The sequence below is a fragment of the Acartia tonsa genome, chromosome 12, assembly GCF_053477335.1.
Source record: "Acartia tonsa isolate MP-2025a chromosome 12, ASM5347733v1, whole genome shotgun sequence".
Lineage (NCBI taxonomy): Eukaryota > Metazoa > Arthropoda > Copepoda > Calanoida > Acartiidae > Acartia > Acartia tonsa.
Genome location: NC_137271.1, coordinates 48,009,261 through 48,081,349, shown reverse-complemented (window position 1 = coordinate 48,081,349; position 72,089 = coordinate 48,009,261). Strand labels below are relative to the sequence as shown.

The window sequence follows — 72,089 nt, the reverse complement described above, 5'->3', positions numbered from 1 at the left end:
TCCAATTTTTAAAATTTTGTTGATAATAACCCTTAACGGTTGGGGGGGGGGGCGTTGAACGCCCCCCCATCCGGTTTTTTCTATCTCATTTTCTGTGTGTTAAAGATAAAGAGCCCAAACTGCTTGACTTTTTAAGTTTGGGTATGACACATAACTGAGAGTTGGAATTTTTTGAATATCTTCATCCTGGCGGGCACAGGATGCCAGCAAACCTGGCAGGGTCATCCAGGTAAAGATCAAAAATATTTTTTGACTTAAACAAAGCATTTTATCTTACCAAAATACTAAAATATCCTCTTGTAGTACATCCTCATATTAAATACAGGTGTTCAAGTCAATTTCAGGTTCCAGGTATGATCCTGCAGGTCCTGATCCTCCAGGTCTCCAGAAATCTTTAAAAGGCTCCTGTGGCCGCAATTTTTGACTTAGAGACTTCAAATTTTAAACTTAAGCTTTTCTTACATGTCTACATAATGTATTAAAATTTCATAAAGATCCGCCGCCGTTTTCCCGCCGATCGCCGACTGCGGCGGCTGGCAGCTGCCAAGTACAGCTGCGGCCGCTGAAATTTATGTTTTGATATTTCAAACATAAAATTTACATAAAAATAAACATTTTCTGCAAAAAAAATTTTCTTCTAGCTTCAAAAATAAAAATATTACAGCCGTTTGAAATTTTTAAGTAAAAAAGGACCTAAAAACAAAGGTTGTTAAATAAAAGGGTGAAGGAAGCGAAAATTGACCTTGACTTACTTAAGGTCGAAAATTCATCATAACACAGGGGAAAAATTTTAGCCCTCTAGCTCTAATAGGAAGTGAGATAATAGGGGGGGGCGTTGAACGCCCCCCCCCCCGACTGATTAAGGTGCGGCAAGGGGCCCGACTGTAAAGGGATAATATCTATAATAAATTTCCTGTTTTTCTTAGCATTTAATATGTAATTTACTTTGATAGTCAGTCTGTCAGTCATCATTCAAAATGTAAATATAAAACTATAACTATTAAGTAAGTTTCATGATTTTTCTTTTCATATTATTTTCTGTTTACAATTATTTTAAGAGTGAATATGTTTGTATCTACTAATATTTAGGCCAGTTTTTTTCAAAAAATATGTTTTAATAGAGGTTAATTAGAGTAATTCATTTTAAAAACTTTAATTAATATTCTAATATTCTTTAGGACAAAAACATGTTTTAGATTAAACATGCAGTTACTTACTTTTCTTATTTGTTAGAACTAGTTCTCAGCAATACTAAAAAAGCATATATTTTATCATATATTACAGCCAGTTTTCTATGAATATTAAAACAATAATCTTAAAATTAGTACCAGTTTTATTGGTCAATGCCTTTGGCAAACAAAACTAGTTTTGATCTAAGAATTTTTTATTTTCATATCTGTGAAAATATAAGATAAATAACTAATCTATTTTCATAAAGATAGGAAAAGTATGTTAAGTTTCCTCCAAAGTATCTCTAAAGTAATATGTCTATAACAAGATTTTATGCTCATATATGTTTGTGTTTATGTCTCAGTCATTGAGAACTAGCTTTTTCAGCATGTGAGAATTTATAGATCTATTTTTTTACAAGTGATGCTACTCCATAATTAATTTTGTCTGTCAGACAGTCTGTCATAATTTGATAAATAATTAGAAGTTTCGCTACTGATGAATCTTGTCCTTGTCTTTTAAGTATGAGCTTGAGATTCACCTGATTTCTAGAGAACAAGGATGACAATATTCATAAAAGCAAAGCCTTGAAACTGTTGGACAAAAGAACATTAGCACTTGTAGATTGTCAGAACTGAATGATCAAAATACAATTTTATGTAAACTTGTTTAAAAACTACTTAAATTCAATATACTGTTTAAGAACATACTTACATTTTTAGGACTTGATTATAGATATGCTTCCCAAAAATTTATTCTTGATTTTAACAAATAATCTTTAAATCTACTTGTATGTATTCCCATCCATTTTTTTTTGCATATGGATGTTTGTTTAACTCTTGAATATCAACAAGAAATGAAAAACTGGGTTCATTTCATAAAAAAATAGAATAAAGGTTTTGGCTATGAAAGTTTATTAAGGATTATTGAAGCACTATGAGTTCAGAACACTTTATAGTTGGATAGATAAAAAAGCTTTCTTTGTAAATATTTAAAATTAAAAGTTTAGTGTAATAATTCATTGCAAATATAGGATGCAATAATCAATATATGATTACTTGGATCCTTCACTAGATTTTCATGTACTCTTCTAAGTGATGCTGGCAGATGGCTAAAATAACAATACCCTTTATCCACCCCCTTTTACAATCCTCTCCCCTCATTAGATGAACCAACTGACCAATAAATAAGGTTTATATTAGCAAGATAAATTGATGTCAAATGATATTCAAGATATTTTTAATTTCAGAGCAAACAAAATGTACTTATCCACTTTGTGGGTAAGCATCATTTGTGTAATCTTAAATCAAGGTAAGTTATAATTTTTTTTATGTTAGAAACAAAGATTGGAACAAAAGTTTAACCCCCTACAGTCCGGCCCCTTGCCGCACCTTAATCAGTTCCTATTAGAGCTAGAGGGCTAAAAAATTTTGTGCAAGTCCCCTGTGTTATGATGAATTTCCGACCTTAAGTAAGTCAAGGTCAATTTTTGCTTCCTTCACCCTTTTATTTAACAACCTTTGTTTTTAGGTCCTTTTTTACTTAAAAATTTCAAACAGCTGTAATTATTTTATTTTTGAAGATAGAATAAAATTTTTTTTGCAGAAAATGTTTATTTTTATGTAAATTTTATATTTGAAATATCAAAATATAATTTCAGCTGCCGCAGCTGTACTTGGCAGCATTTAATACATTATGTAGACATGTAAGATAAGCTTAAGTTTAAAATTTGAAGTCTCTAAGTCAAAAATTGCGTCCACAGGAGCCTTTGAAAGATTTCTGGAGACCTGGAGGATCAAGACCTGCAGGATCATACCTGGAACCTAAAATTGACTTGAACACCTGTATTTAATATGAGGATGTACTACTAGAGGATATTTTAGTATTTTGGTAAGATAAAATGCTTTGTTTAAGTCAAAAAAAATATTTTTGCTGGCATCCTGTGCCCGCCAGGATGGAGATATTCAAAAAATATCAACTCTCAGTTATGTCTCATACCCACACTTAAAAAGTCAAGCAGTTTGGGCTCTTTATCTTTCACACACAGAACCGGATGGGGGGGGGGGTGTTCAATGCCCCCCCCCCCCTGAACGTTAAGGGTTAATAAACTGTAGTGTATCAATTAAATTAAATCAGTTAGAGATTATTTAAACAGTCATATAAAGTAGCTTTTTAAGCAGTCTGTTAAGCTTAGTAACCACTGAACTAATTTGGGTAAAATTAATTGAGTTGAATGGTTTTAATACTATATTTCTGTCTCTCTTGAACCTTCAAGATCCTTTATGCAAGGGTTACAGTCCCTTGTAATTCTTATATTTTAAAATCAGCTTGCTACTAAATATTTAGTTACTATAACAGTTTCAAATTATTATTTTTAGAATGTTTAAATTGATAATTAGATTTTATAGGGAAGAAGGGGACACTCAACTCCTCCTGGTTTCTCATTTAGAAGCTTAAAAACTTTTTCAACTATTTCTTACATAAAGATTGTGTGTGAATCTCAATTTACAGATATTGTATTTCAGGTACTACTGTACTTTCATGTAAGAAAAGTTCCAAACCTCAAGGTAATTTTTAAAAACAATTACTGTAATTTTTTAAATATAAACCAAACAAATTTACTTATTACCCCTTGACACCACAGCTTGAGTCCTAGCTCTATAGGAGAAATATTCTTTACTTAGCATTTTTATGAAATTCTCTTACTTTAATTTGCCTGAAAAGGTGCTTAGCAAACCTTAAATAGAAAATAAATTAAGTATTAAATCATTATTAAGATACCTAGCTATTCAGGTATAAGCCCCAAGATAAAAAAAAACTTGGATTTTAGCTGTACATAAAAAGTTGTAATAGATTCTTTCTTTGTTTATCAATATACAGTAAGACCCACAAAAAGTATTTTTAGGTTTTACAGCCCTTATTTGTTAATGTATCACCAAAAGTAGCATATGTTCTTGTTCTCTATATAATTTTATTCCTCATAAAAAAAATGAATTTCAAGAATATATTATTGGAGATTTTCAAGTTTCAAAAAAGCTCTAAAAAAGCTCTCTATTTTTTCAGTTCTCATAATTTTTTGACACGATAATCATTTGGTATAGTTATAACTCACTTTGTCTGTCTGTCTGTCTGTAAAAATATGCAAAAACATGATTTTCTTTGATCCTATTCAAGATAGACAGCTGAAATTTTTAGTGAATATTCCCAGAATATATGCTCATCTAATATATGCATTGTTTTGTCCATCTGTCTGTTATTTAGGTTGCTAAATTGATTCCTAAATTTTTCAGGGATTAATTAATTTTATATTCTACAAATTTTATTAAAACTTGTGTAAAAATTGGGGTGTTAGATCGATTCCTAGATTTTTAGTTTTCTTGTGATTTTCTCTGTACCTATTTAGAATTGACGGCTCAAATTATCAGGGATTGAAAATGCTCATATTCTACATTTTTCCATCAAGTTTCATTAAGATTTGTCTATTAATTGCAGTACTAGATCAATTCCTAGATTTATAAGTTTTCATGATTTAAAAGGTTGCATGATTTCCCTGTTTTGTTTTTTTAATGTTTATTTTATGACACATGGTAAATTTGCCCCAATATCTCTTTATCATTTAGGAACTTTGCTACTTTGGAATGTTGACATCCTTGTTCAGTAGAAAAATCATTATGTTGAAATTTTATTTTCTTGTTATTTTTTTTGTTTTTATTAGCAAAGCTACTCTATAATTCACTTTTTCTTTCAATCTGTCAGTCCATCCATCAGTCTGTAACACTAAGGGAAAAAAATGATTTTCTCAGCTCCTATTTAAGATAGAAAGCTGAAATTTTTAGGGATCAAATAAGTGCATATTTTACATATTCTAAATAAGTTACATCATGTTTGCCCATAAACTGGGGTGTTAGATCAATTCCTAGATTTATATGTTTTTGTAAATTTTCTTTTTCTAGTTTTAGTGATTTTTTTCACTCATATTCAAGATAGACAGCTGAAATTTTCATAAACACAATATTTAAAATCAAGATTTTTTAAGATTTGCTTATTATTTGGGGTGCTAGATAGTGTAGTATAGACGTAGGACAAATAAACCTTAATTATAGAGAAGGCCAGCTACTTTACCAGATATAAACTCCACTTTATGTATTACAATATTACTTTATTGTTAACAATAAGTAAAGGCAATAATATTAACTGGATACAGAGTATATATTTATATGAATCCTGGTTGGATAAAATGTAACTCTGGGGTCCACACCTAGGGACTCAAACCAAAGCTACTAAGGGGCGACTCAACAATGCCAAGTCTAAAATCCAACTAAAGTTATCTAGCTTTGCATATTATGATTAAAGCAGCAGCTTGTAATATTATGACAGCTATCCCCTTTTGCCATTACCCTAATTTTAGCTGTCTGTTTTGTTATAAATACATTTTGCACTAATGTTTAGTGGAACCCTTATTTGAACACATTGTTGTTCTAAAATTACTTCTCCCAATATTCTTTGGAGCTTCCCTTTGTGAGCTTTAACCAGATTGAACAGAGTAGGATTATTAGAGATACAATCATTATGTTCATTCAGTAAATTATTTTAATGCCCATATGATGAATAAAACTAGTCCTCCAAGTTTGCATCTATTTCTGCACGGTGGATATAAGAAAAAAATTTCTTTGGGCTTGGGGTAATCCATAAGTACAGCCCTTCTATATTCGTGTTATAAAAGTAAAGTCCCGGTAGAACATCCCCAAATTTGTGATTATTACCCATTTCCAGTGCAAGTGAATGTTTTTCATTATACATGATTCGAAGTTTATTATATAAAATATTATCTTCGCCCCATTCACTATGGGTTAAAATAGGTGCATTTAGAATATTTACTGTTCGAAACCCCAAAAAATAACATTTTTGTGTATCCGTTTCATTTAGTGCTATTATTCTACTAAAGTCCCAATGCAAAAATTCAATCCCGCAATCCCTGTTTGTTTAATTGTCAGTGGCTAATATTATGTCATTGTAAATACACCCATTTTCAGTTTGTAATAAATCAACAGTTCTAACATGGAACGTTATTTCATTATCAATGAAAGAATTTGGAATAAAAGTTTTACCCACCAAAAGCCCCTTCCCCGTGCATTGTGGATTAAAACCATCCCTCCATGTGTCTTGAAATTTTATCATTCCATTAATAAGGAATGATTCTTTTACTTGTTGATTTATTTTTACATTAATGGGTATCAACCACTTCTTTCCCCTTTGCAAAATGTGTACATTTATATTCTCCTTGGTAACGTTAAATAACCCACTTGCACAATTGCTTGCTTTAAAAGTAATGTTTCCCCCCGTGCAATTCAACACACTAACATTTATTTCATTGGCCTTACTCTGCTCGCTATTAAGCCATACTGACATTAGAAACAAAATTATACCTCTGTTAAATCTGTTTCTCGACATGTTGATTGGGTGCTCCACAAGATTAGACAAACTGAAACAAAAATTAAACAATTAATTATCTTTATTTATCTTTTTATATTCTTTTGTATGATGAATTTCATAATGTTGGGGTAAATTTTTAGATCTTGTGCCATAATTTTTAACTGCTGTTTCACCCCCTTGTTTCTCCCCATGCATATAATTATAAACAAACCCTGGCAAAGTAACTTTTTTATTTTCAGGTATGGACACAAGCTTTTCAGGTGAGGATTCTATTGGTTTTTGTGACCAAAAAGAGGTCTCCCCAGGAATACTACTTAAATCTATATTTCCCCAAAAAGAATGACCTTCTCCTGAAAATACATCCCCCTGTTCTTTTCCCTGGTTATTGCTATAATTCCCTTCCTGACTTTCCTCCAAGTTATCACCCTGTTCTCCTCCCTGCTCATTGCTACTGTCAGATGTTGTGTTACCTCCCCCCCTTTCTCCCTCATCGTAATCAGAGTTGTCAACTATTTTGTCAAATGTTACAAAATCTTTATTCCCTGATCCCTGTACTTCCAGGTTTTGTTGTTGTTAGGCCTTGAATATGACAATAATATTTCATTTGATGGTATGATTAGGTCTAAAGGGTATACATTAAATGACAACTTTTCTCCACATACTTTGACATTGGAATGAATTTTTCTCAATTTATCCCTGGTGATAACATGTTTTGATTTTACATTGCAATTATGAATTGGAGTGATCTCAAATAAAATGTCCGAAAATTTATGACTTACAATAAATGGTCCTGCATAAAAACTTTGCAATTTCCTTGAAAGTCCCACCTTTGCAATATCAAAAAAGGCGTACACGATGTCATTAACTTCAAGGTCCTCCCTACCTCCCCTGTCCTTGTTCTCATACTCAAAGTAGGCCTGCTCCTTACTAGCAATGTTATACATAATTTGTTCCACCTTTTCAATAAATGTTACATATGACTTACAATCTAATTCATCCGCTAATATTTGTTCAACAGGTGATAATATGTTTAGTGGTAGCAAGGGTTGCCTACCAAAAACTACAAAATATGGGGAATAGCCAGTCCTTTTGTTTTTACTGATATTTATTACAAAGGCTGCTAATTTAATTTTCTTTGCCCAATCCCTTGGCTCACTGCTAGTATCAGCCCTGATAGCGTTAGATATCCCTTGATTATACCTTTCCACAGGGTTTGAATTAGGATTCCTTGCAGGTATTAGTATAGTTTTAACCCCCATACTCTGCATCACAGACCTAAAAACCTGTGATGTGAAATTTGTCCCCCTATCGGACCTAAGAGCAGAAAGCAGTCCATACTTAGGAATAAATTCCTCCAATAGGCATTTTACTGTACTTTCTGTGGTAGCGTCTGCTATTGGATGGGCAAAAACGTAGCGTGAATAAAGACAGACTAGGATCAGTACAAATTTCACACTTTTTCCCTGAAACATTACTTCCGTCCAAGGGCCTATCAAGTCGATGGATACACATCCCCATACTCTATTATACCTGGCTGAATGAGTAATTATAGCTTTGTGTTTAGGAGGTTTGTTGTATTTCTTTTTTTTATATTTTTGATTACAAAGGCCAGACAGGCCATCTCGCCCTTCCAGGCCGGGTACCCCCCTTCAGCCCCATTACACTTTCGGTTGGCAATGCCTATTATCCGTTCAACCCCCCCTTGATTTTGAGAAATTACACCAGCATAGTAGTTGCTACTGTAGTCAATATCAAATACAAATGGATTGGAATTTTCCCATTGAGGATATGATTTAGAAATGGCCTCATTAAACATATTCTTGAAATTGTCCCACTCTTTATTTAATTCATTATCCCATTCAATTGTTTCTTTATTTCTCAACCCATCCAATTTATGACACAGTTTAGCATATTCTTTAAAATACTCTCTATAGTACCCCGCAAAACCTAAAAAGCGCTGCATGTCTTTGCCCGTCTTAGGTTTTGCCCACCTTTTTACCATGTCTAAATATCCCTTCGTGTACCCTCCCTTGATATTATATGCCAAAGATATTGACATTTCTCTGTGAATAAATTACATTTATTTAAATTAAGTTTTAAATTAGCCATCCCCAAGACCCTAAATACTTTCTTACTATGGTCTAAATGCAAAGATATATCTTTAGAGAATATGATTATATCATCAAGATATGACAAGGAGAATTGCTCCAACTCCCTATTTAAGCTCAAAACCCGCTGCATTAACATACAAAAGTAGCTGGGTGCATTAGACAATCCAAACAGGAGTCGATTAAAAAGATATTGTTTATTATTTGCCGTGAAAGCGGTGTAAGGCCAACTTTCTTCATCCACTGGCATACTGTGGTATGCTTGCGTTAAATCAAGTGTGCTGAAAATCTGCCCTTCCCCCAACCTTTCTAAATTATCTTGGATGAACAGCAAAGGCCATTGTACTTTAATTGTTTGGTTGTTTAACAGCTTATAATCAACCACAAACCTCAATATCCCAGGGTTCCCATTGACTCCCTTTTTTCTGACAGCAAAGATGGGGGAGGACAAATTTGATATACCTTCGCTAATTACCCCGGATTTTAGCCAATTATCTAATTGTTCCCTAAGACTTTTCTCGTAGGTGGGGTTGAGGGGTATAACATGGGATTTTGTTGGAACCGCCCCTGGATGAAGTTGTATATTAAAGTTTAAAAGTGAAGTGTGGCCAATGTCCCAGTCACCCTTTGAAAATATATGAAAATTATCCAAGCACACTTTAATTAATTTACCCTTAAGAACCCTGTCATTTTTTAATACTTCATTTACATCCAATCTCAGATTTTTGCTTAAGAAACGAATTCTTTCTAATAAATCATCTGTAGATAACGAGTTTATGTCATTAGCATCTGAATTTTTCTCATAATTTGATTTAAACCCAAATGCAATTTTTATCCCTTTTTGCAATTTTACCTCCTTCCCGCTTAGATTCACCAAATTTATTAAGCAAGTTCCATTAGAGTTTGGCTTATAAACCCCTTTTAAAACCATGAGGCTAGTATTAATCAAAATTTTATTTATTCTAGGAGAGATATACCACTCCTTAGAAAAGAACTTTTCGGATGGAGCTCTAACTAGCAGCGTAGTTCCCCCAGGTACTATTTTAGCCCCCTGACATAAAGTTAAATTAAATTTCTGCTCCCCTAAAACCCGATTTGATGAACTTTGGTGATTTTTTATCCCTGGTATTTCCACATCAATATTTCTAATGGTTTCTTGCAACTTTGGTATTTTCCCCATTTCTGCACAAATCTCCTCCCCCAAATTATCCGATGGTAGTTTAAAATGCTCCCCCTCAACTCTGATCTCATTTGTATCAAACAATAAATTTATTCTATTTTGTTGCAAAAAACGCAAGCCCAAATTAACAATCTTGCTTGTGGTTTCAGGGATATAGAAAGTTTCAACAAAAACTTTCTTTGATTTATCTAACTTAAACCTGAGACTTATTTTACCAATTATTTTGACTGGTTCTAAATTTACGCTTAAGGCCTGAGCTTCTAATGGCCAGTAGGTAAAATTATTTTCCTCCAATAATTCCCGACTAATTAAAGAATGGAAATTGTTGCCGCTGTCATAAAGACAACGAGCGGCAAACAATTCCCCCCCCCCCTTTCATTTTTAAAATGTATACTAGAATAAGCCATGTCCTGCCCTCCCCCAGCTCAACCCGTGTGTTTTTTTATTTGCTTACTGATCCCTTTAAATAAATACTTTTTATTTACTTACTGATCACTTTAAATAAATATTACACTAATACATACTAGCACTACATTGTATGTACTATAAATATATGTCAATGAAATATACTCACTTTGGATTAACCCATTAGTGCCGAACCGGGCATTAAAACCCAGTTCCAGAAAATGAAAAAAAAAACCGGTTTTCGGCTTCATAATTGCATCATTCTCAGTATGAATCCCCCCTCTACTACCCTGGCTTTCATTTCCCCCTGGAGCAGGCAGTTTTGCTTACTTCCGTTTGCTGGTATAGCTCAACAAAGTTTGAAAATCATAAAAATTCAAAATACCCCATCTAACTTTTTTGTTTTTATAGTAAAGTCGCTGATTTTTTTCGTTAAATCTAAAGTTTATTGACAAGTTCATCTATTTGTGAATTCGTTTTATTTAAATTATTATTTTCTATATGATTTTTTTATCATTTTTTTACGCCCTATATAAGCCCGGTTCAGCATTTCCATTGAAATTTTTATTACCGGTTTTACTAATAGATCTTTTTTGACAACAACAACAAAACTGGGTTTTTTTACCCGAAAATGGCGGCACCTATAGCCGAAACACTAAATTTGAAATAAATCGCTTCGTATATTACTTGTAGCTCTAGAGATTACATGAGGTTATGTAGTTTTCAATTACGGATCGTATCAAAGTTCTAAAAAGTGTTCATCTCACTTTGGGCGTTCAAAAAATACATTTTTCAATTTTTGGTCGAAATAACCGGGTTTTTACAGCAAAACCGGGTTTTAACGCCGGCGGAAACCGCCCAAAACGGGTAATAATGCCTGGTTGGTATTTATGGCCAAGCTGAACCGGGTTTTTTTGCAACTTTTCTGTGCACGCCACTAGAGCAAAACAAAAAAATACGTTTTCCTTTTTTACCATTATAAAGCTTCCCTGAGATTTTCAGCTCGATCGGCCCATAAAAGTGGTGCTCGGCACTAATGGGTTAAAACCAAATGTTGGCAGGATTAAAGTCAAAAATAAACTGTGAATTCAGGCAGTACTGCTTTTGGCTTTGTATAAAAATATGTTGTTGTTGTATTGCTTCTTTTTGCTGACCCCCGATGAAAAACAACAATTCAACATTCCCCCTTTCTTTCTCTGATGCTCAAAGGAGAAGATTTTAACCCATTAGAAGCCCATTAAGCTGTTTTTATGGTTGCGCAGGCAAGTGAGTCCTACTCTACCCCCCCTCCAGGTGCCCCATTTACTAGTGCTGCAATTATGTTTTGACAGCTTATGTTTTTTGCCTACTCACCCCTTTGTTTTGCAATTTGAACTATTAATTGCACATTATAGATAAAATGTTTGTAAAAAATACCACTCACCCAATTATGAAGATATTATTTTACAGTTTATCAAAATAATCTGTATTTTATTACAAAAATATCCCCCAAAATGCTATTAACTTTAATAACAGCCATAAATTTGCAAGTGTATCAAAACAATTTTTAGTTTTATTTACAAAAATAACTTATCATCAATATAAACACTGAAAACACCCCTTTTTATTTTAAAATATTGTACTGACATATAACCCCCAATTGAAATTAAACAATATATGTATATAATCCCTTTACATGTCAGTTTTCTTTTTAAATATATTATTCTACACAACAATATTTTTCAAAACCCAAAATTTATAAATGAATAAAAATACTACTGTGCTCTGTTAAATATATTTAAATTGGAGTATGGTTTTGATTTGCTTCCATTCCCGCGGCGATTAGGTATTTGATTTCGGGGGCTAGCTTTTCCTCCCCACCATTTTGGGTTTCAACCTGATTTACTTGGCGAGCAAATTGATCCGAAATTGGCCTGGATGATGGTTGAAATCTGGTCGCCCCCCGTTTGTTGTCCTTGCTTTTGTTCATTTTCCCAAAACGAGAGTTTGGTAGGGGTGGTTTACCATACCTTTTGATGTAACACTGGTTAGCAGAATGCCCATCTTTATTGCACCACCAACAAATGAAATTCTTTTTACTTTTTGTGTTCAAGGCGGCGATCACATTCAGTAATTGCTCCCCGGAAATTGGGTCTGTGCTATCAATAAACTCTGCAAGTTGTCCTTCCAAAGGTAGATCATTTTGGACAGTGCCCTTTTCATTTTTGACTACTTCCACATTTTTTACTTCATTAATGACAATTTTGTCATTTTTGTTCTCTACCTTGGATTCCAATTCATCCTTGGTGGCCGTAGTGTAGCATGAATCTACATTTTTGGTTTCCCCCTGCCCATTGTTAGCCCATGAAATATAATGCGCCCCCCTTTTGACCAAATAGTTCAAGTAATCTCCATAATTTTCCGGATTTTTTATACTTTCTCCGTACCTTGACATATCCCTGGCCAAGTCTTTGTGTTTCAAGCCCCTTGCAACATTATCATAAAACTCCCTCCATTGTCTTGCATTGACCAAACTTGGGTGCATATTTTTATATGCTTTGAGTTTCTTAGTAAAATATACATCTAACGGTTGGCCATCACTTTGCTTTACAGTGTAAAACAACTTTGATGCGGTTTCGCCGTCAGCATAAGGGCTCAAAATGCGTCGCAGCTGTAGATAATATTTAAAGGCCGACGCTGATGCAAAGCGTTCTGGAGTGGCCCAGACCATATCCGGTTTAGCCTTCATGACTTTTTTATAAAGCACTTTTTTGATGATACTAGGGTCATCAATCAAATTTTCCTCAGCGCCCCTCCATAATATAGTAAAATAATCCTCAAAACTGACTCTGGTATCCCAGTCAGGTGAATAATTGTTAAAATTATTATTCCATTTAAGTTGGCGCTCAATTCTACAGATTACATCTTGTGCAGAATCGATCGAACCCCCCTCCCTTGTGCTCCTATTAAGAGAGATACTCAAACTTTCAAAATAAGTGTATCTGTCAGGGATGACAGGGATCTCCGCAATCAATGCTTGTTCAAAAGTTGAAAAGTGCCTTTCATAACAATTTACCCAATTATTATTGTTGTCCGGCCCCCAAAATTCAAACAAACTATTTTTTAACTCGCCAGGTGCCGTTGCTTTGGTCTTGTCCATTCTACCTGCCCCCTCTATTAAGTGAGAGGTTGAGACATGTTCCCCATAGCTAATGTCAAGAGTATCATCCATACTTCCCCCCACTAAACCCATGGTTTCCAAGACTTGAACATGCTCAATCCTACTCTTAATATATGCATCAAGATTCCCATCCTTAGGCAGGTCTTTAGCTACTTTACGAAGGTCTTTAATATCCGTAGATACCCCGGTCAACTTAACCTCCATATCATTAGTCAAAGACTCTTTTTGAACTTTAACTTCATCAGAAATTAAGGTCTTTACCTCTGCCTTGGTCGCCTTGATCTCCTTCAAGGTGTCCTCCATGCGCTGCCACACATTCATCATCTCCTCCCTGAGTTTCTTAATGGCCTCATCTCCAGTCGCCATTGTAACAATAAAAAAATCAAAAGTTCAAAAATAAATAGTCAATTAGGATAACAAATAGAGTTTTGGAAATATGGAGCAAAATTTCTGTACAATTCAACCTATGAAATGTACTAAATTTTGAAAATTTCCAAGAGTGTAGGTTCTAAGGCAAACAAGAGACAACCCTTGCCCCCCCGAAAGCCGCGACTGCGCCAAAATTGTAGTATAGACTTAGGACAAATAAACCTTAATTATAGAGAAGGCCAGCTACTTTACCAGATATAAACTCCACTTTATGTAGTACAACATTACTTTATTGTTAACAATAAGTAAAGGCAATAATATTAACTGGATACAGAGTATATATCTATATGAATCCTGGTTGGATAAAATGTAACTCTGGGGTCCACACCTAGGGACTCAAACCAAAGCTACTAAGGGGAGACTCAACAATCCCAAGTCTAAAATCCAACTAAAGTTATCTAGCTTTGCATATTATGATAAAAGCAGCAGCTTGTAATATTATGACAGCTATCCCCTTTTGCCATTACCCTAATTTTAGCTGTCTGTTTTGTTATAAATGCATTTGGAGCAAAGCTAGTCTTTAACCCTTACAGATCGGAGGGGGGGGGGTCATATTGACCCCCCCCCTCTAGTTTTTCAATGTCATTTTTTTTTGTAGGTAAGATGGAGAGCTGTGACTTCATGACTTTTTAAGTTTAGTAATTATGCGTCGACAAGAGTTGATTTTATTAGGATATCTGGTCTGTGTCGGTCGTGGTGTCCGGTCAAAGTCGGTTTGGTAGCACCAAAATTAAAAAAAAATTCTAAATAAATCTTAATTTCTACATTATGACTTTTGTGTATAAGGTAGAAACCTAAAATTTTTTTTGTGAATACTGAGATATCAATGACCTTATGAGAAAAGTGGTGTTATGACTGTTTGACCACACCCTGACCGACTTTATGACCGATTTTTGTCCGGCTTTTACTACAGACATATATCATGAATATCGTGGCTTCTATTACAGCTAGACACCTATAAATTTTTTTGGTAAATTCTTGAGCAACAATAAACAGATAAAAATATTAATTGGAGCCGCCAACCGCCGTTTTACCGCCGTAACCACCGAAAATGGCTGTTTCCGTTATTTGCCGTTTTTCGGCGATGATCAGAAAAAGTAATTTTTTTGTTATGAAAAATAAAAGTTCGTCCTAAAATTTGGTCATCCTAGCTGCAAAATTGGCGGCTCTACAGCTGTTTTAAAATTTAGTGGCTGGCCACTAAAAAGCGGCTATGGAGCGGCCTGACCGCTATGACTAGAAAAAGTAATTTTCTCTAAAAATACACATGAACCAAAAAGAAACCACAAGAGGGAGGGGAGTCAATATGACCCCCACCTCGATCTATTAAGGTGGGAATAGGGGCCTGATCTGTAAGGGTTAATTTATACAACAATAGATTCCTAAATTTTTCATCTAACCTAGTCTAAGAGACAAAAGATTTAATTTGAGGCATTTTGCAAAATATATCAAGGTACATTGTACATTGATGATTTAACTTTAAATTGGTTAAAATAATGATCTAACTTCTGCATTTGTACAGCAACTGTAAAAGCATTCTATAAGTTTAACTTTAGTTTAACTTTAATCATATCATCATTTGAAAAGGAAAACAAAACACAATGAAAAAACAACTTCAAGTCAAATTTCTTCAAATGGTAAGGAAACAACTGTATATATTTAAGGAAAAATAAATGACAGTGATTATGAAGAGATTATGAAGAGATTTCTTCCAGTTAGGTTGTCAGGTTTTATCAGGTTATAACCATTTTATTTATTACAAAACCCTATCTTATAGCAAGAACAAGGTATAACAAACAAGTGATAAAAATCTACAAAAATATTTGGGGGGAAAATGGAGAGGTTGTTAATTTTGTGATGTGTTGCCTCCCAACGATAGCTGAGATAATGTAAAGGTTTTTTGATTTTTTTCCTAATTAACTTCGTTGTTAATATAAGCTGATTTTATAGACTCCTCTTAACAACAATTCCCCCTCGCCCCCCATCAACTATGTACTTTCTTTAGATTAGATTTACATATATATTATATAGAGTCAAATTTTATTGATTAATTAGCATTACACATTATTTTCATACAGGCTTTTATAAACAACTTTATTTAAAGTTTTTTTGGCCGCAATAGCCATCAAATATTCAGAAACATTGTTTACGGGTACCTATAAAATTCTGAATCTAATTATCTTTTCCTACTCAGAACACAAATGAACAATATTACTGAACATACAATAGTAATTTAAAAATACTAAAAATGACTAATTGAAAAATAGCTAATTAGAGGAACACCTTTTATATAAACACCTAATTTTAAAAACTTGATTTAAAAAAACTTGTTTTTTTCTTGTACTTGTTTAAAGTAATTGCGAATAAATTTTTTAAAAATGCATTTTTGTTTACCTTTTCTTGTTTTTTAAGTAACTTTCAGAGAAAAGAAAAGTAAGTTAGAAAAGTAAGAAAAAAATTGGTTTAAAATGCCGAGATCAATTCCATATTTATTATTTTTATTAAAAAAGTTGTTTGTTGCTTTAAAGCTATTTTTCTGCCCTTATATATCCCTTCCAAAATCCCTGATACTATGGACGCAGTTGCTAGTGAATTGAATAGAAATTAGAAAAATATAAATTTAGATTTGGTTTCTTTTTATACTTTAAATAATATTTATTTAACAACTAACCCCCTAGGTAAAAATATGAATGTGTGAGAAAGAAGAGAAACAGAGAGAGAGGGAGAGAGAGAGAGAGAGATAGAAAGAGAGAAAGAGAGAGAGAGAGAGAGAGAGTCAATGCAAATACCGAGACAGTAAAAATATTTTAAATTCTGACCTGTAACTAATTTTAGTTTTTGCCTTTTTTATCATTAAAATGATTGTCAAGTGTGTTACTTTTAAATGATAAATAAAAGAAACACACAATGTTTTATCTATTTTGATTGCAATTCTCTATAAATCACTACAATTGTTTGTATTTCAATTTTCATAAAAATGACGTGTGTGGTATTGAACTGTTCAGAAAATTTGAAAATTTTTTTTCATCTAATTAAATATTTGTCATCTTTTTAGGCAATATTTTTAAAGATTTATCTACTTATATAAATAATGTTATTTGCAAATTCACAGCCACTTTAATATATATGTAGTACAAGGCTACAGCCATGCACTTGATTTAGGTTTATATAGAGTGACAACTACAATGTTATCAGTTTAAACATTTATTTATAACTAACTAAGACTTTACAAACATAGAATTATTACAATATACAAAAATTGGTTTGTTCCAGGTGCTGGGGGCTGTACTAGGACAAGGGGGAGGCTTCTAGGGAAGGCAGAGAGTAGCCGGGGGAAGGGGTTTTAATCCCTTTCATGTGTGGTTCTGCTGATAACAATTCACATTACCCACTTTCCCACTCACCTTAAAACATATGTATGACAGTGTTAAGCTCTAATTTAAATTGGCAATTTATTTTATAATTAGGTATTACACATATTTACAACCAGGAAAATTTTAAAAGGTTGCATTTTTTTGCAAGCTGAATTCCCACTATTAGTGATGGCAAACCTCTTCAAATTTACATGTAACCTGTATTGAATGGAAGTAATATCAAACAGGAGTTTTTTTCCTTTTTGATTAAAAAAGGCCAGCTGCTTCTTATGCAGTTTGTTTCTGTAACAATTCTTGAAACTAGTGTTAATTACACTTTTATTTGTACACTTTTAATTGATGTAAGAGTAAGTGTAAGGGGTAGGGAGTAGGCTATAAAAGTTTTCCGGAATTTTAATAAATATAATAGATTTGAAATCTGCATAAAATTTTAAGGAATTTTTATAAAATTCGTTTTTTATATAATTCATTATTTAAAAGCGCAAATCGAATTTTAGTTAATAAATTTTGACCAATAGGATAGGTGGATTGGAAACTACCTGCGCTCTAATTGGTTGAATGATGTACGTCACTTAAGCTTCTCTAATCAGAGCGCAGATAGTTTTCAATCCACCAATCACAGATGTCAAAATTATTTAACTTAATTTGTATTTGCGCTTATAGATAAAGAATTATACAAAAAACGAATTTTATAAAAATTCCTTAAAATTTTATGCAGATTTCAAATCTATTATATTTATTAAAATTCCGGAAAACTTTTATAGCCTAGTAGGGAGGTTGCAGTAAAATGCCTAAAGTTATCCAATATAAGATATCTTAAAACCACCACATGTCCAAGTTAGTAGCTAACTTGAAATCTTAAACTTCAAAAAAAAAATATTAATTTATATCAGAATAAGCTATTGTGCAACACAATACCCCAAACCCCCTATTTTCAATTTTTTCAAAAATATTAAAGAGAGGGGTTATCTGTGCTCTAGAATTCAGTTCTATGAAAAAAAACTGTCCTTTGCACTATCCCTGAACTGCATCTGAAATGATATCTCTTATGGTTTATAAAATAATTTAAATATAAGAGTTAAAATTTTATTTAAATTCCAGGGACACCAATGCAAGATGGATCAATGGAAAAATACCCTACAAATTTTTGAGTGATGATAATGGGTATATGTGAATTAAAATAAAATCTTATGAAACTATTAACTATGAAAAATCATATATATGATGCATCTATGTAAAAATCCGCTGTTAGTATTGGAAGTCAAGCACAGTTAAATTATTAGTTATATATCCTAAAATTTTTATCTTTTGATTTAATAACCCTATTTTGTAAAAATTACCCTTTGGTTATAAAAATTAAATATGATAATTAAGAATTTTAACTCCTGAGCAAAAAACAATGATAAGACAACAGATGAACATTATTGAAAGACAACTGCCTGAAGGTAATATATATATATAATTCAAATTTATTTCAACATCTTATATAACATCATAACTTATAACTTTACAGGGTGGTGCTTATTAGGAAAAAACCTGTGGAAATAGTTTTCACCCAATTTACAGGGACCTTATGGTAAGTAAAGAACATGCTTTCCCTAAATTTTTGAAAATTTTGAAATTACACTTGGTGATCAAATTTTACTTTTTAAATATCTTATTTCAAAGTATTGCTGTAAAATCATATTTTATGCAGAAGAAGGTTAAACACAAAATCAGATATTTAAGGAAGAAACTTAAGAATCTTCATGCAAATCTCTTTAACCCATTATGGTTAAGGGGGGGGGGGGTTATATCTCATTTTCTGTGTGTGAAAGATAAAGAGCCCAAACTGCATGCTTTTTAAGTATGGGTATGAAACATAACTGAGAGTTGGAATTTTTTGAATATATCCATCCTGGCGGGCACAGGATGCCAGCAAACATGGCATGGTCTTCTAGGTAAAGAGGAATACTATTTTTTTGACTTAATCAAAACATTTTATCTTGCCAAAATACTAAAATATCCTCTAGTAGTAAATCCTTATATGAAATACAGGTGTTCAAGTCAATTTCAGGTTCCAGGTATGATCCTACAGTTCCTGATCCTCCAGGTCTCCAGAAATCCAGAATAGGCTCCTTTGGCCACAATTTAAAACTTAAGCTTTTCCTACATGTCTACATAATGTATTAAAATTTCATAAAGATCCCCCGCCGTTTTCCTGCTGACCGCTGCCTGTGGCGGCTAGCAGCTACCAAGTACAGCTATGGCCAATGAAAATTATATTTGATATTTTTAATATAAAATTTACATAAAGATAAACATTTTCTGCAAAAAGATTGTTCTTCTAGCTTGAAAAAATAAGAAAATTACAGCCGTTTAAAATTTTTAAGCAAAGGTTGTTAAATAAAAGGGTGAAGGAAGCAAAAATTGACTTTGACTTACTTAAGGTCTGAAATTCATTATTAAAGAGGGGACTTGCACTTAGCCCTCTAGCTCTAGGAACTGAGAGAATAGGGCGGGGGGCATGTTCTGAACTCACCATACATAAAGTGAAAACCATTTCCACAGAGGCTTTTTTCTGGGTGGGGTGTAGGGGTAATTAGCGGGTAGTGATTGCAGTGATTGAGGCTGTCAATAATTTTATTGTATAATCTGATAGTAAAATACCTATTTTGCTTCTTGGTTTTTAAAATTTAATACAATCTATAAATTAACAATATATATTTGTTTAGAAATTACTAAAATGTTCAATTTTATTTGCCCCATACTGTATATAAATATCATTTTAGAAAGGATGGATTAATCTGTTTTAATTTAGGTTGTATTGAGTTTATTGACATCGAGTCCAATCCTAAGGTGTATTCTCAAGAACTTCATATTCGTAAATTTGGTGAATGTTCTTGCAGAATAGGTATCTTTTTTATAATAAAAAAGGAATGAATAGAATTTGAATTTTTAAAGATTTTTAGAAAATTCCTTAAGCACATTAAGTATATTTATTTCATTTTTTATAAATTATGATTAAAATGCATGCTTACAAAGCATTTTCCTTCATAATATGATACAAAATAGAGCATACTTTTCATTAAAAATCAAAGCTATCTTTTCAAGAGTGAATCCATAAATTCATCTGTATTTGTATGTTAAACCTGTTTTAGATATATTTTTCAGAGTTATCATATTTGTATATTCAATTGTTATATATTTGAACTGAGATGATTTTCTTATTAAGCATTATAATGTATATTAAGATAATCAATTAGGCCTTAAAACTAAATAATAAATTTTAAATTATAGTTCTGAGTGATTTTAACATAATTTACATGTTTTTGTTTTTTTACAAAACTAGCTTATAAACCATGTCAATCATGATATACAGGTCAGCAACATTTAATAAATATGTTTAGAAAAAGCCAGTGTATTTGATGCATATGTTTTCAAAAAATGCATACAGTTGTTTGCAAATGTTACAGATTTTTATAGTTTATAAAAGTTGAAAAAATCAAATTGAAATACAAATAGACTTATTGTGCTTAAGAAATATTCTATTCTTTTTTAACGTTAATTGTATGTGTAAAAGAAGTCCTTTAAAATCCTTTATGGATAGTTTAATTAATTCCCTAACCTTTTGCTGAAAAAACTTAAAAATCCTTTATGGATAGTTTAATTAATTCCTTAACCTTTTGCTGAAAAATCAAATTTCTTGTTCTTAAAAATTACAGAAACATAATGTATGAATATAGCGTTGATAACATTATTTATTTTTGTAAAAACAAAGGTAATTTTTTGAAGGAAACTTAGTTTTTATTGCAATAAAATAATGTAAATGTTTATGAATATTCAAGCAGTAAATAGAGGAAATTTTAGAAATTTTTATCATATTATGCACTTATCTTCTTTCAAGTTTTTCTCTAGTGTCCCAACTAAAAAGATAATTTAAAACTTTGATTTTAGTTTGTTGTTTCTTTTGGCTTTGCCCCTAGCCTCTAGGGTCTTTTCCTTAGAGGTTTAAAATTTATGCTAATTAATCTTAATATAGGAGCAGACTCTCCAGCATATCTGAATCTAGGAAATCTTTTATGCTTTGAAAATAACGGTAAGTAAAACTTTAAAGAAGCAAAGCTACTTAATAACTAGTTATTCTGCATTTTACTCTCTTGAATATTCAAAATAATGAATGTACCATCTATAATACAAAGAAGCTTGCAAAAAATAAGAAAAACAAATTTAGCCAAAACAATATTTGACTTTTTGTAATTTTTAAAAATTGACACCTTTTAAATGTCGTCGCACATATAGGTATTAAATAAAATTTACAGAGGAAAAATTTCAAGAGATGAAAATATATTTTTGATTTTTTCAAGATAAGAAATACTGCGACAGAATAACAATTTTGAGGCATTTTTGCTTAAAATATAAACAATGACATTGTATTTCAGTATCCTTTCAGTATCCTTATGCTGTTTGGATTGGTAACTGAATGTAACTGATTGATTTAATTAGAGATAACATAAAGAAAAACATATATTTTCATCTCTTAAAAACCCACCCCAGCTTCTGTTAAAATTGCAAAAATAGGTATTCACACCAGGCTACAATTGAATCAAGACAAAAGTAAGTGCCGAGCTCTATGACCTATATATGGTGAAATTAGACGTAAAACCATGATGATTCCAGGTAAAACCAAAATATTTCAGCAGGATCTTTTTAAGAAAAATAGATTTGAAAATTTCAAATTCAATTTTCACCCCTAGGAGTTGCCGCTTAATCATGACAAGAAAAGCAAAGATTATAAATTTGAAATTTTGAACAACTTTGCATTTATGAAGTCTTTCATAAAACCTCTCTATATATGATTTATTTAAGGCTGAATTTCCGTGACCTTAGCAAAGCAACTGATAAAAATGGCAATTAATTACCTCCCTTCAGGAGTGGTTTTATGAAAAATTTTATAAGAGCAAAGTTGTTCAAAATTTGAAATAAATAATCTTTGCTTTTCTTGTCATGATTATGCAGCAACTCTTAGGTGGTGAAAATTGAACTTGAAATTTTTAAATCTTATTTTCTCAAAAAGATCCCGCATCATCATGGTTATATGTCTAATTTTACCTTTCATAGCTCCCAGAGCTTGGCACTTACTTTTGTCTTGATTCAATTGTAGCTTGGCGTGTATTATATACAATGCTGATAATGACACACAAAACAATAATAAGGGGAGTGGGTTGGACTTTAATATCCATCTTGGGGTGAAGCCTCTAGATGCTAGGGGCAAAGCCACTAGTGTAACATAACAGAGATAGATAGATAGATAGTTTTTTAACATTAACATACATAGCTTTGTCACACCAAAGAAAAATTTTTAACAAAGTTTTGTAACCCTTTTTTTTTATGCCATTTCTTGTTAGATAATAAATTGGGAGAATCATTTAGGACCTCATAGTTTTTATAAAATTTTTAACCCTATAACTTACTTTAAAATTCTCCTAAATTCTCAGTGTTCTCTTGTGTAGAGTGAAGCTCTTTATAGTGCCTATAAAAATAGGGGATAAATGTAAAAATTTTGGCTAAAATATTTGGAAGGACATCATATTAGAATTGTCCAATATTCTAATATGATCTTATTTGGGATACTTTGACCAAAAGTTTTTTAATCTATCCCCTTTCTTTATAGGCACTATAAAGAGCTTTGTGCAGAGTGGCCACCATTTTTTGATGTTAATATCTTATACTGACCAATCAAATAAGATTTTGTTCCAAAACACAGGGGGATCAAATGACAAATACTTGGACATTAAGATTAGACAAAAGTAAACTTCAATAAATAGGGCATTCAACACCCCCCCCCCCTATTATCTCAGTTTCTATTAGAACTAGAGGGCTAAAATTTTTTGTGCAACTCCCCTGTTTTATGATGAATTTCCGACCTTAATAAAGTCAAAGTCAATTTTTGCTTTTTTCACCCATTTATTTAACAACCTTTGTTTTTAGATCCTTTTTTACTTAAAAATTTCAAATGGCTGTAATTTTTTTTTCTGAAGCTAGAAGATAATTTTTTTTGCAGAAAAGGTTTATCTTTATGTAAACTTTATATTTGAAAAATCAAAATATAAATTTCAGCAGCCGCAGCTAAACTGCAGTCAGCAGTCAGCGGAAAAAAGGCGGCAAATCTTTATGAAATTTAAATACATGTAAGAAAAGCTTTAGTCTTAAAATTTGAAGTCTCTAAGTCAAAAATTGCGGCCACAGGAGCCTTTTAAAGATTTCTAGAGACCTGGAGGATCAGGACCTCCAGGATCATACCTGAAACCTGAAATTGACTTGAATACCTGTATTCAATATGAGGATGTACTATTAGAGGATATTTTAGTATTTTGGTAAAATAGATGCATTGTTTAAGTCAAAATAAATATTAACTCTGTACCTGGATGATCCTGCCAGGTTTGCTGGCATCCTGTGCCTGCTAGGATGGATATATTCAAAAAATTCCAACTCCCAGTTATGTAACACATAAAAAGTCACGCAGTTTGGGCTCTTTATCTTTCACACACAGAAAATGAGATAGAAAAAACCGTTTAGGATAGACGGGGGAAAATTTGAAATTAACAAGGACAAAAGTGTTCAAACCATACAATGTAAAATTACTCAAAAACAGCCGGTAGGGCGCACATAGTGAAAACTGTTTTATACACAATACATGTTGCATATTGGTATTATTATAGCAAAACCCGTGCCCTTCTGGCTGTTTTTGGATAAAATGAAAAAAAACTTATTTTTTGGGGTTAAAAATTTTTAGATTATTGGTTAAATTTTCTAACAAAATATTAATTTACACCCCCAAAAAAAAAAAAATTTTAATTTTTTCTTTAATTAGACATTTGTACAGGTATCTGAAAAGTACCTCAATCAAAAAATATTTTCATAAGATGAACATAAATATATTTTTTGTTGCTTTGAAAAAATTGGGTAAGAAGTTTTTCACTACCCTTTTTAAAAAATCCATAAATCCGCCAAAAATTAATACTTTGTAAAAATATCTTTTCTATCTGTCTACTTACAGCCATTTTTAGGTCCTAGGATAGATAAAAGTTGATTTTAAATTTTTTGGTTGTCCCGATTTTTTGTGCAATATCTTCAAATAAATATTGAAGGGGAAATCCATAATAATTTGCATTATCTAGGAACCACCATCCTGCATGAACTTGGTCATGCACTTGGAATGGTACATGAACAAAACAGGTAAAATACATTTAAATATAAAACAATTTTTAAACCTTAGTTATAGGTATTTCTATCAAGAAAATTGTATTTATTTTATTTATTTTTTTATCTGTTTTTACTTTATACAGACAAGTATGGCATATCTTCTTATTTTAAAGCAATTGATAGAAAAATTGCTTAGACTTTTGTAGGAATCTATTATTAGTCTGGTTCAATCACTGCTGTAGTTGAACAAATTATATGAAATATTAAAAATAGCCCTACAACCTCCTATTTTGTAGGGCTTTCCTAATGAATGTAAAATATTAAATATATACAATATTCCCCCCATACAGAAACCGAAGATGGCAATTGATTTTCTGACTGTTTATTCATGTCATTATATTGTATTTTATATATATTCACTGAGCTAATATTTCCTTACAATTTATGTCCATAAAGATATATCAAATTATAAAAATATATTGCCTTATGATAAAACTTTGAAATGAAATATATCTTCCATATTAATCACCTAATCTCTTATTTGCTTCTATGTTTCTACCTACATTATAATTTTTTTCCTTTTCCATTTATTTTATTATTTATTGCCTTAAGTTATTTTATTTAAAAACCGCAGAAATCTGCTTATAATACATTGCAATACATACGAAAACCATTTAGATAATTAAATTCTAATAGATAAGATTTTTAACACACAAAGGATTTTTCTTAAGGACATTACATTGAGATAACTGTCTATAATCATAATTTTATGCTATAAACTAACAAAACTTTAAAAGATTACTTAACATTTTTAGTATCATTATCATATCCTTGTATTTATTATGTGTATGTGTTTTGTGTGTGTGTGTGGGGTGGAGGGGGGGGGGAGGGGTTATTATCAACTTACAACTATAAGGAATGGGGATGTCAGTCAAGTCAAAGACTTTTGATTTTATCTTTCTAAGTTTGTAGGAGGGGGTGTAGGGGAATGGAAATGTGAGGAGGGGATAAGACAATGGACAATAATCTTGTTATCTTTGTAGAATATAAATGGGATATATTCAAATAACTTAACAAACATTTAACCGCAAAGAAATATCATATGTTAAATTTATTACTTTTACCCTTCCTGACTATACCACTACCCTTCATAAAAAATTTAATCCTCATATACAAATATTGCTTCCATCTTAAAAATTTAGATACCATTTGGCCTATTATATAATTTATTCAACTAAAGCAGTGATTGGTCTTGTTTATATTATATTATAAACCAAATATTTATTAGCTTTTACTTTGCATTTTGAAAACTATTTTTTTTATAAACATATAAAAATAAGATAAAATGAAAACATCCATTCCATAATTTTAGACCTGACAGAGACATATATGTGGAAATCAGTGAAAGTCTGGTTGTTGGTGCTCCTAATACAGTTAGAGATAAATTTGGAGAGACATATCAGGAATTTTAAGTCACTTCATCAAATGTAATTCATCAAATGTTTACCAACAATTAGTTAGGTAGGTATATAATCAAGAAAAAAAATAATCTCAACAATAAGTCTAAAGTTTTGGATCATGGAAAGAAAACAAAGTCATTCCTAACTAGGACAGAAGTCACTGGAAATTGGTCTAAGGAAGGCTACTTATGTCCTTCATCTAACAAAATCTAACTTAAGGAGGTGACTTATGTCCTTTGTCTGACAAAGGCTGTTTATGTCCTTCATCTTGCAAAACTTAGCTTTCCTGTCCTTCACATAGCAAAACCTCACAAAACATAGCTTTTTGGTCCTTCACATAGCAAATTCTTGCAAAACATTGCTTTTCTGTCCTTCACATAGCAAATTCTTGCAAAACATAGCAAATTCTTGGAAAACTTAGCTTTCCTGTCCTTCACATAGCAAATTCTTGCAAAACTTAGCTTTTATGTCCTTCACATAGCAAAACCTCACAAATCATAGCTTTTTGATCCTTCACATAGCAAATTCTTGGAAAACATTGCTTTTCTGTCCTTCACATGGCAAATTCTTGCAAAACATAGCAAAATCTTCCATAACATAGCTTTTCTTAGTCCTTCACATAGCAAATTCTTGCAAAAAATAGCAAAATCTTGCATAAAATAGCTTTTTTGTCCATCACATAGCAAAATATTGCAAAACTTAGCTTTTCTGTCCTTATTATAGCAAAACATCGCAAAACATAGCTTTTTGGTCCTTCACATAGCAAAATCTTACATAACATAGCTTTTCTGTCCTTATTATAGCAAAACATTGCAAAACATAGATTTTTGGTCCTTCACAAAAAAAATTACACAAATCACAAAAAAAAAATAGGTCTCTAGCTGTAATAGAAGCCATGATATTCATGATATATGTCTGTAGTAAAAGCCGGACAAAAATTGGTCATAAAGTCGGTCAGGGAGCGGTCAAATGGTCATAACACCACTTTTCTCAGAAGGTCATTGATATCTAAGTATTCACCAAAAAAAATTTAGGATTCTACCTTATACAAAAAAGTCATAATGTAGAAATTAAGATTTATTTAGAATTTTTTCTAATATTTTTTTTGTTTCCTAACCGACTTTGACCAGACACCACAACCGACACAGACCAGATATCCTAATAAAATCTACTCTTGCTGACGTATAATTACTAAACCTTAAAAGTTACAGCTCTCCATCTTACCTACAAAAAAAATGAGATTGATCTGTAAGGGTTAATAGATATTTTTCTGCTGATTTTTACCAAAGGTGCATTAAAAAGTTGCATTTCTGATAATATATAAGCCTGCTGTTATCTGTATTTTTTTCTTCATTTTTTCTTTCTTTCTTGTGATTAAACCTACTTTTCTTATCAGTTAAACAAATTTTTAACCTGTACTTTTTAAATAAAAAAAATTAGTAAATACTAATCACAAAAGAATCAGTAATCTAATTATGAATGGCTCATTTGAGAACATGTTTAATTATTTTTTAAAAAATAGAATATCATGTAAACATTTCAATAGCCTTTCAATTTTACTTCAAGCCAAAAAAGGATTAGAGAATTGGATTTAATTGAAATACAGGAATAAATAACATTTAGCTAGATTTTATATGGTTCCTCTGCTGCCATTATGATTGGTAGATCCAGAAAAATTTAACTCAATCTTTCATGCCATTAAAATGAGAGTCAAAATATCTTAGAGGAAATGGTCCTATAACAACCTTAGCAACCTGACATAGGGTTAAGTATAAATATCTGTGTTCCAGTCCCTTTAATACTATAGCAAATTAAGTGATTTTAAATTAATTAGACTCCATACGATTTCCATTCTATTATGCACTATCCTGGAACTAATGGGTGCATAAATGGAACAGTTTGCATGGTTGTAAAATACCCCTATCGGGTATACTTTGGTCACTACATACAATCTTATCCTGTAAGTCAATTTTGGTAGTTTAGCTACTCTATGAATAGGTCATGGCTGTTTGAATCAACATTAATTGTAATATTAATAAAATAAGAAATAAGAATCAGGGATTTGGGGAAATATAAGTTTGTCTATATGATTAGCATTTATTTAAATATATTTATTATTGATTAGATTAGATTCATTTTTAAACCAAATTTTAAATATATCTGTTAAGTTTGAGGAGGAAGGTTAGGAATTGTTTGTTGTGATTTTGATTAAAAACACAAGAAAAATAGTCATTAAATGTTACAATTCACTTTGACCCTAACGCCCCCCCCCCTCTCTGGTTTTTCTATCTTATTTTTTTTGTGTGAAAGACAGACAGCCATAACTGAGTAACTTTTCAAATATGGGTAAGACACATAAATGAGATTTTGAATTTTAAATATCATCCAGGTAAAAAGCAAAAATATTTTTGACTTAAACAAACCAACTAATGTTACTAAAATACTAAAATATCCTCTACTAGTACATTCTCATATAAAATACAGGTGTTCAAGTAAATTTCAGGTTCCAGGTATGATCCTGCAGGTCTCCAAATTCTTTAAAAGGCTCTAGTGGCCACAATTTTGACTTTAAATTTTAAACTTAAGTTTAACTTAAGTCTTAAACCAAGAATTTATGTTTTGAGATTTCTAATATAAATATTTTCTTGTAGCTTCAAAAAATAAGTAAATTACAGGTGTTTTAAACTTTTTAAAGATTGTTAAATAAAAAGTAGAAGGAAGCAAAATTAAACTTTTTTAAGTTTTTGAAATTCACTTATTTACTGCCCACTAACTATCACACAGAAAATGAGAATACTTGGGGAGGGGGGGGGGGTGGCTTTCAATGCCCCCCCCCCCCCCCCCAACTGTTATGGGTCATAATTATTTTACTTTTTTTGATAATTAATACAAACAATAAAGAATTTGAAAGTTTGTTATTGCCTTGTTAATTGTAAGTAAAATGATCTTAGATATAAAACTTATAAATGAGACAAGACCAATTTTAGGACAGGTTATCTGCCGTTGATGTTGTAGCAATATCAAGGTACTTGTAATTGTAAAATAATTTTTAATAATGATTTATTATTTGAAAAAAATACTTTATTACAGAGCATATAACTGCACTTTGACTGAGGAAATGAAAGTAAGATTTTCATTTATGTTAATCATTATAAACCTAAACAGTGTGATGTCAAAATAAATTTTAAAATCTAGTCTTATTCTCAAATTTTCCTCTTTATAAAATAAATTAACTTTAAGTGTAAAATTTTCCTATTAATAGTATCTTCCAAGCTCTTTTCTATAAGGTTTAATCACTATAGAGTAATCATACAAGTTAGTAATCTAATATGTTTTTTATCAGAAGAAATTTAGGGAATATGAGAATATAATAAATAATGCAGGTAATTCCATATATTGAATTTAGTTATATCTTTTATATTCTTTGAAGAATTCAGAACTTTTTTATATTAACATATTAAATTACCTAAACATAAAACCTCAGATTATCATATCATATATACACCTTATTAAAAAAATGTTTTTGAGATATCCCAAGCATGATTCATTGGTTCACTTCTTTAGCATCAAAATAAAATGTTTTGTAAAGGCAATATTATTGACGCATCAAAGGCAGGACTACTGAAGATTGTAGAATATTACATTAACAATGGAACAAATATTAATGATATTGATAGAGACGGTAAGTTTGTTTATGTTAATGTTTATCTATTAACAAATTACTAAACTTTCATATTCAACTATCTATCTATTTATATATCCATCTATCTATCTATTTTTCTATCTATCTATATATTTATATATCTATCTACCTATATTTATCTATCTAATTGTCTATCTATCCTTATATCAATATATCCTATCCTAATATCCTATCAATATAAATCAATATAAAATTGAAGTATTTATTTGTTATTTTGTAAGGCCTTTGATTATTTTTCTAATAGATATATCTTATTATCTAACTTTCTATCTTTCATTAACCCATTAGTGCCGAGCGCCACTTTTATGTGCTAATCGAGCTGAAAATTTCAGGGAAGCTTTATAATGGTCAAACAGAATTCCAATTTTTTTGTTTTGCTCTAGTGGCGTGCACAGGAAAGTTGAAAAAAAACCCAGTTCGGCATGGCCATAAATGCACAACGTGTATTTTAAACTGTTTTGGGTGGTTTTCTTCCGGCATTAACCCATTAGTGCCAAGCCCCACTTTTATGGGCCGATTGAGCTGAAAATCTCAGGGAAGCTTTATAATGGTAAAAACGAAATTCCAATTTTTTTGTTTTGCTCTAGTGGCGTGCACAGGAAAGTTGCAAAAAAACTGGTTCGGCCTGGCCATAAATACCAGGCATTATTACCCGTTTTGGGCGGTTTCCGCCGGCATTAAAATCCGGTTTTGTAGTAAAAACCCGGTTATTTTGACCAAAAATTGAAAAATGTAATTTTTGAACGCCCAAAGTGAGATGAACACTTTTTAGAACTTTGATACGATCTGTAATTGAAAACTACACAACCTCATGTAATCTATAGAGCTACAAGTAATATACAAAGCGATTTATTTCAAATTTAGTGTTTCGGATGGTTTTCGGCCGCCGTTTTGGGTAAAAAATCATATAAAAAATAATAATTTGAATAAAACGAATTCACAAATAGATGTACTTGTCAATAAACATTAGATTTCAAGAAAAAAATCAGCAACTTTACTATAGAAACAAAAAAGTTAGAAGTGTATTTTGAATTTTCATGATTTTCAAATTTTGTTGAGCTATACCGGCAAACGGAAGTAAGCAAAACTGCCTGCCCCAGGGGTAAATGAAAACCAGGGTAGTAGAGGGGGGATTCATACTGAGAATGATGCAATTATGAAGCCGGAAACCGTTTTTTTTCCATTTTTGGAAACCGGGTTTTAATACCCAGTTCGTCACTAATGGGTTAAAAGCAGTTTTTTCCTAAATACCCAGTTATTTCAACAAAAAAATGAAAAATGTAATTTTTGAACGCCCAAAGTGAGATGAACACTTTTTAGAACTTTCATATGATCTGTAATTGAAAACTACACAACCTCATGTAATCTATAGGGCTACAAGTAATATATGAAGCAATTTATTTCAAATTTAGTGTTTAGGCCGGTTTCGGCCGGTTTCAGCCGCAGTTTTGGGTAAAAAAGCCCGTTTGTCGAAGTTTTAAAACCTGACATACACAAAAAAAGAACATATAAAAATTGGATGATACATATCAGAAAAAGAGCATAAAACTATTGGAGGACACATATAGAGATTACTATGGTATACTGATTAACCCTTACAGATTGGGCCCTAATTCCCACCTTAATAGATCGGGGGGGGGGGGCTCAAAGAGCCCCCCCCCTCTATCTCGGTTCCTGGTACAGATAAAAACGTAAAATTTTTTTCTGGTGGTTCATGTGTATTTTTAGAGAAAATTACTTATTCTAGTCATAGCAGTCAGACCGCTCCTTAGCTGCTTTTTAGCGGCCAGCCGCTAAATTTAAAAACCGCTGTAGAGCGGCCAATTTTGCAGCTAGGATGATCAAATTTTAGGACGCACTTTTATTTTTCATAACAAAAAAATTACTTTTTCTGATCATTGCCGAAAAACGGCAAATAACGGAAACCGCCATTTTCGGCGGTTACGGCGGTAAAATGGCGGTTGGCGGCGCAAATTAATATTTTTATCTGTTTATTATTGCTCAAGGATTTACCCAAAAAAATTATAGGTCTCTAGCTGTAATAGAAGCCACGATATTCATGTTGTATATCTGTAGTAAAAGCCAGACAAAAATAGTTCCATATCTGAGACTTCTCAATAGATAAAGAACGGAGTAAAGAGAGGCTCACAAAAGGATAATAAAATTTGAAGACTGGAAAATGTTTTTTTTCTCCATTTTTTGGAACCGGGTTTTGATACCCGGTTCGTCACTAATGGGTTAATACACAATTTGGTAGTATTTAAGGTTTAACTAGATTTCTCCCTGTAACTATACATTATAAAATAAATGTAATATACTTATATCTAGGATTGACAAGTCTTATCTGGGCAGCAAGAAATGGACGAATTGATATTGTAGAACTCCTAGTAGAACAAGGAGCTGACATCAAAGCAAAGAGTAAATGGGGTTAGTTACAAAATATTATTATTATATTAGTACTTTATTTCTATCACATAAATATCTATTGATCTATCTTACTATACTTATATTACAAAATTATACTTTTCTATATATTTATATTTATCTGTGTATCTATAATTCTACTCTAAACTATATAATATATCTAATATATTTATATCTAGGAGATACCAGTCTTATGTTGGCAGCATGGAGAGGAAATACTGATGTTGTAAAGCTCTTATTAGAACATGGAGCTGATAGCAATGCAAAGAATAAATATGGTTAGTTACATATTTACATCATATAAATATCTATCTTACTACACATATATTACAAAATATATGTATATGTATATCTTAATATACATAAACTATACAATTATACTTTTCTATATATAACTCCCTGTGAATCTATAATTCTATTCTAAATTACACAATATATTACATAAATAATATATTTACATCTAGGAGAGACCAGTCTTATGAAGGCTGCAAAGTACGGACGTACTGATGTTGTGAAGCTCTTATTAGAACATGGAGCTGATATCAATGCCAAGGATGAAATGGGTTAGTTACAATTATTAATAATACTAAAACAGTCATTAGTAGGCATTAGCATTTTATTAAGTAAGATAATTGCTCTACACACTAAAAGATACTTTTTTGTGTGTCTTACTGTATATAAAACATCTAGGTGATACCAGTCTTATAGTTGCAGCAAACAAAGGCCACACTGATTTTGTGAAGATTCTGATAGAAAATGGAGCTGATGTCAATTTACAGAGTAAAAATGGTTAGTTCCACATTTTATTTTGGTTTTATCTATCCATATACCTTTTAATTATTTATAAGAACATGGGCCTATTATAATCATAGGATAGGTTTATCTACACAAAAAGTTTTAATTTAGGGGGGTGGGGGGGGGGGGGGTTCCTAGGTCCTTTGGGGGTCCTGGATTTGTTTCCAAAAATTATAAAAGACAGACAGACAGACTGACCTACATACAGCCTAATACTTTGTATGACAAAGCTAGGTTTTAGATGAATTGCTACACAATACAATTATTGTATAATATGTTTAAAAATAAGACAAATGTATGTTTATCCAGGACAAACTAGTCTTATAGCTGCAGCATGGAAAGGACTCACTGATATTGTAAAGATTCTTCTAGAAAATGGAGCTGATGTTAATATACAAAATATATATGGTGAGTTACACAATTGTATCCATCCATCTACCTTTTAATTCTTCATTAAAACATGAGGCTGATGACTATTTATAGGATTAATATAATGATAGTTAGCTACACAATACTTTTAGTGTAAAATATGTTTATAGATTAGACAAATATATTTTCTATATATAGGATATACCAGTCTTATGGCTGCAGCATGGAAAGGACACACTGATATTCTGAAGATTCTTCTACAAAATGGAGCTCATGTCAATTCAAAGAAAACTACTGGTTAGTTACACAATTTATTGTTATTGTATCTATCCATCTACCTTCTTTATTAGAACATGGGACTAGGATAATCATGGTTAAGCTACAGCTAAAGAGTTTTATTTTTGGAGATGCTGCTTTGGGGGTCCCCCACCACCAACACAGGATTTGTTTTAAAAAATTGAAAAATTTACACATTTCTTTTAGTATATAATATGTTTATATACAAGACAAATGTATGTTCATCTAGGAACTACCAGTCTTATGGCAGCAGCACGGAAAGGACACACTGAAAACGTGAAGATTCTAATAGAAAATGGAGCTGATGTCAATGTACAGGATAATGATGGTTAGTTTCTTAATTTTATGTCGTTGTATTTATCCATCTACCTTTTATTTCTTTATTAGATCTTGGGGTCTATTTATAGTCCAAAATGAATGGTTGCTTCATAATCAGCTTATACCAATAGTGAAATTAATTCGGGAAAAAATCTCGAAACCTATACCTGTTTTTCAGCTGTCAGTAGGGGGCAACACATCATAAAATTGACAACCTCTCCATTTGTCCCCCAAATATTATTTTAGATTTTTTTTGTGCTTGTTGGTTATACCTTATACCTGCTTCATAATACTATTATTGTTTCATATCTTTATGTATTAGACAACTGTATTTTCATCTAGGAGAAACCAGTCTTTTGAATGCAGCATTTCAAGGCCACACTGATATAGTGCATATTCTAATAGAAAATGGAGCTGATGTCAATTTACAGAAAAAAAATGGTTAGTTACACAATTTATTGTAATTGTATCTATCCAACTACCTTTTAATTCTTTATTAGAACATGGGACTAGGATAATCATGGTTTAGCTACACAAAGAATTTTATTTTTGGGGATTTTGCTATGGGGGTCCCCCACCATCAACACTGGATTTGTTTCAAAAAATTAAAAAGACTACACATTTCCTTTATTATATAATATTTTCATATATAAGACAAATGTATTTTTATCTAGGAGATACCAGTCTTATGAATGCAGTATGGGGAGGATACACTGATATAGTAAAGATTCTTCTGGAAAATGGAGCTGAGGCCAATATACAGAATAATGATGGTAAGTTCCTTGTTTTATTTGATGTCCATATACAGGATGATAATGGTTAGTTACACAATTTATTGTAATTATATCTATCAATCAACCTTTTAATTCTTTATTAGAACCTAAAGCTGATGACTATTCATAAGATAATGTAGTTGTATCTATCCATCTACCTTTTAATTCTTCATTAGCTCTAGGATAATGATGATTGTATAATATGTTTAGATATATGACAAATGTATGTTCATCCAGGAGTAACCAGTCTTATGTATGCTGCATGGAATGGACACACTGATATAGTGAAGATTCTAATAGAAAATGGAGCTGATGTCAATTTACAGGATAATGATGGTTAGTTTCTTAATTTTATGGCGTTTATTTTTCCATTTACCTTTTAATTCCTTATTAGAACATTTGAAGCTATAAGAACCATGTTTTTAGAAAATTGGTACTTTTATGTAGATTTAATGTTAGAAATCTATAAACATAAATTTCAGTGGCAGCAGCTGTACTTGACATTTCCAGCTGCAGCAATTGGCGGTCAGCAGGAAAATTTAAAATGTTATGTGAACTAATGCTAAAGTTTAAAATTTAATGTCACTAAGTAAAAAATTGCGTTCAAAGGATCTATGACCTGGAGAATTAGAACCTGCAGGATTTTACCTGGAACCTGAAATTGACTTGAATTCCTGCATTTCATGATGTTCTATGCTTTCTTTTATCTTCAAAAACAAATGAGCTACAGCTTGGATTGTGATCAGAAATTTCTACAATTACCCTCCCACCCTGCATATATCTGTTAACAATTTTTCTTTTCTGTCCAAACTATTTTTGGCTAGATATTTAGTTGTGAACATGTGTATTATAGAAATTAATGTGTCCAGGTGAAACAGCACTTGACTGGGCAATAATTAGAGTGCATACTGAAACTGCCGAAGTGCTAAGAGAAAATGGTAAGCTTATATAAAGTCCCATTCTTTTTGTAGTTTGTTTGGAGAGGAAGGAAGGATGGCCGGTTCTAAAATAACCATTTAGCTAGAGGATTGAATAAGTATGTGCAGTTCCCTGTTTTATAATTCTGACATGCCTCCTTACCCATATTATCTAGCAGCCCTAATCTGTAGGTCCTTATTGTACTTAAAGAAAGCTATAAATTGGCTCCTGGTAGATAAAGAATAAAATTTTTTTGTATGGTTTCTTAATTTTTAGAGAGACAGACAATCAGACAGACAGATAAAAAAATAAAGAGTGTTGAGGCTATAAATTTCAAGATTAACATTGACAATCTTTTTTTTGTACTAAATTGCTATTCTCTATACACCAGGATTTTGTGACACTTTTGTAAATTTAATTGGTCACAATCCCTGCACACAGATAAACATGTTAATTAATTTAAATATGTAATGCATACTTCAGGAGCAAAGAGGCGAAGGGAACTTGAATAAATGAACAACAATAAAACTAGGTAAATCATGACATAAATTTGACATATGCAATTAGCAAGAAAAAAACCTTAAAAGTGGAATATTCTCTTTATATCATTCAAGCTGAAATTCCATACTATGTTTAAAAAAAAGATTAATGTACCAAAACCCCTCATCCTTTTTTTATTCATTTTCTGTTGTAGAATATTTAAATCTATGAATAAGTTAAGCCCAGAAAATCTTTTTTTGTTGTTGATTTATTTGTTATTTACTTATAATATTCAATGTTAAAACTTCAGAACTGACAACGGCAGCAAATAAAGATCCTTCATAGAACATATTTTTTTCTTGGCTACATATATGTACTATTTACTCAATTTCTATCCAGTTACAAATATTTGACATATTCTCCCTTCATGTAATAATAGTTATTTTTCTCATCATGCTATAAACAGCTTTCCACAGGTATAAAATGTATCATTATAAGGTTGAAACCAGTTTTTTTAGCCCTGAGATGTCAAAGGCACTGGATAATAAACTGGTTTTAATCTTATGATTGTAAAATTTTATAATTGTAGAAAACCAGGCTAGACATTAAAATTAAAACCAGCCCAACATCTTTAGTTTTAAGTTTGCTGTTTCTATCCAAATCTCCTTTACATGAATTTGCATTTTTTTATACTAAAACCTGGCTATCAAAATATTTCTAATACTTATCTTATTTTTTATATAAAAAAAAACTTATCCAATTTCCATGATAATTTAATTTTTTCCCCTTATTTCCAAAGATCATAGACTCCTGTGTAATTGTATTACTTTTGAAACAAATTTTCAAAAATTCCGATTATTTATTTGCAACTTTTTTTATCTAAACATTATATAGCTAGTTATTTACAGATATAATAATCATTATAACATATTAATTTAGTTTGTAAGTTTATATTTTGTTAATTTGTATCAATTTAAATCTATAAATTTTTTTCTTATAAATTTGTAAAAAGAGATTTTTTGATTCAAGTTTAATCTAAAGCAATATTTCCAAAAAAATTATAGATTTGGATACTTTAAACTTTTTGATTATTAACATTTAATATTATGGATTAATTGTCCTTGATATATAATCAATAAAATTATTAGCATTCAATGTTTTTAATTATCTTTTAGTTTCATTTAATATGTCTGTAATGAGTCTACTTTTTTATTATTCTGTTCATGCCATAGAAAGTTTTCTGCTTCCTCTTTATTCTATACTAGTGCTCTGCCCCTAGAATTCTAGGAGCACTATTTATTTAGATTTCAAAAATAAGTAAAAATTAGGAGAACCCGATTGGTTCAATGGTTAATGAGATCCATTGGTACAAAGCAACAGACAGAAAAACATTGTTCTACTTTGTATTATAGACTAGCGGCTATGCACCTAGAAGCCTCTAGGGACACTTAAAGTGGAGACACCCTCCCCATAAATAGTTAAAAACCTTCTCTGGATATATAAGAAGCTTCATTGTAAAGGAGAACCATATCAGTTCAGTGGTTAGCAAGATCCTTGGCTAGACAAAAAAAACTTACTACTTTATATAATAGGATTATATTTCAAAAAAAGCCTTTATAACTTCAAGAACATTTTTATTTCATAAAAAAGTTAACATAGTAATTACATTAAATCTGAGTAGAATTAACAATGAAAATCACTAAACCTTTAAAAATATAAAAATATTTTATGCCACACATAATTGAAATCAGAATAAGACTAAATTTATAATATGAATTAAGGCATATCCATTCATTTATTACACTAGTCACCATAGTAAAGTTTTCTTATTCATTGGCTTTACAACCTTGGTGACTTTTTATTGGTTGGATCATATAGTTTTGTGTCAAAACATCAACCACTAATTATAATCTACAGAATGGTTAATTTGTGTGTAATTATGGAGCTTTCAATTACTGTTCTATTGGCATTTTGTTGTAATTTTATAAGATGGACTGACAGACAGACAGTCATGTGGACAGATAAACAGATGGACAGACAGATAGACAGATGGACAGAGTTGCTAACAGAGTTATGGGCAAACAGATGGACAGATATACAGACAGTCATGTAGACGGATAAACAGATGGATAAGCAGACAGACAGACATGTGGACGGAAAAACAGACAGACAGACAGAAGGACAGAGTAACTGACAGACAGATGGACAGAGTTAAAGACAGACAGACAAACAGATGGATAAGCAGACAGACAGACAGATGGGTGAACAGAAAAACAACAGACATATGGACAGACAGACAAAAAGACAGACAGACAGTCATGTAGTTGGATAAACAGACAGACAGACAGATGAATGAATCGAAAGACAATAGACATACGGACAGACAGATAAACAGATGGACAGACAGATGGACAGAGAAACGGACAGACAGATGGACATAGTTACAGACAGATAGACAAACAGATGGATAAGCAGACAGACAAACAGACAGATTTAAAAATTTTTTTTTACTTATCTCAGTATGGCTACAGATGTTGGGGGGGGAGGGAGGGTATTAAGGAAGAGAGGCGCCATTGGGTTGTTTATTATACTAGTCCCCAAAGTATTATAATACAATTTCTTATTCCTTGGCTTAACAACTTATATTAAGGTTAATTGGTTGGTTCATTAACTTCAGTGTCAAAACATTTCAACCACTAATTGCAATCTACAGAAGGGGTAATTTTGTGTATCATCATTAGGGGGATGTACATGAATTTAGATAAAAGATACATTTAATCCTAGAATTTTATAAAAATAATAATTCAATGGTAAGATAAGCATTTAAAAGTAGGGATATATGATTCAAATAAAAATGAAAAAAAACATGCTTTTCAATGGCCAATATTCAATGTCAGACATACAGCATGAATTATAGAGAAGCTCAACTACTAAAACTAATATCTAGATACATATTTCTGTAAACTGCACTAAATCCAAAGGTTTTAATCACCAAACCTTTGTCAAATCTATATGATTTTTTTTAGATAGATACATAGATAAATAGATAGATAGATATATAAGTAGATAGATAGATAGATATATATAAAGATAAATAGATAGATGGATAGATTGATATTATTATATATATTTAAAATATATTATAATCACTAAACCTTTATCAAATAATGAAAACAACTGCTGCATCTACTCCATAAATGACAGTCAGTATGTCTGTAATGCTCAAATTGAAGAAAGAGAGAGGACTGTTTATTACACTAGTCCCCAATGTTTTATTTTCATGTTTTCTTATAGGTTTGCTCAACAACTTTAGGGACTTTTTATTCATTAAGTTGAGTGTCCAAACGTTTCTACCGATGATTGTAATCTTAAAAAAAGGGTGATTAGATAGATAATAAGATATAAAAAGTGATAGATATATAGATAGATTGATAATAAGATAGATAAATGCATGTTGCATGGAATTTTTTCTTGTAAAATATTATCTTTATCCTATTTGAACTGGCTTGGCAACTAGGTGGAGACGAAGTTCGGCCAATTCCATGCTAGGTACTTAATAATAGTTATTATGTAATTTGTTTCCAAACTTGTACCAAACATAACAAACCAGAAGAAACAAACCAATCAAAGCATAGTAACTTTAATATATGATATATACTTAATAAAACATGTTGTACCTTTGAGGAAAATAAATCTTATCTTAAATCTTATCTTATCTAAATAGATAGATAGTTAGATAGATAAATATATAGATTGTTAGATAGATAAATATATAGATAGTTAGATAGATAAATAGATAGATAATCAGATATAAAAAAAGATATATAGATAGATAGATAGATAATCAGATAGATAAATAGATAGATAGTTAGATATATAATCAGATAGATAAATAGATAGATAGATAGATAGATATATAAATAGATAAATAATAAGATAAATAAATGATAAGATAGATAAATGATAAGATAGTTAGATAGATGAATAGATAATAAGATAGATAAGTAGATAGATTAGTTAGATAGATAGATAGATTCTAAGATAGATAAAAAGATAGATAATAAGATAGATAAATAGATAGATAGATTGATAGTTAGATATATAGATAGATAGATAGATAGATAGATAGATAGATAAATATATAGATTGTTAGATAGATAAATATATAGATAGTTAGATAGATAAATAGATAGATAATCAGATATAAAAAAAGATATATAGATAGATAGATAGATAATCAGATAGATAAATAGATAGATAGTCAGATATATAATCAGATAGATAAATAGATAGATAGATAGATAGATATATAAATAGATAAATAATAAGATAGATAAATGATAAGATAGTTAGATAGATGAATAGATAATAAGATAGATAAGTAGATAGATTAGTTAGATAGATAGATAGATTCTAAGATAGATAAAAAGATAGATAATAAGATAGATAAATAGATAGATAGATTGATAGTTAGATATATAGATAGATAGATAGATAGATAGATAGATAGATAGATAGATAGATAGATAGATAGATAGATAGATAGATAGATAGATAGATAGATAGATAGATAGATAGATAGATAGATAGATAGAAAGATAGATAGATAGATAGATATAAAAATAGATAGATAGATAATAAGATAGATAAATAGATAGATAGTTAGATAGATAAATAGATCAATAGTTATATAGATAAATAGATAGATAAATATAAAGATAATCAGATAGATTAGTTAGATAGATATATATATTCTAAGATAGATTCTAAGATAGATAATAAGATAGATAAATAGATAGATAGATAGATAGTTTGATAAATAGACAGATAGATAGACAGATAGATTGAAAGATTGTTGCAAATATATTTGCATCATTGCAAAAATGTACAACCAGCTCCACGTATAGTGAAGCGCACATTGGTATTCAAGGCTTTGCTTTAAAGCAGTCATTATGTAGTTATCATGTATTAAACATCATGCAATAAGTTAAGAAAATAAAGGTATAATATTGAGTTATCTTTTGTATATAGTAAAATGTATTTTGTTATTTTGGTTATACAAAGTGTTTAAGAGAACAAAAATGTTACAATGGAGGCACTAAGAGAACAACGACAGGGTATTGTATTTTTTAATTAAATATATTTTGCTTTAACATCTATTTAAAGGTGGGGTATTCCACTAGCGTCATTTATAATTATTCAAGTTGGGATTTTCACTAGCGTCGTTTATACATATTTATACAGATTTGTATACAAATAGTATAATAAATACACTCATATCGAATAATTAACATATTTATGTGTATATAATTATATTTTAATTACTTTTACTAATAAGGTTGGTTACCTCTTTCTTAGGTACTCAAATATTATAAAAGTAATCAGGTTAGAAAGCTTTAATAACATTACTTTTGAAATTTTAAGTGAGTTCTTTCTACACTCACTTAAAATTTGTCAAGGTCAATAGTATTCTAAATTTATTTGAAATTTTGTTTTTGATAGGGGGAGGTACCCTATATATCTATAAAATAAGCGTCCAATAAATTATACAGCGTAGTTATCAATTATTTTATCATTAACCTATATTTCTTATAATTACATTTGAAACCTTAAGTGAGTTCTTTCTACACTCACTTAAAGTTTGTCAAGGTATCTAAATTAAAGATACATAGTATCATACAATAAACTTAAGAAGGTAGCATTGAAGTAATTACATTGGAGGTTTTTAACGAAGCTCTTACTATGCTCGTTAAAGGTTGTCAAAGTAATCAAATTAAGGTATACAGTTTTAATGCTAATTGAAGGTTGGACAAAAACTAAATTTAAAATATACAGTATTTGTAATTTCTTTTACGTTTTTTGTCAAAGCTGTAGAAAAGATTAAATTAAAGTATAAAAATTTATCGTATCTAACTTTATCAAATCTATAATTATAAGTTTGTGTTGGTTAAATATTATTCTCATTAAAGGTTGAAATAGTGAATAAATTTAAGGTTAAAAACTTTATACCTAATATCTATAAATCTTGGTGTCCAAAATAATTGGTATTGGTAACTAAACAATCAATAAGCTTTTTAACAGTAATAAATCTTTTCATAAACAAATATGTCTCAATCAGACAACGTTCAAACTTTTTATAATTACTTTTGAAATTTTTGACGAAGCTTTTAATACGCTCCTTGAAAGTTAACAAAGTAATTAAATTGGTGTATCTAAATTTATTGCGCTAAGTTAATTAGAATAAAATATTATTTCATATTTCATATTAAAAATTGTGTTTATCTACATAAAATATGTCCAAGTCTGATGATGAGACGTCTATTGGAATGCCTCGTTTATTTAACCATACATGGGGGCGTTTTACTAACCAAAAACGTTATAAGGGTCAAAATCAACAAAATTCGTATTCTTATAGTAATAATCAACAGATAACAACTTTGCAACAAAACATGGCCAAAATGTATACAAAGATGCAAACTATGCAAAGGACACTACATAATCTAAGTGTTCAAGGTTCAGATACACAAAGTCTTAGGGCACCAGGTCCTAGCGCACAAAACTTTTTAAATTCTAATAACGATGGAAATTATAGGTTTATGTCAAATGATGTTCAGATTAATACTAGAGGGATGTCTAGGATTCATCAAACAGAATATGTCAATAAAAATGATTCAGATTGTTTTTTAGAAAAAGTCAAAACATCCGAAATATACAAATGAAAACAACTAAATCATGTCAGAGTAACAAATCTGATGTTTTAAAGATTGTAAATAATAAAACCCAAAACATTTATGTAAGAAAACCAAACATTTTAGATTGTAAAAATTGCGTTTTTTCCCGTGTTTCAAAAAGTGTTAATAAACCACAAAGTACTTATGTAAGTAGTCATAACATTATGGATTTCACAGAAAGCAAAATTACTTCTGACAATAAGTCTATTGGTGACAATTACATATCAAGTAATATTTCATGTCCTCCCATTCTTTCTAATAATGATAATATAAGTCAGCGTAATAAGGTTAATCAGATACAAAGTAATTTTGTAAGTATGCAAACTCCCATTCCTTCTAATAATGAGAATATAAATAATCATAATAAGGTTAATCAGATACAAAGTAATTTTGTAAGTATGCAAACTCCCATTCCTTCTAATAATGAGAATATAAATAATCATAATAAGGTTAATAAGGTGCAAAATAATTTTGTAAGTATGCAAACTCCCATTCTTTCTAATATTGTTGAAATACTAAAATTAGATACAAGACTATCTATTTTAGTTTTAAATGTTAAATATTTAGTACAGTTATTTTCACCCTTGCTGCTCAAAACACTAATGCTCGTATATTTTATAAACTATAATCCTAAATTACATCTCTGTGTCCTTGGTTTACTTGTTTATTTACTTTGTGTTAGCATACAAGTAAAAGGATTTCTCTCTAAAAAATCAAAATACTTAATAGCAAACAAATGTAAAAAGTCTTATCTCGGTAAGCCATTCAAATCATCAAAGGTTAAATTTAAATTTTCTAACATAGGTAGATTTTACTAAAATCTGAAATGTAAAGTCCTGTTAAGCACATTGATTAGATATGAGTGGATTATTTGTAAAAACATGTTATCAATTGCTTATTAGCTTATCTATTACCTAACTATAGTTTAAAGGGAACAAATACACTAGAAATCGTATAAATATTACCAAGTATCCATTATAATGTTAAATTGGCAAGAACTGCAAAAAAAGCCATATAAAACTACAGCTCTCTATTAAAGATAACTCTATTTTTGTGTTTATTTTTCATTGTTGTTGTTGTAACTCAGAACAAGGCCCGCACTTGCGGGCTGTCAAGGCTGAGTAGGTTGAAAACACACCCGGATATAGCCAGGCTAACAACCAACCAAGCCTAAAAAACAAACTTGCAAAATCGCCTTCTGACTTTTAAATCCAATGCACGACTATCTGCCATACAAAACATAAAAAAATTGTGTATTGAATGTTAAGATATCTAATCTAATTTGATTACAGTTTTAATCAGACTGATAAACTATTTAATTCAAAACCTGCTTAGTAATTCAAAGAAATCAATATGATTAGGAAGTAAATCTTAGAGTAACATTCAAAATATTAACTTAAATCTTTTCTGATAATTTTGTTTGCAAAATAAAAACGTTTTTTCCAACCAGACACATTAATTTTGTGGTTACGACTTGCGATATTTAAAAGAGAGCATTTAAAATTGCAAAACTTTTATATAGCTTAAAATTCTCTACAAAATTTCATGTAACATAATTAAGGATTACCAATATCATAGGATACATTCTGTTTGCGTATTGATGTTTTATTTATATATATATGTTTGATTAATATATATTATATCTTTTAAATAATTTCACCACAAGTTATAATTTATAATCTAGTTGATTCTTTGCTTAAATGATTAAGCATCTATGCAAAACAGACAAGTTTTGCAATGAGCGGGCGCGCAAGTATTAACCATGGTTTAAAGCCCTTTTCTCCTAGCAACCATTCAACTACACAAAATTAGAAAAGATGATAAGATTTCATACAAAATTATATTACAGGCATATATGTATATAATCATATTCACATATGAACGTCTTAATACAGAGTATATAAACAATTAATTATTGAGTATAACTTAAGTGTTATCATTATTATCGCTATAAAAAATATGGTCATCATAATCATATGAATTTTGTTAAATTGCTAATATTCAACTACTGAAGCTAAGCAGAATTGATTGTGCAGCCTACCATTTCAGAGTAGATTGTAGTCAGAAAGTACAATGCAAAATTTAAACTTCAACAAAAGATGGCTTAAAATGTTTTAAAATTATTTTTAAATTTATACGACGCTCATAATTGGGTTTATTTTTCCTTAGAAATTATTGCAATTACCATTATGTATCAAATTTATTGACTTAAAAAATGACTCAAAATACCTTTAGTAACGGTATACTTAATAATTTTAGTTGCTTAAATGCCCTTAGTATCGGTATAAGCAAACCAATATATTTCTCATGAACGCTCGTGCCCTTAGTAGAGGCTATCTTTTGAAGGAAAATAAAGAGAAAAAACGAACGTTGCTTATAGTCAAGCCAAAAAAAGCATGAAAATATATCTATTGATAATCCTCCCTTCTACACATAATTGTTGTCCTTCCTAAGTTAAAATAAACTTACTAAAAGCAGGCTGTCGCTAGAATTATAAACATAAGCTACACTCTTACTTGAAAATAGTTGTAATCCATAACATAATAGAGATAACATTTGTAAAGCTACTAAAAATACAAACATCCCAAAAATAAATGTCTCCGTTCATTCTAACAGTAGAGGTATTAGTTAAAAAGGTTATCAAAGCCGTGTAAACTTTTTTCTTTCAGACAATAAAGTTACCCTAGTAATCTCAAAACGTGTAAGTAAGCAATTAACATTTTTTTTGGCTTACTTAAATGTGCCATTGTGCCATTTTTGTGGTAAATTACTGATAAGCCATAAAGAATACTAATTGCTTACTTATATCAGCATTCTACAACAATTTGGTCTTACTTGTGAGATAAAAGAGGGTGGAGTAAATAAATACTCAGTCATTTACAGTAAAAGTGGCTTATATAAGTTGAAGTGAAGAAAAAGAAGGAGGAGTAATAATTAATCCCTTCCTTCCTGTAAGCAGTTTATGAAAAAAAGAGAAGATTTGGCTGATATAAGCCAAATAAGCAACAAATGTGATTGATTGCTTATAAGTAATTTATCCAAAAATTGCATGATTTGGTATATAAGCCAAATAAGCATTTATTGTGATTGATTGCTTGTAAGTAATTTATCAACAAATTGGATGATTTGGTATATAAGCCAAATAAGCATTTATTGTGATTGATTGCTTATAAGTAATCTATCAAAAAATTGTATGATTTGGTATATAAGCCAAATAAGCATTTATTGTGATTGACTGCTTGTAAGTAATTTATGAAAAAATAGCATGATTTGGTATATAAGCCAAATAAGCAATCATTTTCATTGATTGCTTATAAGTAATTTATGAAAAAATTGTATGATTTGGTATATAAGCCAAATAAGCAATCATTTTCATTGATTGCTTATAAGTAATTTATGAAAAAATAGCATGATTTGGTATATAAGCCAAATAAGCAATCATTTTCATTGATTGCTTGTAAGTAATCTATCAAAAAATTGCATGATTTGGTATATAAGCCAAATAAGCATTTATTGTGATTGATTACTTATAAGTAATTTATCAAAAAATTGCATGATTTGGTTAATAAGCCAAATAAGCAATCATTTTCATTGATTGCTTGTAATTAATTTATCAAAAAATTGTATGATTTAGTATATAAGCCAAATAAGCATTTATTGTGATTGATTGCTTATAAGTAATCTATCAAAAAATTGCATGATTTGGTATATAAGCCAAATAAGCATTTATTGTGATTGATTGCTTATAAGTAATATATCAAAAAATTACATGATTTGGTATATAAGCAAAATAAGCATTTATTGTGATTGATTGCTTATAAGTAATCTATCAATAAATTGCATGATTTGGTATATAAGCCAAATAAGCATTTATTGTTATTGATTACTTATAAGTAATTTATCAAAAAATTAGATGATTTAGTATATAAGCAAAATAAGCATTTATTGTGATTGACTGCTTGTAAGTAATTTATGAAAAAATAGCATGATTTGGTATATAAGCCAAATAAGCATTTGTTGTGATTGATTGCTTATAAGTAATTTATGAAAAAATAGCATAATTTGGTATATAAGCCAAATAAGTAATAATTTTCATTGATTGCTTATAAGTAGTTTATGAAAAAATAGCATGATATGGTTTGTAAGCCAAATAAGCAATAACTTTCATTAATTACTTATAAGTTATTTATAAAAAAATTGCTTTATTTGGTATATAAGCCAAATAAGCCCATTGTCCCCTTCATTCCTGGTAGCAAAGGTAAAATTAAAACATGGATATTTAAATGTAAGATATATAAATAGATTGATAGATAGTTAGATAATTAGATAGATAGATAGAGAGAGAGAAAGAGAAAGTGAAAAAGAGAGGGACATTGATTGAAAGGGAGAGAGATCAAGAGAGTGTGTGTGATAGAGAGAGAGAGAGAATTTGAGAAATAATAAAATAATAAAAGAGAAAAATAGATAGATATTTTGCTCTTCTATAAATAGATAGAAAGAAAGTAAAATTTCCTTATATGGATGTAACTGAATGTCTATTTGTTTGCCTGTACCTCGAGATCTTGCTTACTACTATTTCTTCTTTACAGTGACACTTTTTATGGTTCCTGGGAAAGTTTATAACTATTTCAAAAGAGGGTGCAAACACCCAACTAAGAAAATTGCCCCAGAAAAATTAACTCCCACCAATTTTTTTTGTTTGTCTTCAGAAATCTTGCTTACCACTGAAGCAATTATTTGGCCATTTTTCCCCTACCCTTTATTTTTTTGTAAAATTATAAAAAAAATCCATCAATTGAAATTCTTCTGGACTAAAACCAGTTAGAAATAAAATTGTTTTTAGAAAACATGAAATTTAACTAATTTAATTACTTATAAGCAATCAATCATAATAAATGCTCATTTGGCTTCTATACTAAATCATGGAATTTTTGGACAAAATTTTATAAGCAATCAATGAAAATTATTGCTTATTTTGCTTAAATACCAAATCATGCCATTTTTTCATTAATTACTTATAAGTAATCAATGAAATGTATTGCTTATTTGGCATATATCAGCTAAATTTTTCTTTTTTTCATAAACTGCTTCCAGGAAGGAAGGAATTAACACCTATATTTTATATAAGCATGTACTACTAGAGGATAATTTAGTATTTTGGTAACATAAAATGCTTTGTTTGATTAAAAAATTATTTCTGCTCTTTACCTTGATAACCCTGCATTTTTGCTTGCATCCTGTGCCTGCCTGGATGAAGATATTAAAAAAATTCCAAATCTCAATTATGTGTCATACCTGTGTTTAAAAACTCACTCAGCTACACATGAAGAAAATGAGAGAAAAAAACGGAAAGGGCTGTCCTGAATGCCCCTCCCCCCTAACCATTAAGGGTTAACAAGCATAATTAACTATAAATCATCCAAGCTTTTTAACTATTTTATATTATTCCTCATATCTTTGGTGTTTATGGTCCAATTTTCAAAATTGTTGTAGTTAAGAATATCAAAATTAAATTATGAAATTCCTTCCACAATTATAAGTACTTTTAAGAAATCAATTAAAATTATTGCATTATATATAACAAATCATGCAATTTTTTTTATAAGTTACTTATAAGTAATCAATGAAAATTATTGCTTATTTGGCTTATATACCAAATCATGCATTTTTTTTATTAATAACTTATAAGTAATCAATGAAAAATGTTGCTTATTTGGCTTATATACCAAATAAAGCAATTTTTTTTATAAATAACTTATATGTAATTAATGAAAGTTATTGCTTATTTGGCTTACAAACCATATCTTGCTATTTTTTCATAAACTACTTATAAGCAATCAATGGAAATTAATACTTATTCGGCTAATATACCAAATTATGCTATTTTTTCATAAATTACTTATAAGCAATCAATCACAACAAATGCTTATTTGGCTTATATACCAAATTATGCTATTTTTTCATAAATTACTTATAAGCAATCAATCACAATAAATGCTTATTTGGCTTATATACCAAATCATGCAATTTTTTGATAAATTACTTACAAGCAATCAATCACAATAAATGCTTATTTGGCTTATATACCAAATCATGGAATTTTTTGATAGATAACTTATAAGCAATCAATCTCATTTATTGCTTATTTGGCTTATATACCAAATCATCCAATTTTTTGATAGATTACTTATAAGCAATCAATCACATTTATTACTTATTTGGCTTATATACCAAATCATCCAATTTTTTGATAAATTAGTTACAAGCAATCAATCACAATAAATGCTTAATTGGCTTATGTACCAAATCATGCAATTTTTGGATAAATTACTTACAAGCAATCAATCACATTTGTTGCTTAATAATAATAATAATAATGTTTATTTGGTGCTGCCAGGTACCCCCCAGCTTAGGAGATAGCACATACAATACTCTAAATTGCTGCTATCTATCGACAATTTAGAGTTTACATTATGATGTTTAATCTCATACAAAAAAAATAAAATAATATTGACTAAGAGTTTAATTATTAACGTAGTATAAATTTGTGGAAAAGAAGGAAAATTTTCAGGATATGCACCAGGAGCTACAGGAGTACTATCTTGACCAAAATGGGGATAGTGTATTTGATTCCTGAAGCCCCTTTTTAGGAAATACGAAAAGAAATAAAAAGAATATGAAACATATTAAATGTGAAAGGGAAAATTGAAACTTTAATTTAGTTAAATTGAGTTGTAAGGATGGTAAAAAAGAGAGAAAAAAAAACACAAATAAACATTTATATTATGTAAGAGAAATCAGTAAATAATAAGAAAGATGAAAAAAAATAGATAAAGGAACTTAGAGAAAAACAAAACAAAATAAATCAAGTATAAAAGCAAAGAGAATAAAAAAGGAAAAATATTAAGATAGATCATTGTTGTATATAATTTTAATACCATATTTTAAATTTTAAAATATCATTGAAAATTAATAAGTAAAGTTTTTATTTAAAAAAGAAAGGAGAAAGAAAAAAAAAAACATGAAAAGGATAAAAAAGCAATAATTCTAGTAATTGTCATTATGTTATTTTAAAAAAAAATAATAGATGTTTCTCATTTCAAAATAATATCTTTTTATAGAATGCCACTTTGATCTTTGCCCTATATTCAACCCTGCCCTACCCTCCCCGCCAAAGGACAACCCCCCCCTCTTAATAAAAAATTTTATGAAATCATTTTTTAAGATCTGTTTATGCACTCAGTACAGTTTTCTCTATTACAAATAAAATTAAGTTTTTCCAACAAAAAATCTTTAAGTTTCATACAAAATTGTTTTCTTGACATAACTGTGCTAAAAGTATATATAACCTCATCATTATTATTTTCATTTTCAGGATTAGGATTAGTATTAGGAATAATGATTTCATTCCATAGCTTTGGTAGATCAGAGTAAGGAAATTTTTTAAATGTCTCAAGTCTAACAAATGGAACATTGTACTGTTGATTATTTCTAAGAACTCTTGTTGTTCTTGTGCTATTTCTTATCCATAAGTTATCAAAAGAACATGGAAGCCTATGATGAACGTAATCAAACATAAATTGTAATTTAGAATAGACAATTTGTTGAGTTACAGGAAGAATTTCTAAATTTTTATATAAAATTGTAGTATGTGCATTATATTTTGAGTTTGTAATTATTCTCAGTGCTTTTTTTTGCTGTTTTACAAGTTTATCAAGCGTTGATGCTGTTGCACTTCCCCAAATTGGAGCACAATATGTAAGATGACTATGGACAAGTGAATTGTATAGTGTTTGCAATGCTTTTCCACCAATAACATGTTTTGCAGCATTTATAGCGAATAATGAGCGTGAAATCTTTTTATTTATCATATCAATATGATATTTAAAGTTTAATTTAGGATCAAGATAAACACCTAGAAATTTAATTGCAGGTGTTTCACTCCTTGAGTTGACATATGAAAGTTTGTGTATCAAATTTGGATCATTTTGGTTATCATTATTGTGATCAAGATTAATAATAATGCTATCAAAGTCAATTGTTGATTCATCTTTTGTAAATATCATAAATTTAGTTTTCAATGGATGTAGGCTTAACTCATTAGTTCTAAACCAATAAGTTATTTTTCTTAATTCAATATTAAGAATATTAATAATGTCATGAAGGTTTTTACCTGAAATTAAGAAACTGGTATCATCAGCAAAAAGTAATGTAAATAGAGTAGTACATTTAGCTAAGTCATTGATATAAATTAAAAATAGTAAGGGTCCTAAAATAGATCCTTGAGGTACACCTTTGTTAATAAATTTCATATCAGACTTTTCATTGTTGATGTGGACAAATTGTTGTCTATTTGCTAAGTAATTTTTAAACCATGTCAATTCTGTACCATTGATTCCAAGCTTAGAAAGTTTGTCAAGCAAGATTCTATGAGAACAGCAATCAAAAGCTTTTTGTAAATCACAAAAGACTCCAACTGTATACTTTTTATCATTACTATTCTTTACAATTTCATTTATTAGATGAAAAATGGGCTGTATGGTTGACTTTTTTTTCTGAAAGCCATATTGATGTTTGTAAATAAGGTTATTTTCATCAAGATATGCAGTAAGTTTATTTGCAACTATTTTTTCAAGGATTTTTGAGAAGATTGGTAAAAGACTTATTGGTCTATAATTAGACATGTTACTTAATAGATCAGATTCTTTTGTTTTAAGTTTAAAAATTGGCAAAACTTTGGCTATTTTGAGCTCATTTGGAATGTTGCCTGACTGTAAGGATAAATTTATAATGTGAGTGAGAGGAATAGCAATATTCTCAATGATTTTTTTCATAAGTTTATTAGAAACACCTAGCATGTCTTGGCTTGATTTAGACTCTAGACCATTTACAATTGTTACTATATCTTTAGGCTGAATATGAGAGAATGAAAAAATGGAGTTAGATTCAGTGGTATAATAAGTGCAGTCTCTATTTGATGGATTTATTTTAGATGTAATATCATCTGCAATGGTTGTAAAAAATTCATTGAATTTGTTAGAAATATCTTTCCCCTCCTTATAGTAAACACCATCACTAAAAATTTCAGTTATGACTGAAGTTTTGTCACTGTGCTTCCTTATTGCTTCCCTTAAAATTGACCATGTTTTTCTCAGATCATTTTTATTTTCTTCAAAAGATTTTTGAAAATACAATTTTTTCCCTGTTTTAATTGCTTTATTATAGCATTTTCTATATTCATTGTATTTAGAAATGTTTTCTTGAGTTGGTTCTCTAAGTTTAGTGTCATATAGCTCAAATTTTGTCTTTCTAGACTTAAGCAAAGCATTTGTCATAAAAGGTTCAACTTTATGAATATTTTTATTTAGTTTAACTTTTTTAAATGGGAAATGTTTTGAGTATGACTCATTAAAAATACTATAAAATTTATTATATGCATCTTGAGCACTGTAATTATTAGACACTGAACTCCAATCAGCATTTAACATATCTTGTTTAAAGGAGGAAATATTTTCCTCACTAAAATTTTGAGTTTGAATAAAAACAGGACCAGACTCCTTAACTTTGTCAAGAATAATAGTGCAAGTAGGGAAATGATCAGAAATATCTGCTGAAATAATAAATGACTCAAATTTATTTTTATTATCATTGGTATAAATATGATCTATGAGAGTAGCACTTGTATGAGTGATCCTAGTTGGCAATGAGATTAATTCTAAGAAACCATTTGCAAAGCTGTTTTCAAGTAGTGATCTAGTTTTATCATGTTGTTCAAATTTTAATAAATCAAAATTTAAATCCCCAATAATATAAGAAGGGTATCTGCGGCTATTTAGATCTGCTTGTAATTCAGAGAACAAGTTGATAAACCTGTCTAATTGCTCACTTTCTGTTAGATTAGGATGTTTACAATTTGATCTATAGACATTAGTTAGAAATATTTTATCATTTTTCCCAATACTAATCTCTAAGGTTAAACTTTCAATTATTTTTTCTTCAAATCTAGATAAAGCTTTTATTTCTTTGAAAACCATACCTTTTTTTATATAAATACCAACCCCTCCGCCATTAGATTCAGATCGACATTTGTATATAAAATCATACCCCTTTAGTTTAACATAATCATCATTTTTTATATTCCAAATTTCCCCTAAGCATATAATGTCAAGATAACAACCTTGCCTTAAGAATTCATCAATAAATTCCTGGAAATCAATAAATTTAGATTGAAGGCTTTGAATATTCAGACCTATAATTTTTATACCTTTCTTTTATTTTAAATGGTTTATAACTTTACAAATATCAAAGTATTGGCATTTTATATCAATATTTTCATATGGATTGAATAATAAATCTTCAATTATTGTTTCATTTTTTAGAATTGAGAAAAAGTTACTGTTTAATTCTAAATTTAGGATTCTATCATTATTTTGGGTCATTTAAAAGAAAAGAGTTAAAGTAAATGATGTAAAAAAAAAACTTTTTGTTTAAAGCTATAGCTACGACAAAAATAACTAATTTTAAAAGCTTCAAAAAATTGACAAAAAAATAATAATAATAAAAAATAATAAGTAGAATATATGAGTGAAAAGTGCATAGGCGGCATGAATATGTTTCTATGTATGTGTGTTCGTTTATGTATTGTATGTGTGTGTATGTATGTATGTATGTATGTATGTATGTATGTATGTGTTGTATGTATGTGTTGTATGTATGTGTGTGTGTGTGTGTATGTATTGTAATAGTGCGCGTAAGAAGAAGCAGAGAAAAGGGAATTGTGTGTGTGTGTGTCATTTGAGTGTGCGTGTAACATGTAACATAACATATAATAGAGTAAATACAACTAGATGATCAGAACGTTATAACTTTTACTAATCATGAATGGGAATATAAGTCCTCTACAGTTGTTTGAAGTTTATAATTAGAATATGTGTAGATTAGCTCACTTTGTTGAATATCAGTCTTTTTAGAGTAATGATGTGTAATTTTCATCCATTTGCTTTTCACTCTGATGGAGATTTGACCATTTTCATTAACCTCATATTTTTCAATTTTCTTATCCTTTTTGAACCTTCGCACTTCAGCAAGTAAAGACAACCTTTTTCTGGTAAGGTTGAAATTTAGGAATAAGTTGATATTCCTGTCTCCTCCTTCAGCTATGGCCTCCACCAGCTTCTGCCAAGGTGAGTTAATTCCTCTATCATTGAATCTTATAATAAAGGAACCATTGGGAAGCCAATGAGAGGCTGATATATTGGAGGGTACAAGTTGTACCCTATATTTCTTCTCAATTAGCTCCAAGACTTGAACAAGTTCGTCCTCTGTGCATTTGTTGTTAGTACTAACATTTGCACCATTACTCCTGGCCATAATCGGTTTTAGTAGGCTATGTCCCTCTTTGCTAGAGGAGGAACAAATCAGTGTTCCTTTTCTAAGGCGAGTTGCGTTTTCATCAACTTGGCTCTCTAAATAGTCCAATCTATTGTTTAGCCTGTTGAATTTGTGTTTGAAGCTGTTGGTAGCGTCCCACTCCTCACGCCCCCTCTCCTCTCTCTCTCTTGCCCTTCCTCTCTCTTGTTGAGAGTTAGGGCTTCTCTCTCCTCCTCCGTTGACGGAAGCACTTGCCTCTCCTCCCACGCCCTCCTCTCTTTCTCCCAAGCTTTTTAGGCTTTCAACAGTTTTACACAAATCAAGGATTTTTTTTATTAGCCCTTAAACAGAAATTAAATAAAGTTTCTTCAAAATTATTAAGTTTTAACTGCTTAATATTTGTTATGTCACCCTCATTGATTTCGCGATTTTGGTTAGCTTCATTATTGAAGAAACTAGAAATGTCAGATTTTGATTTAAAAAGCACTTTGTTAGACATTTTTCACTTTAAGTTGTTGGATGTTGGAGAGTAAAAAATGGTGTGTCCTTTCTCGGTGACAAAATAAAGCTAACTGACAAAATAAAGCTAACTGACAAAATAAAGCTAACTTATATCAGCCAAATCTTCTCTTTTTTTCATAAACTGCTTACAGGAAGGAAGGGATTAATTATTACTCCTCCTTCTTTTTCTTCACTTCAACTTATATAAGCCACTTTTACTGTAAATGACTGAGTATTTATTTACTCCACCCTCTTTTAACTCACAAGTATTGTTGATATATAAAGTAGTAAGTTTTTTATGTCTGTAGAAAATAACCTCAATAACAGCTGAACCTATAAAATTATCTTTTACGGTGAACCTTCCATTAGGTCCTGAGATGGTTTTAGGCTATTTTATTTTTATTCCTTATAACAAAGTAACAGGATCTTTGTATATATGTATGTCTGTCTGTACCAAAGGATTGATCCAACTGCTGAACCAATATGTTTCTCCTATACATTGAAGCTTCCTATAGGTCCTAAGATGGTTATAGGCTATTTTATTTTTATTCCTTATAATAAAGTAACAGTACCTTTGTCTGTATGTCTGTCTGTTTTGTACCTAAGGATCTTGCTAACTGCTGAACCAATATGGTTCTCCTATACACAGAAGCTTCCTACAGGTCCTTAGATGGTTTTAGGCTATTTTTTTTAATTCCATATAATAAAGTAACAGTACCTTTGTCTGTATGTCTGTCTCTCTTTACCGTAGGATCTTGATAACTGCTGAACCAATATGGTTCTCCTATACACTTATAGGTTTAGAGGTTTTTTATGTGGCTTATAAAGACCTTTCTATAGACGCCTTAATAAGATTTCTCACCCAATCCTAGCCAATTTGGCTTTCAAAAGACAGACCCATCAAACATAGAGATATGACTGCTCTGTCTTTAAAAAAAGAACAGACCGTCTTATGTACTTAAAATCTCGTAGATAAACCCCATGTTTAGAATTTTTGATGGGGCACGTCAATATCTTTCTATCTTTCTTAATCAGGTTTCTAACACAATCTTAGCCATTTTGATATCAAAAAGAAAGAACTATCACACATCAAGAACTGTAGAGACCTGTCATGTCTAAAAGTTTGATGAAAATTGAAAAACTGCTTGATACAGGATAATATTTATGGACATACTTACATTTTTAGAACTTGATTATAGAGTTGCTTTGCTTATAATATTGCACTTTGTTGTCCCAGGAATCAGTATACAAAAATTCAGACCAATCGGATAATTAGGACACATACAAAGGACATAGGAAATCTTCTGCAAATCCCTTATCCCTGATTGCATGTTTGTATAATATATTTGAGAAATTTTTTACGTAGATTTCTAAAATAATGTTGATTTTAAAAAAAAATTATTATTTCTATGTTTTTTTTAATCCAAAAATTTAATCGACACATATTGACAAGTTTCCGCATTATGGAATAAAAGCTATAGATAATTTTTGATTTAAACCGCTTCTTCAGAACAAGTAGCAAAACTAATTATTACATGTGTTCTGAGATTTTAAGAAATTTCAGAAAGGGAATTGAGAGAGAGAGAGACAGAGAGAGAATAGAAAAGGGGGAAAGGTGTAAGAGTTTTAGAGGGAGAAAGAGAAAGAAGGGGTGGAGTGTTCAAAATCTGTTCTTTTTTTCTGCTAGTGAAAAGGTAGCTTTGTAAATAAAAAAATGTCTTAGTGTATTTAAATACATTACATTAAAAAAAACGTTATTTTATATATACATATATACTATATGAAGCTAGCTTTTTGACAAAAAAGTGAAAAAAACCGTGAGATAGATTACTCCCCCAACTTTCAACCCCCACCACCAACTAGGCAATCTCCATGGTTTTATTTTGGAGATAAATCTTTTTTTATCTAAATCTAAAAGTTTAAAAACTTTATATTTTCATTCTTATTTTCCTTTTTTTACTGTAAGTAATTTTTAACCGAATTTAAATAATAAAATTGCAAATCAAATCTACAAAATATCACCCCCTTCAGACAGAGAAAGAGAGAAATCAAGAGAAAGGGAGAGTGGGTAAAGGTTACGAAACTGAATGATATCCAGTGGATTAGAACCGGTTATGTTTTTGATTGTACAGGAGGAAAGATGACTATGATACGATGCGATAATTGGGTGAAATATTCTCCATACAATGGGTTTATTATTATTAGATAAACAATCCTAATAAACTAATACAGTTTTTAGACATCATAATTTCCCTAAACAACTTTTATCCGAAGCTAAATTCAAATATTTTAAGAAAGTTGTATTAATCAATTATTGCAAAAATACCTGTCAAATTGTTAACTCTCAATTAAATTTTTTTGTGGTATTATTGTGTCTATGTATTATTCCTATTGGTCATATTAAGTGATTGGGGATTTAGACATCCTATCTATCGTAAAATATCTATAACTGTCCAGAGAGCGGAAAATAGTTAATTTTCTTTGATTAAATTTTTTGTTTAAAAAAAACATACAAATAATCAAAATTTTAAAAAATTAACACCATTTTTGAAATCTACATAAAAAAATTCACAAATATATTGTACAAACATATTACAGGGATAAGGGATACGGGATTTGCAGGAGATTTCCTAGGTCCTTTGTTGTTAAAATGTAAAAAAATCAACATGTTTAAAATGGACGTACGGACATTCTGGTAATGATTATAGAGTTGCTACGCTTTCTAACTTGTACCTAACTTCTACAGTAATCACCATACAAAGTTTGAAATTGATAGGACAATTTTAACATGCCTAAATTATTGAAAAAAGCTATCCGTTACGGACAGACGGACTGACCCTAATTATAGAAAAGCTTCACTTTTAAAACAGTATATGAATTTAAAAATTAGAATTATTTATAGCATCATATTATTGTTAGCTTTCTGCAGAAATTAGATTTAAAAATTTAAAAGTTTAAAACCAGTTTTGTTAGCTCTGAATGGTCGAAGGATCTGGCAAAGAAAACTAGTTTTAATTTTATGGTTTTTATTTTAATGCTCGTGGAAAATTGTCTAGAATTTTTTAGTATGGATTAGAACCGGTTCTAATTCAGCGGATTTTAATTGGTTTCAAAGCCATACTGGAAAAAATATTTTTGGTACTAGAGCATACTGAAAAAACATTATATCCTGTTTTCTATGAATACAAAAATGTACATAAGATTAAAACCAGTTTTGTTTACCCGTGCCTTTGGAATCTCGGGCTAACAAAACTGGTTTAAAATCACACAAAAAAAATGTAAAAAAAATTTAAAAATCAACATATTTCAATTGGACATACAAACTTTCTGTTCATAGAGTTGCTACGCTTCTTAAATAATACACAGGAATCACCACCTACAGTTTGAAATTGATAGGACAATTCTAAATTGACATAGTGTATGAACAGACTGACGCACAGACCCTTATCATAAACAAATAAGATTATTGAAATTACATCACCAAGCCAATTGACATTATTATTGCATTGTATTATAGACAACTTTCAGTGTAAAGTAAAATCCTTATACTAAAGTAACATAATGTTTGTTTGTCTGTGTGTCTGTCTGTGTGTATGTATCTTGCTAACCGCTGAACTGATCGGGTTCTCCTTATCAGGGTAGATTCTCATGGTTTCTGGAAAGGTTTATAACTATTTTGGGGGAGGGTACAACCACCCTCCCAAGAGAAATGACAAAAAATCGAAGTTTTAAAAAATATATGGGAGACTTCAACGTAATAAAAAGAGAATTATCGTAAAATAAAGAAGTAATGTAGAGACTTTAAACTGTTTTTAACCTATTTTTAAAACGAATATAAAAAATATACTATGACACCAGTAGAATCAGACTGCAGAGCCTAAATTTGAATTAAATCCCCAATAAACTTTTTTGGGGGGATTTAAATATTAATTTTTACTGTTGTTGTTCATTTTGACCGAAGCAAAAGGTTTTTTTTTTATTTGTTTTGCTTCATAAATATTGTATTCTGGTATAGAGTAAAATTAGGCCTTATGATTTTACTATAAAAAATCACTAAAAAGTTAATTCTTTATAATATATCAACGAATTAACATTAACATGTTTGTGTTCTCTCACTTATTTTAAAAACTTAAAAATTGGCTGTAAAGGGTTAAATGACAACAAATGTTTATGCAATACAACAAATTTATTTTTGTCACATATACAAATGCGTTATAAAATAAGATTATTCAAACTTATTTTTTAAAATAATTTTAAAAACAATGTATCTTTTATGTGTATGGTTTTCATTCTTTTCATTTTAATTAAATAAAAATTATTTAACTACATTGGAAATAAGTCACTTTGTATATATACCAGTATAAAACTTTGGGTACCAGTATACAACTTTGGTTACCAGTATAAAACATTGGGTACCAGTATTAAACTTTGGGTACAGTATAAAACTTTGGTTACCTCTATAAAACTTTGGATAAAACTTTGGGTTTAGTATAAACCCCCCCCCCCCCAACAGATTTTACCCTGGGGGTAAATTTTTTAGGGGGTGTAATTACCCCCCAAACAGATTTTGGGAGGGGGTATTCATCCTGTCACCCAACAGATTCCAGGAGGTTTAATTGCAAATTTTACCCCATAGGTAAAAATTTTGGGTGGTAAAAAAATTTCCAGCACGCTTCGTGCACAATTTGACCTCCCCCCCAAAATAAAAAAGCTTGAATGCCCTTGGGATTAATAACTACTCCTCCTCATTTTACTTCACTTCAACTGATATAAGCAACTTTTACTATAAATGTCTGAGGATTAATTTACTCCACCCACTTTTAACCCATTAGTGCCGAACCGGGTTTTAAAACCCGGTTCCAGAAAATGTAAAAAAAAACCGGTTTCTGGCTTCATAATTGCATCATTCTCAGTATGAATCCCCCCTCTACTACCCTGGCTTTCATTTCCCCCTGGAGCAGGCAGTTTAGCTTACTTCCGTTTGCCGGTATAGATCAACAAAGTTTGAAAATCATGAAAATTCAAAATACCCCATCTAACTTTTTTGTTTTTATTGTAAAGTTGCTGATTTTTTTTGTTAAATCTAAAGTTTATTGACAAGTACATCTATTTGTGAATTCGTTTTATTTAAATTATTATTTTTTATATGATTTTTTTATCGTTTTTTTACGCCCTATATAGGCCCGGTTCGGCATTTCCATTTGGAGTCTGAAATTTTTATCACCCAGTTTCACTAATAGATCTTTTTTGAAAACAACAACAATACAGGGTTTTTTTACCCGAAATCGCCGGCTAAACACGAAATTTGAAATAAATCGCTTCGTATTATACTTGTAGCTCTATAGATTACATGAGGTTATGTAGTTTTCAACGGATCGTATCAAAGTTCTAAAAAGTGTTCATCTAACTTTTTGCGTTCAAAAATTACATTTTTGGATTTTTGGTCAAAATAACCGGGTTTTTACAGGAAAACCGGGTTTTAACGCCGGGGTAAAGCACCAAAAACGGGTTATAATGCCTGGTTGGTATTTATGGCCGAGCCGAACCGGTTTTTTTTTGCAACTTTCCTGTGCACGCCACTAGAGCAAAACAAAAAAATACGAATTCCGTTTTGACCATTATAAAGCTTCCCTGAAACTTTCAGCTCGATCGGCCCATAAAAGTGGCGCTCGGCACTAATGGGTTAACACACAAGTAAGACCAAATTGTTGTAGATTGCTGACATAAGTAAGCATTTTATATTTATGTGGCTGATCAGTAATTTACCACAAAGATGGCACAATTAAATAAGCATTTTACTTATTTTTGCCTTCTTACACAGGTAGACATTACTAGGGATATCTATGATAAATAATTGAGCTCTTGTAATCGTTACTTATATCTTGCCACTAACGCAGTAATTGTGCGTCTTACGTGGATTCTACATATGACATCTTTTGTAGGGCGCTTTGAGTTCTAGAAAAAAGTATTTTTAGGGCAAGTCCTTAAAATAATTCCCAATACTACTTTTATTGGATGAAAAGTTTTGAAACGCGTTTACGCCGCTTAAAATTGCCGCTATTGCCGTAACGAAGCATTGTAAGCAGGTGACACAGAATTTAACTTTGGTCAGGCTTGATCAGTTCTACAATTTTGTATTTTATGATGACACCCGTAAAACGACTCCTTCCATGAGTTTTGTTAGCACAAAAAGTGTAAATGTACATTAGCTTGAATGATAAATGCGATGGTTGCTTTAGTTTGTATATGCGCATTTGTTTGTGTGTGTGTGTGAGTGTGTGTGAGTGAGTGTGCGCGGGTCAGACTCAGTTTATTTTTACCTGCCTAGAGTGAAGCATTGAATGAGTGTTGATGTTAAAAGTTATAAAAGTTTAAATTCAAAGCCTTGTATGTGAAAGCAAATATTATGTTAACAATGCTGTAAACATTTTAAAATTCGAATATTAAAGAATATTGTTTGAATTTTATTATGTTAATATTTCAATGTTGATAAAATCACACTTTAAAGAAATAAACCATAACAAACAAACAAATATCATGCATACTTGTTGTGTATATATAAGGTAGGGGTATATATTATGACTAGTAAAATACTTTTTAGTATGGCTTCGAAACCGATTAATATCCGCTGGATTAGAACCGGTTCTAAGACATACTAAAAAATCATTTATTGTATCGTATTATATCAAGTATTCTACGCATTTTTTTGAAAATATTTTTTCTCTTACAATTTTATATTTTTAAATCCATGGAAAGCTGTTTTGTGTTTATAATACGATGCTATAAATAACTATTTCAGTGTGGCTACGAATCTAATTTTTCTCTTTTGATTTAATAGGTTTTGATTCATACTGAAAAAAATGTATTATATTGTAGACAATTATCAAAAACAGAAATTTACTTGTGCGATAACTGTTTACAATATGCGCAATTACAATTATAAAACGGGATCCCTTTTGTAGATTAAATTTATTGGTGGAAAAGTTTGGACACTTTGTAGACACACCATACCCAGTAATGTAGGGATCATTGAGCAGTAAATTACATTTATACCTAAGGAGGGAGGGTACATATATTAGACTGTATTTTCACAGGTACCCAAAATTTTATTATCATCCTCGCTTATATTTAGCTTAAAAACTTTGGGTACTTTTATTCAATTTTGATTGGTTGGTTCCAAACAAGTAGTGCTCAATCAAAAATTTTAATCTACAACAGGGGTAATTTTATTTTCTGTATGGCTTTGAAACCGATTAATATCCGCGGAATTAGAACCGGTTCAAAGCCATACTGGACAAATGTGTAATGCATTATGATAACACAATTTTTTATGAATATCATAATGAAAAAACCATAATATCAATGCCAGATTTTTAAGCCCAGGACTTCGGCCCCTAAGGGATAACAAAACCAGAATAAACCTTTTAATTTTACTATCCGCAGAATGCTGTCTATAATTAGATGCAATAAATAACTATTATCATCATTGGGGATGTATTTCAATTAAACATTCATTGTCTTATCCCAATAAAAATTGGCGCTTTCACTCAGGGTACCTTGTTGAGCACTGAAACCCTGAAACCTTTGAATTTAAAAGACAGCTCTTACATGCCTTATTAACAAAAAGGTATTGACGGAGATATAGACATAAACACATGGGTATACCGACGGAAAGACAATTTCAAAATTTGTATGGTGATTCTTGTGGTAGATAGGTAGACTTTAAAAATCGTAGGAACTCTATAATCGTTACATGAATGTCCGTACGTCCATTCTAAACAGGAAATTTTTGTGTTTAATAATTATTCAATTGATCTGATTTCTGGAATACTGATTCCTAGGACAATAAAGTACAATTTTGTAAGCGTAGCATCTTTAAAAATGTAAGTATGTCCTTAAACATTATCCTGTATTAAGCAGTTTTTCAACAAATTTACTCAAAATTTTGTTTCAACCGTTAAACATTTATATTCTTCAGTTCTGACACTCTAAAAGTGTTTATGTTTATTTATCACACCTTTTCAGAGCTTCGCTTTTATGGATGTTGTCATCTTTGTTTACCTATTTTGATGCCACCCTTTAAATTTTTTAAAGAGCTAATCATTTTGTTATTTAAAATTACTTGTTTTAAATTATTAAATGTGTTAATGTTAGGCTTTATTTCTTAAAACGTTTTTATGATGCATTTGTTTGAGCAAGCAAGGAGGGAGGTGCCATTGGACCGTAAATTTCACTTGTACCCAAAGTTTTATAACCAGTTAAACTTGGAAGGGACACTGGGTTCTTTATTTCACTTTTACCCAAAGTTGTTATACTGCTTTATCTTATTTGTTTGCTCAGAAACATTTCAACCAACAGTTTTAATATTTGGAAGGATAATCATGTTTCTCGTATTCATTCGAATCCGGTGGATAGGAACCGGTTCTCATCCATACGAAAAAACTATGTCTAGCATCGTATTTTATCCAGCTTTCTACGAATATAGAAATGTACAATCATAAGATTAAAACCAGTTTTTTTAGCTGGCGGCTTCGGCACCTCGGGGCTAAAAAACTAGTTTTAATCTCATAATTGTACTTTCTATATCCGCGGAAAGCCGTTTATAATACGATGCGAGAAATAACTATTATTATCATTTGGGATGTATTTCAATTTGTCGTCCATTATCTTATCCCTTAACCCGCAGCCGTGTCTCAATACGTACCGCATTCTCGTCGTAGGTTGGAATATCGGTACAACACCGCGTCACAACTAAAGACATTAAAAATGGGTCCAACTGCTGCTATATCAGATGCGCGACATAAATAGTTAGAGTGGGGGGAATGCCTTGGCCTAAAACAAGCGTAACTCATTACTATTTCACAGTTAGGACTTCTCGGACAAAGGTCGTACAATCAAAGGTTTGGTTATCTGATGCTTTTTATTGGTTTTAAATGTTCGTAAAATCAAGGTGAAATTTTTATTAATGATTTTAACGTTATGTTATACTATCAGGGATCTTAAGATTTATTTATCATCATTGTCTAATCCCTTAGTTGTGCATGACTTTAGGTCAATTCCTGCATGTCCCCATTTTGTCGCGCAACTGACCTACTCTGCGGGGCAATCACATAACCCAACTTAACCTAAAATAACCTATCAAAATCTCATAAACCAAGGATGCTTGATACAGGATAATGTTTATGTACATACTTACATTTTTAGGACTTGATTATAGGGTTACTTTGCTCATAATATTGTACTGTGTTGTCCCAGGAACCAATATATAAAAAATTTAGAATGGACGCATGGACATTCTGGTAATGATTATAGAGTTGCTGCGCTTTATAAATCATACCAAACTACTACAGGAATCACCATGCAAAGTTTGAAATCAATAGGATAATTCTAACATGCCTAAATTAACGAAAAAAAAGCTATCCGTTCCGGATGTATGGACAGACGTACTTACGGACGGACGTAGCGACCCTTATTTCCGAAAGCTTCGCTTTTAAAATTACGATGAAACACCCCTTGCCACTATACCCAAATTTTATTATCGCAGGAATCTAAAGGGATAAGACAATGGCAGATTAATTGATGTACAATTACATCCTCAATGATGGTAAACAAAATTACCCCTTCTATGGATTACAATTAGGAGTGGACGTTTAGACACTATCCTTATACTAAAGTAACAGGGTGTTTGTCTGTTTGTGTGTCTGTACCAAAGGATCTCGCTAACCGCTGAACCGATCGGGTTCTCCTTAACAGGGTAGCTTCTTCAGGTCCCGGGAATGTTTATAACTATTTTCTTGGGGATTGGGACACCCCCAACCCCCCCAAAAATGAAAAAAAGTTTAATTTTTTAACAAAAATTAAAAATGACGGGGGGAATCCTCCCCCCCAAAAAAATTTCCACCCCCCAACATATTTTATATTTTTTTCCTTTTTCTTTTAAAATCTAAAATAAGAAATTGGGTTATCAAATTCGACTAATGTAATTGGTCAGCTTAATAACTTATATTGAATTTTGATTGCTTGGTTCAAAAATAGCTGTGTCAAAACTTTTTGACCAATGATTTATTTATTTCTTATCGTAAATGGGAAATTTACATCAATTTATCGTCCATTATCTTATTCCTTAATATTCCTGGTAAAAAATAAAATTTAGTTTGAAGTAAAAACAAAACAAAAACATACATGCTCAAAAAAAACATTAACGCTTTCACTTGAAGTACCTTGTTGAGCACTGGAACTAGGCAAGGTTAGGTAGGTTAGGTTGTATAAGGAGAGGGTGGTAGGGGGGGGGGGGGTTGTATTACTTATAATGTATGTCTTTGAGCAAAAACAATGAAGGAGGTGCCCTTGGGCTGTAAATTACTGGTACCCAAAGTTTTATCTTAAGTTCTATTTTAAGTTACCTCTCTGTGTCCTGTCTCTCCTTGTAATATAATTGAACTGGCGCTTCGCCCCTAGCCTTTAGGGGCTTTGCCCCAAGAGGTAATTAATAAAAAAAATCGGAGAAGCAACCACTTTTTTTTAACATATTTGAAAAAAAAGCAGATTTTAGATTTTGGTGCTGCGAACCATAATTTTATGAGTTATCCATAATGCTTTCTTTTCAATCTTTTATTACATTTTTTTTTGGGAGGGGGAGTTGGGGGTGTCTCACCCCCAAGAAAATAGCTTAAAACCACCACAGGACCAGTAAGTATATTCCCTGAAAAGTAGAGCCCATTCGGTTCAGCATTCATAGAGACGGACAGACAGACATCGTTCTACTTTGTACTACAAAAGACACAACTTGCAAAATGAAAAGACAGAGCTTGTAAGACAAAAGACACAGCTTTTCTCAAGACAAAAGACACGACTTGCCTGAGAAAAGAGAGAGCTTTTAGGGGCACTATGATGTGTGTCTATTCTGGAAAGTCTACGTTGACTAATAGTAATTTTTAAAAGCGATGCTTTTCTATAATTAGGGTCGGTCCGTCGGTCTGTACGTCACAGACAGTTAGCTCTTTTTGTTAATTTAGATAGGTTAGATTGTCCTATCGATTCCAAACTTTGCATGATGAATCCTGTAGTAGTTAGGTACAATTTAGAAAGCGTAGCAACTCTATAATCAATATCAGAATGTCCATACGTCCTTTTTAAACATGTCGATTTTTAACTTTTTTTTACAACAAATTTTTGTATGTTAAAATTACCCGATTCTTCTGATTTTTTAAAAACTGATTCCTATTCCAACAAGGTACAATGTTATAAGCGAAGCATTTCTATACACAAGTCCTAAAAATGTAAGTATGTCCTTAAACAGTATCATCAATTTATGCAGTTTTGCAACAAATTTACTTACAATATTGTTTGTACTAATGCATTTAATATTCTGCTAATTCAGTTCTGACAATCGACAAGTGTTAACGTTCGTTTGTCATTCCATTTCAGAGCTTCGCTTTTATGGATGTTGTCATCCTTGTTATAATTGAATTATCAGGAACTAGCAGAGAATGAGTGGGGACAATGGGCTGATTATTACACTAGTCCCCAAAGTTTTACAATAACGTTTTCTTATTCGCTGGCTTGATAACTTTGGGGACTTTTATTAGATTTTTAATAGTTAGGTTATTAAGTATGGTAGTGGTTAAACCTTAACCTTTCTACTAAAAAAGTGTTACCCACAAAAAAGATTTATTGTAATTGAGGTGCTTACATAAATTTATCGTCCATTGTCTTATCTCCTTAGATTCCTGGTAAGATCAAATATTTAGTCTATAATGAAAAGAAGGATAGTTCAAGGGAGGGAGGGGACCATGGGCTATTTTATACAATAGTCCCCATAGTTTTATAATAATTTTTTCCTATTTGTTGGCCTAACAACTTACTTTGGGGATTGGTTGGTTCATTAAGTTGAGTATCCAAAAGTTTTAACCACTAATTGTAATGGAAGATTTTTGTTTTATCATCGGGGATGTACATTAATTTATCGGCCTTTATCTTTTCCCTGTAGATCCCTGCATTAAAGCAATAATAAATAAGAAACAATATAGTTATTTTAATTTCGTCTAGTGTCACATCCCTTCACGATCCATACAATGCTTTACTCTGGTGGGCCTTCACGTCTGCATATTGTCATATTGTCTCCTTTACAGTTAAGCTTCTTATAGGTCCTGGGAAGGTTTCAAACTATTTTTGGGGAGGGTATCTTCACGCCCCCCCAAACAAAAAATACTTTTTTACTCTTTTGAAGCTCAAATTCAAAATAGGCTGAGGTTGACTTTTCCCCCTCCTACCCCTAGATGCTTGTTGTAGACAAAATAACCCTTTCCTTTGATATATATTTCAAATACTAACATTTAAAAAATATGCAAACAAGAATAGTCATTTCATAAGAATCACATCAATAAAAAGTAGACTTTCTTAATCAAGAATAATAAGATCATAGGTAGGGCAACAATAACAATTAAACCTTTTTAAATCTTTATATTTATTCATAAGAAGCGCAGCAATAACAATCTACATCTTCTTATATAAACCCTAATCAATTGGATATAGATAGCTGATTACTTTTTATTAGCGAAGCTACTCTATAATTCAAAATGTCCGTCCACCCGCCTGTCTGTTTGTTCGTCCGTCTGTCTGTCCGTCTGTCAGTCTGTCTGTCTGTCTGTCAGAGAAAAAGTGGAAAAACATGAATTTCTCGGCTCCTATGACAGATAGATGGCTGAAACTTTATGACAACATTCCCATCACTAAGGATTATAATTAACTTTCACACATCCATTTTCCGATATTCAAAAAATTTTTTGTTAGATATCTAAATTAAATTTCCTGCCTTTTAATAAAACATCTATGGAGGTTGGACTGCCTTTTAGCAGATTTTTGGCTATTTTTATATTTTTAATGGAATAATACACGGCAGCGATGTTGAAAAGAGACTATCCAAGAAAAAACACACAGCTCAATTTGTAGGAATATATTTCGATTAAATCACATCTAATCCTTGTCAACCTGCACAAAATTAACCATATTTCAAATATTTAAAGTAAAATCAGATATATATTTTGAAAAAAATTAGGTTATTTTAAAGTAAAGAAACAACAAAATGATGAAAAAGTGCTCGAAAATACAAAGAAAAAGTTAAATGTATTATAATGAATATGGTTATCCCTTCTATTATTCTTTACTGTACAAAGGTTTGTTTGAAACTGAGCAATTTAACCGCTGGTTTTAGTGTAAAGGGAAGGGGTAGAAGGGATGGGGGTTTAAAAGAATCAAAGTTCAAAAGAATGAAAGTTTTGTACTGTATGACTTTTGTTTTTTAAAAAAATATTGCAATTAGCAAAACAGAAATACGTGAACGTGTTGAAAAGATTTTAATTTTACATGAAAGTGTATGAAAAAATGTCATAAATTAAACAATAAAGTATTGAAAAAATTCTTTTTAGTAATGATTAACAACAAAGCAACAAATGTAAATTTATATTTAGATAAAAAACAAGTAAAATTACAATTTTTTATTTAATCCATTTCTTAGTGTGTCAAATTTATTGATGTATTCAGCTTCCCGAATTTTTCTGTAGTTTGATGAGTCCAGTTTGCATTTTTCTAAGACCGAAAGCTTCATGTTGGTCATGCTGTGTCCAGGTAGATTAAAATGTTTTCCTGTTGGGTATTTGTCATGATCTGTGCTTCTGATATAACCAAGGTGTTGGCCAAACCTAACTTTTAGTTTAGCTTGTGTTTCACCGATGTATTGAACAAAATTACATGCAGCTTTGTCACAGGAAATGCAGTAAACCACATTTTTACTTTCACAGGTAACACTCTCTTGTAGGTTGATGTAAATTTTCTTGTTATTTGAGCTAACAACTTATTTACCTTCTTGAATATAGCTACAGGTATTACATCTTGGTTGTTGGCATTTTTTGAGACCAGGTAAAGATCTTTGTTTTCTTGATGGTAATTTTGTCTTTACAAGGCGTGCTCTTAAGCTAGCAGATCTTGGCTGTCTGTAAGCAACCATGGGAGGGTGGGGAAAAATTTCTTGTATTTTTACATATTTCCCCATATCTTTGGTGATTATGGTCCAATTTTCAAAATTTTTGTAGTTAAGAATATCAAAATTAATTTTCCAGTTGTTTCAAAAAACATCCATGGTGATTGGACTGCACTTTAGCAGGTTTTTGGCTATTTTTATATTTTTACATATTTCCCAATATCAAGTATATACTTTTAAGAATATTTTGAGTGTTAATTAAAATTATGCATTAAATTAAATTAAAATAGGCACGTCAGAATTTTTCTATCAATTTCAAAATTTGTATGGTGATTCTTGTGGTAGATAGGTAGACTTCAGAAATCGTAGGAACTCTATATTTGTTACCTGAATGTCCGTACGTCCATTCTAAACAGCTAATTTTTGTGTTATATAATTTTTTGATTGATCTGATTTTTGAAATACTGATTCCTAGGACAACAAAGTATAATTTTGTAAGCGTAGCATCTATAAAAATGTAAGTATGTCCTTAAACATTATTCTGTATCTAAGCAGTTTTTCAACAAATTTACTCAAAATTTTGTTTCATCTTTTAAACATTTATATTCTGATCATTTAGTTCTGACACTCTAAAAGTGTTAATGTTCATTTATCACACCTTTTAAGAGCTTCGCTTTTTTGGATGTTGTCATCCTTGTTTACCTATTTTGACCCCACCCTTTTAAATTTTTTTATGAGCAAATCATTTTGTTATTTAAATTTCCTTGTTTTAAATTAGTAAATGGGTTAATGTTTGGCTTTATTTCTTAAAACGTTTTTAAGATGCATTTGTTTGAGCAAACAAGGAGGGAGGTTTGTGACATTAATAGTTTGAGTATGGGGAATGTCTTGGTTTAAAACAGGTGCAACTCATTACCATGCAGTTAGGACCTCTAGACAAAATTCGTGCAATTAAAGATTTGGCTATCTATTTGGTGTTACCTTACTTAATACCCTTGGGCGATTGAGCGCGTTACATTGCAATTTAGACACAGAGTAGGTTCAAGGTGGGGCGGAGAGGACTTTTACCCAAAGCGTCACCGAGCCCCTAGAGGTAATACTGGTATAAGGACAAGTATGTTCATAAGAAGAACAGCATTATTTTACTATACTGAATTTAACATGGACAAGTATAAATATAAGTAGAGCAGCAATATTATACAATTGTGATGTTTAAGTAATGTTGAAGTATATTCATAAATAGCGCGGCAAAATTATATTATGCTGTCCCTAGTAATCTCTCCTCATGGAGTAAGCATGAAAAAAAGTAAATTGCTTACTTAATTGTGCCATTTTTGTGGTAAATTACTGATTTTAACAAGTGCATTTATATCCACAAGTTTGTCAGCAACATTATGATAATCTAAATTTAACCCTTACAGATCGGGCCCCAATTCCCACCTAAATAGATTGGGGGGGGGGGAGTTCATATTGACCCCCCCCTCTATCTCGGCTCCTGTTACAGTTAGAGACATAAAAATTTTCTGGTGGTTCATGTGTATTTTTAGAGAAAATTACTTTTTCTAGTCATAGCAGTCAGACCGCTCATTAGCTGCTTTTTAGCGGCCAGCCGTTAAATATTAAAACAGCTGTAGAGCCGCCAATTTTGCAGCTAGGATGACCAAATTTTAGGACGAACTTTTAATTTTTCATAACAAAAAATTACTTTTTCTGATCATCGCCGAAAAACGGCAAATAACGGAAACCGCCATTTTCGGCGGATAGGCGGTAAAACAGCGGTTGGCAATGCCAATTAATATTTTTATCTGTTTATTGTTGCTCAAGAATTTACCAACAAAATTTATAGGTCTCTAGCTGTAATATAAGCCACGATATTCATGATATATGTCTGTAGTAAAAGCCGGACAAAAAACGGTCATAAAGTCGGTCAGGGAGCGGTCAAACGGTCATAACACCATGTTTTTCAGAAGGTCATTGATATCTAAGTATTCACCAAAAAAAATTTAGGTTTTCCTTTTACACAAAAGTCATAATGTAGAAATTAAGATTTATTTAAAATTTTTTCTAAATTTGGTGCCACCTAACCAACTTTGACTGGACGCCACGACCGACACAGACCAGATATCCTTTTAAGATCAACTCTTGCCGACGTATAATTACAAAACTTAAATAGTCATGAAGTCACAACTCTCTATCTTACCTACAAAAAAAATGACATTGAAATAACTAGAGGGGGGGGGTCAATATGACTCCCCCCCCAATCTGTAATGGTTAACAAGGACATTAGTAATGCAACATTATTCCTTCTAATGTTAACAAGGACAGTTATATACATATGTAAAACAACAACATTATACTATACTAATTTAAAACAAGGATAAGTATATCCATAAGTAGGGCAGCAACATTAAACTATTTAACAAAGTATCCTCATTCCTCTTCCCCTCTGTTTTTAAAAAACTTTCTGAATATAATTGGTTCTTACACAAGTAATTTTTTTTTATTACCCTCTTATCATTTCTATGGCATTGGGGTACCCAAAAATATAGGTACCCTAAAGTTTTTCTGTGTGTGTGTTTTTGTTATGCAGCAAATGCTACAATAATATTTATAATTCAGTACCAAATTTTGCCCTGGATTGTTGGGCTTGTTTTTATAGCTTGTAAGCTCATTTATTTGATTGGATCCACCTGTAAAACTGTAAAAATTGAATTTTTGGACTTTTCTTCTAGGGGCTAGTGGAACAAAAGATCCCCCAAAACACTAAAAATGTAAGTTCAGAGCTTATTTTTAAAGATATCAATCTGATTTTTTTAAAGAAAACTTTTTTAACATAACTTAACTAATTAACCATTACAGTTTCATTTCGGGACTTCCTTTCTAGAGGCTAGTGGAGCAAAAGACCCCCTCTAAAACTATAAATATGAGTTCTGAGCTTATTTTTAGTAGCAAAACTATACTATAATTAGTAGTAAAGCTGCTCTATTATTTGAAATGTCTGTCTGTCTGTCCGTCCATCTGTCAGAGACAGAAAGGGTGAAACATGATTTTTTCAACTCCTATAAAAGATACAGAGCTGAAATTTTTAGGGATAATTATGGTAATAATCTTCATATTTTCACCAAGTTTCATTAAGTTTGCCAATTGTTTGGGGTGCTAGATCGATTCTTACATTTTAAGGACTTTCAAGGACTTCCATGCTTTTTTTGAAAGGAATGGTAATTTCCATTTCAGGTTGTAAATCTTTTTTATTCCCAAAACTTTTAACCTTGGAACTAAAATTTGTGGGTATAAATAATCCCAATAATAGAAATATGCTTTTAACTTTAAAAACTTAATTTTTTCATCACAATGTGCATAATAAAGGATGAATTCCGACATTTATTTGGCCCCCTTTTCGACATATCTCTTTAGATCTCTGGTAAATTATGCTTTTGAAAATCAAAACTCATTTTGATGAAATTTTATGAAAGTTAGGATCATGAAAATATCATTAACCTTACAAGACTAAAAAAAATGCTTTCAACT

The 72,089-nt window shown here is 30.8% G+C and overlaps 3 protein-coding genes across 3 annotated transcripts; all 3 read left to right on the top strand.

Moving 5' to 3' along the window:
• The first annotated feature begins 18,638 nt into the window (after positions 1-18,638).
• LOC145333392 (astacin-like metalloprotease toxin 3) lies at positions 18,639-25,916 on the top strand. Its single transcript, XM_080178509.1, has 5 exons — positions 18,639-18,704; positions 20,060-20,152; positions 21,281-21,337; positions 24,420-24,477; positions 25,817-25,916. The coding sequence occupies exons 1-5, from the start codon at positions 18,659-18,661 to the stop codon at positions 25,914-25,916; spliced, it is 354 nt and encodes a 117-aa protein (XP_080034635.1). The 5' UTR covers positions 18,639-18,658.
• Positions 25,917-29,480: 3,564 nt separating this feature from the next.
• LOC145333391 (uncharacterized) lies at positions 29,481-32,314 on the top strand. Its single transcript, XM_080178508.1, has 3 exons — positions 29,481-29,586; positions 31,936-32,034; positions 32,211-32,314. The coding sequence occupies exons 1-3, from the start codon at positions 29,481-29,483 to the stop codon at positions 32,312-32,314; spliced, it is 309 nt and encodes a 102-aa protein (XP_080034634.1).
• An 805-nt stretch (positions 32,315-33,119) lies between these two features.
• LOC145333390 (uncharacterized) lies at positions 33,120-35,535 on the top strand. Its single transcript, XM_080178507.1, has 7 exons — positions 33,120-33,234; positions 33,394-33,492; positions 33,722-33,820; positions 34,153-34,251; positions 34,485-34,583; positions 34,821-34,919; positions 35,453-35,535. The coding sequence occupies exons 1-7, from the start codon at positions 33,120-33,122 to the stop codon at positions 35,533-35,535; spliced, it is 693 nt and encodes a 230-aa protein (XP_080034633.1).
• The last annotated feature ends 36,554 nt before the right edge of the window (positions 35,536-72,089 follow it).

Coding starts and splice junctions, on each gene's coding strand:
- LOC145333392 (XM_080178509.1), top strand. CDS start 18,659: ATGATAAGACAACAGATGAACATTATTGAAAGACAACTGCCTGAAG. Junction 21,338..24,419: donor TTTATGCTTTGAAAATAACG/GTAAGTAAAACT, acceptor TGCATTATCTAG/GAACCACCATCCTGCATGAA. Junction 24,478..25,816: donor ATGGTACATGAACAAAACAG/GTAAAATACATT, acceptor CCATAATTTTAG/ACCTGACAGAGACATATATG.
- LOC145333391 (XM_080178508.1), top strand. CDS start 29,481: ATGTTTTGTAAAGGCAATATTATTGACGCATCAAAGGCAGGACTACTG. Junction 29,587..31,935: donor TAATGATATTGATAGAGACG/GTAAGTTTGTTT, acceptor ACTTATATCTAG/GATTGACAAGTCTTATCTGG. Junction 32,035..32,210: donor CAAAGCAAAGAGTAAATGGG/GTTAGTTACAAA, acceptor ATTTATATCTAG/GAGATACCAGTCTTATGTTG.
- LOC145333390 (XM_080178507.1), top strand. CDS start 33,120: ATGTATGTTTATCCAGGACAAACTAGTCTTATAGCTGCAGCATGGAAA. Junction 33,493..33,721: donor CAATTCAAAGAAAACTACTG/GTTAGTTACACA, acceptor ATGTTCATCTAG/GAACTACCAGTCTTATGGCA. Junction 34,920..35,452: donor CAATTTACAGGATAATGATG/GTTAGTTTCTTA, acceptor TAATGTGTCCAG/GTGAAACAGCACTTGACTGG.